Source organism: Ascaphus truei, chromosome 1 (assembly GCF_040206685.1).
Source record: "Ascaphus truei isolate aAscTru1 chromosome 1, aAscTru1.hap1, whole genome shotgun sequence".
Taxonomy (NCBI): domain Eukaryota; kingdom Metazoa; phylum Chordata; class Amphibia; order Anura; family Ascaphidae; genus Ascaphus; species Ascaphus truei.
In genome coordinates, this window is record NC_134483.1 from 291175930 (window position 1) to 291248018 (window position 72089).

General features: G+C 42.6%; 1 protein-coding gene and 2 non-coding genes across 3 annotated transcripts; 2 read left to right on the forward strand and 1 right to left on the reverse strand.

Annotated features, from left to right (window-relative positions):
* The first annotated feature begins 35019 nt into the window (after positions 1-35019).
* TRNAL-UAA (transfer RNA leucine (anticodon UAA)) lies at positions 35020-35103 on the forward strand. The gene has a single exon. It is a non-coding gene; the product is annotated as a tRNA-Leu (tRNA).
* Positions 35104-41377: 6274 nt separating this feature from the next.
* Positions 41378-44331, forward strand: LOC142496462 (uncharacterized). The gene is made up of 5 exons (XM_075603173.1): positions 41378-41601; positions 41697-41774; positions 41879-41977; positions 42238-42399; positions 42552-44331. Exons 1-5 carry the CDS (start codon positions 41529-41531, stop codon positions 43559-43561), a joined length of 1422 nt encoding a protein of 473 aa, XP_075459288.1. The 5' UTR covers positions 41378-41528; the 3' UTR covers positions 43562-44331.
* A 5473-nt stretch (positions 44332-49804) lies between these two features.
* On the reverse strand, positions 49805-49888 carry TRNAL-UAA (transfer RNA leucine (anticodon UAA)). The gene has a single exon. It is a non-coding gene; the product is annotated as a tRNA-Leu (tRNA).
* Between the last annotated feature and the right edge of the window lie 22201 nt (positions 49889-72089).

Here is a 72089-nt window from a genome sequence, read left to right on the forward strand (position 1 = left end):
GAGTGAAATTATGTCTAAGTCCAGTTTGGTACATTAGAAGCAACTCTGAAACTTAACCTAAGCGTTTTTCGAAGCTACTTTTTGGCTAACTTCTTATAGGAAGGTCTAGGAGCGCTGAAAATGAACGTGCGCGTCTTTCACTCTTCCCGAGGGACTTGGAAGAATTTTGTGATATTTTTTATTAAAATGGTGTATAAGGGTATATATATAAATATATTTTATGCACTGTATATGAGCTGGCGATTTCTAAGTCTGTGGTTCCGAGAGGGGGTAACCAGGCGCACTAATACAGGTCAAGCCACTTGGCTGCCAGAATGCCCTGCTTCAGCACAGACCAGAAAGGCATTGTGATAAGCGTATCCCCGGTATAGTCAGGGGTTAATGGGAGTCGTCCCCGTCCCCCCAGTATACGCCCAGAACCATGGACCCGGTACTTGTGGTTCGGATTGTCTCCAACCAGCCATAATGTTGTGAGAGTGAAATTATGTCTAAGTCCAGCTTTGGTACATTAGAAGCAACTCTGAAACTTAACCTAAGCGTTTTTCGAAGCTACTTTTTGGCTAACTTCTTATAGGAAGGTCTAGGAGCTCTGAAAATGAACGTGCGCGTCTTTCACTCTTCCCGAGGGACTTAGAAGAATTTTGTGATATTTTTTATGAAAATGGTGTATAAGGGTATATATATAAATATATTTTATGCACTGTATATGAGCTGGCGATTTCTAAGTCTGTGGTTCCGAGAGGGGGTAACCAGGCTCACTAATAAAGGTCAAGCCTCTTGGTTGCCAGAATGCCCTGCTTCAGCACAGACCAGAAAGGCATTGTGATAAGCGTATCCCCGGTATAGTCAGGGGTTAATGGGAGTCGTCCCCGTCCCCCCAGTATACGCCCAGAACCATGGACCCGGTACTTGTGGTTCGGACTGTCTCCAACCAGCCATAATGTTGTGAGAGTGAAATTATGTCTAAGTCCAGCTTTGGTACATTAGAAGCAACTCTGAAACTTAACCTAAGCGTTTTTCGAAGCTACTTTTTGGCTAACTTCTTATAGGAAGGTCTAGGAGCGCTGAAAATGAACGTGCGCGTCTTTCACTCTTCCCGAGGGACTTAGAAGAATTTTGTGATATTTTTTATTAAAATGGTGTATAAGGGTATATATATAAATATATTTTATGCACTGTATATGAGCTGGCGATTTCTAAGTCTGTGGTTCCGAGAGGGGGTAACCAGGCTCACTAATAAAGTTCAAGCCACTTGGCTGCCAAAATGCCCTGCTTCAGCACAGACCAGAAAGACATTGTGATAAGCGTATCCCCGGTATAGTCAGGGGTTAATGGGAGTCGTCCCCGTCCCCCCAGTATACGCCCAGAACCATGGACCCGGTACTTGTGGTTCGGACTGTCTCCAACCAGCCATAATGTTGTGAGAGTGAAATTAGGTCTAAGTCCAGCTTTGGTACATTAGAAGCAACTCTGAAACTTAACCTAAGCGTTTTTCGAAGCTACTTTTTGGCTAACTTCTTATAGGAAGGTCTAGGAGCGCTGAAAATGAACGTGCGCGTCTTTCACTCTTCCCGAGGGACTTAGAAGAATTTTGTGATATTTTTTATTAAAATGGTGTATAAGGGTATATATATATAAATATATTTTATGCACTGTATATGAGCTGGCGATTTCTAAGTCTGTAGTTCCGAGAGGGGGTAACCAGGCTCACTAATAAAGGTCAAGCCACTTGGTTGCCAGAATGCCCTGCTTCAGCACAGACCAGAAAGGCATTGTGATAAGCGTATCCCCGGTATAGTCAGGGGTTAATGGGAGTCGTCCCCGTCCCCCCAGTATACGCCCAGAACCATCGATCCGGTACTTGTGGTTCGGACTGTCTCCAACCAGCCATAATGTTGTGAGAGTGAAATTAGGTCTAAGTCCAGCTTTGGTACATTAGAAGCATCTCTGAAACTTAACCTAAGCGTTTTTCGAAGCTACTTTTTGGCTAACTTCTTATAGGAAGGTCTAGGAGCTCTTAAAATGAACGTGCGCGTCTTTCACTTTTCCCGAGGGACTTAGAAGAATTTTGTGATATTTTTTACTAAAATGGTGTATAAGGGTATATATATAAATATATTTTATGCACTGTATATGAGCTGGCGATTTCTAAGTCTGTGGTTCCGAGAGGGGGTAACCAGGCGCACTAATACAGGTCAAGCCACTTGGCTGCCAGAATGCCCTGCTTCAGCACAGACCAGAAAGGCATTGTGATAAGCGTATCCCCGGTATAGTCAGGGGTTAATGGGAGTCGTCCCCGTCCCCCAGGTATACGCCCAGAACCATGGACCCGGTACTTGTGGTTCGGACTGTCTCCAACCAGCCATAATGTTGTGAGAGTGAAATTATGTCTAAGTCCAGCTTTGGTACATTAGAAGCAACTCTGAAACTTAACCTAAGCGTTTTTCGAAGCTACTTTTTGGCTAACTTCTTATAGGAAGGTCTAGGAGCTCTGAAAATGAACGTGCGCGTCTTTCACTCTTCCCGAGGGACTTAGAAGAATTTTGTGATATTTTTTATTAAAATGGTGTATAAGGGTATATATAAATATATTTTATGCACTGTATATGAGCTGGCGATTTCTAAGTCTGTGGTTCCGAGAGGGGGTAACCAGGCTCACTAATAAAGGTCAAGCCACTTGGTTGCCAGAATGCCCTGCTTCAGCACAGACCAGAAAGGCATTGTAATAAGCGTATCCCCGGTATAGTCAGGGGTTAATGGGAGTCGTCCCCGTCCCCCCAGTATACGGCCAGAACCATGGACCCGGTACTTGTGGTTCGGACTGTCTCCAACCAGCCATAATGTTGTGAGAGTGAAATTATGTCTAAGTCCAGCTTTGGTACATTAGAAGCAACTCTGAAACTTAACCTAAGCGTTTTTCGAAGCTACTTTTTGGCTAACTTCTTATAGGAAGGTCTAGGAGCGCTGAAAATGAACGTGCGCGTCTTTCACTCTTCCCGAGGGACTTGGAAGAATTTTGTGATATTTTTTATTAAAATGGTGTATAAGGGTATATATATAAATATATTTTATGCACTGTATATGAGCTGGCGATTTCTAAGTCTGTGGTTCCGAGAGGGGGTAACCAGGCGCACTAATACAGGTCAAGCCACTTGGCTGCCAGAATGCCCTGCTTCAGCACAGACCAGAAAGGCATTGTGATAAGCGTATCCCCGGTATAGTCAGGGGTTAATGGGAGTCGTCCCCGTCCCCCCAGTATACGCCCAGAACCATGGACCCGGTACTTGTGGTTCGGATTGTCTCCAACCAGCCATAATGTTGTGAGAGTGAAATTATGTCTAAGTCCAGCTTTGGTACATTAGAAGCAACTCTGAAACTTAACCTAAGCGTTTTTCGAAGCTACTTTTTGGCTAACTTCTTATAGGAAGGTCTAGGAGCTCTGAAAATGAACGTGCGCGTCTTTCACTCTTCCCGAGGGACTTAGAAGAATTTTGTGATATTTTTTATGAAAATGGTGTATAAGGGTATATATATAAATATATTTTATGCACTGTATATGAGCTGGCGATTTCTAAGTCTGTGGTTCCGAGAGGGGGTAACCAGGCTCACTAATAAAGGTCAAGCCTCTTGGTTGCCAGAATGCCCTGCTTCAGCACAGACCAGAAAGGCATTGTGATAAGCGTATCCCCGGTATAGTCAGGGGTTAATGGGAGTCGTCCCCGTCCCCCCAGTATACGCCCAGAACCATGGACCCGGTACTTGTGGTTCGGACTGTCTCCAACCAGCCATAATGTTGTGAGAGTGAAATTATGTCTAAGTCCAGCTTTGGTACATTAGAAGCAACTCTGAAACTTAACCTAAGCGTTTTTCGAAGCTACTTTTTGGCTAACTTCTTATAGGAAGGTCTAGGAGCGCTGAAAATGAACGTGCGCGTCTTTCACTCTTCCCGAGGGACTTAGAAGAATTTTGTGATATTTTTTATTAAAATGGTGTATAAGGGTATATATATAAATATATTTTATGCACTGTATATGAGCTGGCGATTTCTAAGTCTGTGGTTCCGAGAGGGGGTAACCAGGCTCACTAATAAAGGTCAAGCCACTTGGCTGCCAGAATGCCCTGCTTCAGCACAGACCAGAAAGGCATTATGATAAGCGTATCCCCGGTATAGTCAGGGGTTAATGGGAGTCCCCCCCGTCCCCCCAGTATACGCCCAGAACCATCGATCTGGTACTTGTGGTTCGGACTGTCTCCAACCAGCCATAATGTTGTGAGAGTGAAATTATGTCTAAGTCCAGCTTTGGTACATTAGAAGCATCTCTGAAACTTAACCTAAGCGTTTTTCGAAGCTACTTTTTGGCTAACTTCTTATAGGAAGGTCTAGGAGCTCTTAAAATGAACATGCGCGTCTTTCACTTTTCCCGAGGGACTTAGAAGTATTTTGTGATATTTTTTATTAAAATGGTGTATAAGGGTATATATATAAATATATTTTATGCACTGTATATGAGCTGGCGATTTCTAAGTCTGTGGTTCCGAGAGGGGGTAACCAGGCGCACTAATACAGGTCAAGCCACTTGGCTGCCAGAATGCCCTGCTTCAGCACAGACCAGAAAGGCATTGTGATAAGCGTATCCCCGGTATAGTCAGGGGTTAATGGGAGTCGTCCCCGTCCCCCCAGTATACGCCCAGAACCATGGACCCGGTACTTGTGGTTCGGACTGTCTCCAACCAGCCATAATGTTGTGAGAGTGAAATTATGTCTAAGTCCAGCTTTGGTACATTAGAAGCAACTCTGAAACTTAACCTAAGCGTTTTTCGAAGCTACTTTTTGGCTAACTTCTTATAGGAAGGTCTAGGAGCTCTGAAAATGAACGTGCGCGTCTTTCACTTTTCCCGAGGGACTTAGAAGAATTTTGTGATATTTTTTATTAAAATGGTGTATAAGGGTATATATATAAATATATTTTATGCACTGTATATGAGCTGGCGATTTCTAAGTCTGTGGTTCCGAGAGGGGGTAACCAGGCGCACTAATACAGGTCAAGCCACTTGGCTGCCAGAATGCCCTGCTTCAGCACAGACCAGAAAGGCATTGTGATAAGCGTATCCCCGGTATAGTCAGGGGTTAATGGGAGTCGTCCCCGTCCCCCCAGTATACGCCCAGAACCATGGACCCGGTACTTGTGGTTCGGACTGTCTCCAACCAGCCATAATGTTGTGAGAGTGAAATTATGTCTAAGTCCAGCTTTGGTACATTAGAAGCAACTCTGAAACTTAACCTAAGCGTTTTTCGAAGCTACTTTTTGGCTAACTTCTTATAGGAAGGTCTAGGAGCTCTGAAAATGAACGTGCGCGTCTTTCACTCTTCCCGAGGGACTTAGAAGAATTTTGTGATATTTTTTATTAAAATGGTGTATAAGGGTATATATATAAATATATTTTATGCACTGTATATGAGCTGGCGATTTCTAAGTCTGTGGTTCCGAGAGGGGGTAACCAGGCTCACTAATAAAGGTCAAGCCACTTGGTTGCCAGAATGCCCTGCTTCAGCACAGACCAGAAAGGCATTGTGATAAGCGTATCCCCGGTATAGTCAGGGGTTAATGGGAGTCGTCCCCGTCCCCCCAGTATACGGCCAGAACCATGGACCCGGTACTTGTGGTTCGGACTGTCTCCAACCAGCCATAATGTTGTGAGAGTGAAATTATGTCTAAGTCCAGCTTTGGTACATTAGAAGCAACTCTGAAACTTAACCTAAGCGTTTTTCGAAGCTACTTTTTGGCTAACTTCTTATAGGAAGGTCTAGGAGCGCTGAAAATGAACGTGCGCGTCTTTCACTCTTCCCGAGGGACTTGGAAGAATTTTGTGATATTTTTTATTAAAATGGTGTATAAGGGTATATATATAAATATATTTTATGCACTGTATATGAGCTGGCGATTTCTAAGTCTGTGGTTCCGAGAGGGGGTAACCAGGCGCACTAATACAGGTCAAGCCACTTGGCTGCCAGAATGCCCTGCTTCAGCACAGACCAGAAAGGCATTGTGATAAGCGTATCCCCGGTATAGTCAGGGGTTAATGGGAGTCGTCCCCGTCCCCCCAGTATATGCCCAGAACCATGGACCCGGTACTTGTGGTTCGGACTGTCTCCAACCAGCCATAATGTTGTGAGAGTGAAATTATGTCTAAGTCCAGCTTTGGTACATTAGAAGCAAATCTGAAACTTAACCTAAGCGTTTTTCGAAGCTACTTTTTGGCTAACTTCTTATAGGAAGGTCTAGGAGCTCTGAAAATGAACGTGCGCGTCTTTTACTCTTCCCGAGGGACTTAGAAGAATTTTGTGATATTTTTTATTAAAATGGTGTATAAGGGTATATATATATAAATATATTTTATGCACTGTATATGAGCTGGCGATTTCTAAGTCTGTGGTTCCGAGAGGGGGTAACCAGGCTCACTAATAAAGGTCAAGCCACTTGGTTGCCAGAATGCCCTGCTTCAGCACAGACCAGAAAGGCATTGTGATAAGCGTATCCCCGGTATAGTCAGGGGTTAATGGGAGTCGTCCCCGTCCCCCCAGTATACGGCCAGAACCATGGACCCGGTACTTGTGGTTCGGACTGGCTCCAACCAGCCATAATGTTGTGAGAGTGAAATTATGTCTAAGTCCAGCTTTGGTACATTAGAAGCAACTCTGAAACTTAACCTAAGCGTTTTTCGAAGCTACTTTTTGGCTAACTTCTTATAGGAAGGTCTAGGAGCTCTTAAAATGAACGTGCGCGTCTTTCACTTTTCCCGAGGGACTTAGAAGAATTTTGTGATATTTTTTATTAAAATGGTGTATAAGGGTATATATATAAATATATTTTATGCACTGTATATGAGCTGGCGATTTCTAAGTCTGTGGTTCCGAGAGGGGGTAACCAGGCTCACTAATAAAGGTCAAGCCACTTGGCTGCCAGAATGCCCTGCTTCAGCACAGACCAGAAAGGCATTGTGATAAGCGTATCCCCGGTATAGTCAGGGGTTAATGTGAGTCGTCCCCGTCCCCCCAGTATACGCCCAGAACCATGGACCCGGTACTTGTGGTTCGGACTGTCTCCAACCAGCCATAATGTTGTGAGAGTGAAATTATGTCTAAGTCCAGCTTTGGTACATTAGAAGCAACTCTGAAACTTAACCTAAGCGTTTTTCGAAGCTACTTTTTGGCTAACTTCTTATAGGAAGGTCTAGAAGCTCTGAAAATGAACGTGCGCGTCTTTCACTCTTCCCGAGGGACTTAGAAGAATTTTGTGATATTTTTTATTAAAATGGTGTATAAGGGTATATATATAAATATATTATATAAATATATTTTATGCACTGTATATGAGCTGGCGATTTCTAAGTCTGTGGTTCCGAGAGGGGGTAACCAGGCTCACTAATAAAGGTCAAGCCACTTGGCTGCCAGAATGCCCTGCTTCAGCACAGACCAGAAAGGCATTGTGATAAGCGTATCCCCGGTATAGTCAGGGGTTAATGGGAGTCGTCCCCGTCCCCCCCAGTATACGCCCAGAACCATGGACCCGGTACTTGTGGTTCGGACTGTCTCCAACCAGCCATAATGTTGTGAGAGTGAAATTATGTCTAAGTCCAGCTTTGGTACATTAGAAGCAACTCTGAAACTTAACCTAAGCGTTTTTCGAAGCTACTTTTTGGCTAACTTCTTATAGGAAGGTCTAGGAGCGCTGAAAATGAACGTGCGCGTCTTTCACTCTTCCCGAGGGACTTAGAAGAATTTTGTGATATTTTTTATTAAAATGGTGTATAAGGGTATATATATAAATATATTTTATGCACTGTATATGAGCTGGCGATTTCTAAGTCTGTGGTTCCGAGAGGGGGTAACCAGGCTCACAAATAAAGGTCAAGCCACTTGGTTGCCAGAATGCCCTGCTTCAGCACAGACCAGAAAGGCATTGTGATAAGCGTATCCCCGGTATAGTCAGGGGTTAATGGGAGTCGTCCCCGTCCCCCCAGTATACGCCCAGAACCATGGACCCGGTACTTGTGGTTCGGACTGTCTCCAAACAGCCATAATGTTGTGAGAGTGAAATTATGTCTAAGTCCAGCTTTGGTACATTAGAAGCAACTCTGAAACTTAACCTAAGCGTTTTTCGAAGCTACTTTTTGGCTAACTTCTTATAGGAAGGTCTAGGAGCTCTGAAAATGAACGTGCGCGTCTTTCACTCTTCCCGAGGGACTTAGAAGAATTTTGTGATATTTTTTATTAAAATGGTGTATAAGGGTATATATACAGTATAAATATATTTTATGCACTGTATATGAGCTGGCGATTTCTAAGTCTGTGGTTTTGAGAGGGGGTAACCAGGCTCACTAATAAAGGTCAAGCCACATGGTTGCCAGATTGCCCTGCTTCAGCACAGACCAGAAAGGCATTGTGATAAGCGTATCCCCGGTATAGTCAGGGGTTAATGGGAGTCGTCCCCGTCCCCCCAGTATACGGCCAGAACCATGGACCCGGTACTTGTAGTTCGGACTGTCTCCAACCAGCCATAATGTTGTGAGAGTGAAATTATGTCTAAGTCCAGCTTTGGTACATTAGAAGCAACTCTGAAACTTAACCTAAGCGTTTTTCGAAGCTACTTTTTGGCTAACTTCTTATAGGAAGGTCAAGGAGCCCTGAAAATGAATGTGCGCGTCTTTCACTTTTACCGAGGGACTTTGAAGAATTTTGTGATATTTTTTATTAAAATGGTGTATAAGGGAATATATATAAATATATTATATAAATATATTTTATGCACTGTATATGAGCTGGCGATTTCTAAGTCTGTGGTTCCGAGAGGGGGTAACCAGGCTCACTAATATAGGTCAAGCCACTTGGCTGCCAGAATGCCCTGCTTCAGCACAGACCAGAAAGGCATTGTGATAAGCGTATCCCCGGTATAGTCAGGGGTTAATGGGAGTCCCCCCCGTCCCCCCAGTATACGCCCAGAACCATCGATCCGGTACTTGTGGTTCGGACTGTCTCCAACCAGCCATAATGTTGTGAGAGTGAAATTATGTCTAAGTCCAGCTTTGGTACATTAGAAGCATCTCTGAAACTTAACCTAAGCATTTTTCGAAGCTACTTTTTGGCTAACTTCTTATAGGAAGGTCTAGGAGCTCTTAAAATGAATGTGCGCGTCTTTCACTTTTCCCGAGGGACTTTGAAGAATTTTGTGATATTTTTTATTAAAATGGTGTATAAGGGAATATATATAAATATATTATATAAATTTATTTTATGCACTGTATATGAGCTGGCGATTTCTAAGTCTGTGGTTCCGAGAGGGGGTAACCAGGCTCACTAATAAAGGTCAAGCCACTTGGCTGCCAGAATGCCCTGCTTCAGCACAGACCAGAATGGCATTGTGATAAGCGTATCCCCGGTATAGTCAGGGGTTAATGGGAGTCGTCCCCGTCCCCCCCAGTATACGCCCAGAACCATGGACCCGGTACTTGTGGTTCGGACTGTCTCCAACCAGCCATAATGTTGTGAGAGTGAAATTATGTCTAAGTCCAGCTTTGGTACATTAGAAGCAACTCTGAAACTTAACCTAAGCGTTTTTCGAAGCTACTTTTTGGCTAACTTCTTATAGGAAGATCTAGGAGCTCTGAAAATGAACGTGCGCGTCTTTCACTCTTCCCGAGGGACTTAGAAGAATTTTGTGATATTTTTTATTAAAATGGTGTATAAGGGTATATATACAGTATAAATATATTTTATGCACTGTATATGAGCTGGCGATTTCTAAGTCTGTGGTTTTGAGAGGGGGTAACCAGGCTCACTAATAAAGGTCAAGCCACTTGGTTGCCAGATTGCCCTGCTTCAGCACAGACCAGAAAGTCATTGTGATAAGCGTATCCCCGGTATAGTCAGGGGTTAATGGGAGTCGTCCCCGTCCCCCCAGTATACGGCCAGAACCATGGACCCGGTACTTGTAGTTCGGACTGTCTCCAACCAGCCATAATGTTGTGAGAGTGAAATTATGTCTAAGTCCAGCTTTGGTACATTAGAAGCAACTCTGAAACTTAACCTAAGCGTTTTTCGAAGCTACTTTTTGGCTAACTTCTTATAGGAAGGTCAAGGAGCCCTGAAAATGAACGTGCGCGTCTTTCACTTTTACCGAGGGACTTTGAAGAATTTTGTGATATTTTTTATTAAAATGGTGTATAAGGGAATATATATAAATATATTATATAAATATATTTTATGCACTGTATATGAGCTGGCGATTTCTAAGTCTGTGGTTCCGAGAGGGGGTAACCAGGCTCACTAATAAAGGTCAAGCCACTTGGCTGCCAGAATGCCCTGCTTCAGCACAGACCAGAAAGGCATTGTGATAAGCGTATCCCCGGTATAGTCAGGGGTTAATGGGAGTCCCCCCCGTCCCCCCAGTATACGCCCAGAACCATCGATCCGGTACTTGTGGTTCGGACTGTCTCCAACCAGCCATAATGTTGTGAGAGTGAAATTATGTCTAAGTCCAGCTTTGGTACATTAGAAGCATCTCTGAAACTTAACCTAAGCGTTTTTCGAAGCTACTTTTTGGCTAACTTCTTATAGGAAGGTCTAGGAGCTCTTAAAATGAACGTGCGCGTCTTTCACTTTTCCCGAGGGACTTAGAAGAATTTTGTGATATTTTTTATTTAAATGGTGTATAAGGGTATATATATAAATATATTTTATGCACTGTATATGAGCTGGCGATTTCTAAGTCTGTGGTTCCGAGAGGGGGTAACCAGGCTCACTAATAAAGGTCAAGCCACTTGGTTGCCAGAATGCCCTGCTTCAGCACAGACCAGAAAGGCATTGTGATAAGCGTATCCCCGGTATAGTCAGGGGTTAATGGGAGTCGTCCCCGTCCCCCCAGTATACGGCCAGAACCATGGACCCGGTACTTGTGGTTCGGACTGTCTCCAACCAGCCATAATGTTGTGAGAGTGAAATTATGTCTAAGTCCAGCTTTGGTACATTAGAAGCAACTCTGAGACTTAACCTAAGCGTTTTTCGAAGCTACTTTTTGGCTAACTTCTTATAGGAAGGTCTAGGAGCGCTGAAAATGAACGTGCGCGTCTTTCACTCTTCCCGAGGGACTTAGAAGAATTTTGTGATATTTTTTATTAAAATGGTGTATAAGGGTATATATATAAATATATTTTATGCACTGTATATGAGCTGGCGATTTCTAAGTCTGTGGTTCCGAGAGGGGGTAACCAGGATCACTAATAAAGGTCAAGCCACTTGGCTGCCAGAATGCCCTGCTTCAGCACAGACCAGAAAGGCATTGTGATAAGCGTATCCCCGGTATAGTCAGGGGTTAATGGGAGTCCCCCCCGTCCCCCCAGTATACGCCCAGAACCATCGATCCGGTACTTGTGGTTCGGACTGTCTCCAACCAGCCATAATGTTGTGAGAGTGAAATTATGTCTAAGTCCAGCTTTGGTACATTAGAAGCATCTCTGAAACTTAACCTAAGCGTTTTTCGAAGCTACTTTTTGGCTAACTTCTTATAGGAAGGTCTAGGAGCTCTTAAAATGAACGTGCGCGTCTTTCACTTTTCCCGAGGGACTTAGAAGAATTTTGTGATATTTTTTATTAAAATGGTGTATAAGGGTATATACAGTATATAAATATATTTTATGCACTGTATATGAGCTGGCGATTTCTAAGTCTGTGGTTCCGAGAGGGGGTAACCAGGCGCACTAATACAGGTCAAGCCACTTGGCTGCCAGAATGCCCTGCTTTAGCAAAGACCAGAAAGGCATTGTGATAAGCGTATCCCCGGTATAGTCAGGGGTTAATGGGAGTCGTCCCCGTCCCCCCAGTATACGCCCAGAACCATGGACCCGGTACTTGTGGTTCGGACTGTCTCCAACCAGCCATAATGTTGTGAGAGTGAAATTATGTCTAAGTCCAGCTTTGGTACATTAGAAGCAACTCGGAAACTTAACCTAAGCGTTTTTCGAAGCTACTTTTTGGCTAACTTCTTATAGGAAGGTCTAGGAGCTCTGAAAATGAACGTGCGCGTCTTTCACTCTTCCCGAGGGACTTAGAAGAATTTTGTGATATTTTTTATTAAAATGGTGTATAAGGGTATATATATAAATATATTTTATGCACTGTATATGAGCTGGCGATTTCTAAGTCTGTGGTTCCGAGAGGGGGTAACCAGGCTCACTAATAAAGGTCAAGCCACTTGGTTGCCAGAATGCCCTGCTTCAGCACAGACCAGAAAGGCATTGAGATAAGCGTATCCCCGGTATAGTCAGGGGTTAATGGGAGTCGTCCCCATCTCCCCAGTATACGGCCAGAACCATGGACCCGGTACTTGTGGTTCGGACTGTCTCCAACCAGCCATAATGTTGTGAGAGTGAAATTATGTCTAAGTCCAGCTTTGGTACATTAGAAGCAACTCTGAAACTTAACCTAAGCGTTTTTCGAAGCTACTTTTTGGCTAACTTCTTATAGGAAGGTCTAGGAGCTCTGAAAATGAACGTGCGCGTCTTTCACTCTTCCCGAGGGACTTAGAAGAATTTTGTGATATTTTTTATTAAAATGGTGTATAAGGGTATATATACAGTATAAATATATTTTATGCACTGTATATGAGCTGGCGATTTCTAAGTCTGTGGTTTTGAGAGGGGGTAACCAGGCTCACTAATAAAGGTCAAGCCACTTGGTTGCCAGAATGCCCTGCTTCAGCACAGACCAGAAAGGCATTGTGATAAGCGTATCCCCGGTATAGTCAGGGGTTAATGGGTGTCGTCCCCGTCCCCCCAGTATACGGCCAGAACCATGGACCCGGTACTTGTAGTTCGGACTGTCTCCAACCAGCCATAATGTTGTGAGAGTGAAATTATGTCTAAGTCCAGCTTTGGTACATTAGAAGCAACTCTGAAACTTAACCTAAGCGTTTTTCGAAGCTACTTTTTGGCTAACTTCTTATAGGAAGGTCTAGGAGCTCTGAAAATGAACGTGCGCGTCTTTCACTCTTCCCGAGGGACTTAGAAGAATTTTGTGATATTTTTTATTAAAATGGTGTATAAGGGTATATATACAGTATAAATATATTTTATGCACTGTATATGAGCTGGCGATTTCTAAGTCTGTGGTTTTGAGAGGGGGTAACCAGGCTCACTAATAAAGGTCAAGCCACTTGGTTGCCAGAATGCCCTGCTTCAGCACAGACCAGAAAGGCATTGTGATAAGCGTACCCCCGGTATAGTCAGGGGTTAATGGGAGTCGTCCCCGTCCCCCCAGTATACGGCCAGAACCATGGACCCGGTACTTGTAGTTCGGACTGTCTCCAACCAGCCATAATGTTGTGAGAGTGAAATTATGTCTAAGTCCAGCTTTGGTACATTAGAAGCAACTCTGAAACTTAACCTAAGCGTTTTTCGAAGCTACTTTTTGGCTAACTTCTTATAGGAAGGTCAAGGAGCTCTGAAAATGAACGTGCGCATCTTTCACTTTTACCGAGGGACATTGAAGAATTTTGTGATATTTTTTATTAAAATGGTGTATAAGGGAATATATATAAATATATTATATAAATATATTTTATGCACTGTATATGAGCTGGCGATTTCTAAGTCTGTGGTTCCGAGAGGGGGTAACCAGGCTCACTAATAAAGGTCAAGCCACTTGGCTGCCAGAATGCCCTGCTTCAGCACAGACCAGAAAGGCATTGTGATAAGCGTATCCCCGGTATAGTCAGGGGTTAATGGGAGTCCCCCCCGTCCCCCCAGTATACGCCCAGAACCATCGATCCGGTACTTGTGGTTCGGACTGTCTCCAACCAGCCATAATGTTGTGAGAGTGAAATTATGTCTAAGTCCAGCTTTGGTACATTAGAAGCATCTCTGAAACTTAACCTAAGCGTTTTTCGAAGCTACTTTTTGGCTAACTTCTTATAGGAAGGTCTAGGAGCTCTTAAAATGAACGTGCGCGTCTTTCACTTTTCCCGAGGGACTTAGAATAATTTTGTGATATTTTTTATTAAAATGGTGTACAGTATAAGGGTATATATATAAATATATTTTATGCACTGTATATGAGCTGGCGATTTCTAAGTCTGTGGTTCCGAGAGGGGGTAACCAGGCGCACTAATACAGGTCAAGCCACTTGGCTGCCAGAATGCCCTGCTTCAGCACAGACCAGAAAGGCATTGTGATAAGCGTATCCCCGGTATAGTCAGGGGTTAATGGGAGTCGTCCCCGTCCCCCCAGTATACGGCCAGAACCATGGACCCGGTACTTGTGGTTCGGACTGTCTCCAACCAGCCATAATGTTGTGAGAGTGAAATGATGTCTAAGTCCAGCTTTGGTACATTAGAAGCAACTCTGAAACTTAACCTAAGCGTTTTTCGAAGCTACTTTTTGGCTAACTTCTTATAGGAAGGTCTAGGAGCTCTGAAAATGAACGTGCGCGTCTTTCACTCTTCCCGAGGGACTTAGAAGAATTTTGTGATATTTTTTATTAAAATGGTGTATAAGGGTATATATATAAATATATTTTATGCACTGTATATGAGCTGGCGATTTCTAAGTCTGTGGTTCCGAGAGGGGGTAACCAGGCTCACTAATAAAGGTCAAGCCACTTGGCTGCCAGAATGCCCTGCTTCAGCACAGACCAGAAAGGCATTGTGATAAGCGTATCCCCGGTATAGTCAGGGGTTAATGGGAGTCGTCCCCGTCCCCCCCAGTATACGCCCAGAACCATGGACCCGGTACTTGTGGTTCGGACTGTCTCCAACCAGCCATAATGTTGTGAGAGTGAAATTATGTCTAAGTCCAGCTTTGGTACATTAGAAGCAACTCTGAAACTTAACCTAAGCGTTTTTCGAAGCTACTTTTTGGCTAACTTCTTATAGGAAGGTCAAGGAGCTCTGAAAATGAACGTGCGCGTCTTTCACTCTTCCCGAGGGACTTAGAAGAATTTTGTGATATTTTTTATTAAAATGGTGTATAAGGGTATATATATAAATATATTATATAAATATATTTTATGCACTGTATATGAGCTGGCGATTTCTAAGTCTGTGGTTCCGAGAGGGGGTAACCAGGCTCACTAATAAAGGTCAAGACACTTGGCTGCCAGAATGCCCTGCTTCAGCACAGACCAGAAAGGCATTGTGATAAGCGTATCCCCGGTATAGTCAGGGGTTAATGGGAGTCGTCCCCGTCCCCCCAGTATACGCCCAGAACCACGGACCCGGTACTTGTGGTTCGGACTGTCTCCAACCAGCCATAATGTTGTGAGAGTGAAATTATGTCTAAGTCCAGCTTTGGTACATTAGAAGCAACTCTGAAACTTAACCTAAGCGTTTTTCGAAGCTACTTTTTGGCTAACTTCTTATAGGAAGGTTAAGGAGCTCTGAAAATGAACGTGCGCGTCTTTCACTCTTCCCGAGGGACTTAGAAGAATTTTGTGATATTTTTTATTAAAATGGTGTATAAGGGTATATATATAAATATATTATATAAATATATTTTATGCACTGTATATGAGCTGGCGATTTCTAAGTCTGTGGTTCCGAGAGGGGGTAACCAGGCTCACTAATAAAGGTCAAGCCACTTGGCTGCCAGAATGCCCTGCTTCAGCACAGACCAGAAATGCATTGTGATAAGCGTATCCCCGGTATAGTCAGTGGTTAATGGGAGTCGTCCCCGTCCCCCCAGTATACGCCCAGAACCATGGACCCGGTACTTGTGGTTCGGACTGTCTCCAACCAGCCATAATGTTGTGAGAGTGAAATTATGTCTAAGTCCAGCTTTGGTACATTAGAAGCAACTCTGAAACTTAACCTAAGCGTTTTTCGAAGCTACTTTTTGGCTAACTTCTTATAGGAAGGTCAAGGAGCTCTGAAAATGAACGTGCGCGTCTTTCACTCTTCCCGAGGGACTTAGAAGAATTTTGTGATATTTTTTATTAAAATGGTGTATAAGGGTATATATATAAATATATTATATAAATATATTTTATGCACTGTATATGAGCTGGCGATTTCTAAGTCTGTGGTTCCGAGAGGGGGTAACCAGGCTCACTAATAAAGGTCAAGCCACTTGGCTGCCAGAATGCCCTGCTTCAGCACAAACCAGAAATGCATTGTGATAAGCGTATCCCCGGTATAGTCAGGGGTTAATGGGAGTCGTCCCCGTCCCCCCAGTATACGCCCAGAACCATGGACCCGGTACTTGTGGTTCGGACTGTCTCCAACCAGCCATAATGTTGTGAGAGTGAAATTATGTCTAAGTCCAGCTTTGGTACATTAGAAGCAACTCTGAAACTTAACCTAAGCGTTTTTCGAAGCTATTTGTTGACTAACTTCTTATAGGAAGGTCTAGGAGCTCTGAAAATGAACGTGCGCGTCTTTCACTCTTCCCGAGGGACTTAGAAGAATTTTGTGATATTTTTTATTAAAATGGTGTATAAGGGTATATATATAAATATATTATATAAATATATTTTATGCACTGTATATGAGCTGGCGATTTCTAAGTCTGTGGTTCCGAGAGGGGGTAACCAGGCTCACTAATAAAGGTCAAGCCACTTGGCTGCCAGAATGCCCTGCTTCAGCACAGACCAGAAATGCATTGTGATAAGCGTATCCCCGGTATAGTCAGGGGTTAATGGGAGTCGTCCCCGTCCCCCCAGTATACGCCCAGAACCATGGACCCGGTACTTGTGGTTCGGACTGTCTCCAACCAGCCATAATGTTGTGAGAGTGAAATTATGTCTAAGTCCAGCTTTGGTACATTAGAAGCAACTCTGAAACTTAACCTAAGCTTTTTTCGAAGCTACTTTTTGGCTAACTTCTTATAGGAAGGTCTAGGAGCTCTGAAAATGAACGTGCGCGTCTTTCACTCTTCCCGAGGGACTTAGAAGAATTTTGTGATATTTTTTATTAAAATGGTGTATAAGGGTATATATATAAATATATTTTATGCACTGTATATGAGCTGGCGATTTCTAAGTCTGTGGTTCCGAGAGGGGTTAACCAGGCGCACTAATACAGGTCAAGCCACTTGGCTGCCAGAATGCCCTGCTTCAGCACAGACCAGAAATGCATTGTGATAAGCGTATCCCCGGTATAGTCAGGGGTTAATGGGAGTCGTCCCCGTCCCCCCAGTATACGCCCAGAACCACGGACCCGGTACTTGTGGTTCGGACTGTCTCCAACCAGCCATAATGTTGTGAGAGTGAAATTATGTCTAAGTCCAGCTTTGGTACATTAGAAGCAACTCTGAAACTTAACCTAAGCGTTTTTCGAAGCTACTTTTTGGCTAACTTCTTATAGGAAGGTTAAGGAGCTCTGAAAATGAACGTGCGCGTCTTTCACTCTTCCCGAGGGACTTAGAAGAATTTTGTGATATTTTTTATTAAAATGGTGTATAAGGGTATATATATAAATATATTTTATGCACTGTATATGAGCTGGCGATTTCTAAGTCTGTGGTTCCGATAGGGGGTAACCAGGCTCACTAATAAAGGTCAAGCCACTTGGCTGCCAGAATGCCCTGCTTCAGCACAGACCAGAAAGGCATTGTGATAAGCATATCCCCGGTATAGTCAGGGATTAATTGGAGTCGTCCCCGTCCCCCCAGTATACGCCCAGAACCAGCGACCCGGTACTTGTGGTTCGGACTGTCTCCAACCAGCCATAATGTTGTGAGAGTGAAATTATGTCTAAGTCCAGCTTTGGTACATTAGAAGCAACTCTGAAAATTAACCTAAGCGTTTTTCGAAGATACCTTTTGGCTAACTTCTTATAGGAAGGTCTAGGAGCGCTGAAAATGAACGTGCGCGTCTTTCACTCTTCCCGAGGGACTTAGAAGAATTTTGTGATATTTTTTATTAAAATGGTGTATAAGGGTATTTATATAAATATATTATATAAATATATTTTATGCACTGTATATGAGCTGGCTATTTCTAAGTCTGTGGTTCCGAGAGGGGGTAACCATTCTCACTAATAAAGGTCAAGCCACTTGGCTGCCAGAATGCCCTGCCTCAGCACAGACCAGAAAGGCATTGTGATAAGCGTATCCCCGGTATAGTCAGGGGTTAATGGGAGTCGTCCCCGTCCCCCCAGTATACGCCCAGAACCATCGACCCGGTACTTGTGGTTCGGACTGTCTCCAACCAGCCATAATGTTGTGAGAGTGAAATGATGTCTAAGTCCAGCTTTGGTACATTAGAAGCAACTCTGAAAATTAACCTAAGCGTTTTTCGAAGCTACTTTTTGGCTAACTTCTTATAGGAAGGTCTAGGAGCTCTGAAAATGAACGTCCGCGTCTTTCACTCTTCCCAAGGGACTTAGAAGAATTTTGTGATATTTTTAATTAAAATGGTGTATAAGGGTATATATATAAATATATTTTATGCACTGTTTATGAGCTGGCGATTTCTATGTCTGTGGTTCCGAGAGGGGGTAACCAGGCTCACTAATAAAGGTCAAGCCACTTGGCTGCCAGAATGCCCTGCTTCAGCACAGACCAGAAAGGCATTGTGATAAGCGTATCCCCGGTATAGTCAGGGGTTAATGGGAGTCGTCCCCGTCCCCCCCAGTATACGCCCAGAACCATGGACCCGGTACTTGTGCTTCGGACTGTCTCCAACCAGCCATAATGTTGTGAGAGTGAAATTATGTCTAAGTCCAGCTTTGGTACATTAGAAGCAACTCTGAAACTTAACCTAAGCGTTTTTCGAAGCTACTTTTTGGCTAACTTCTTATAGGAAGGTCTAGGAGCTCTGAAAATGAACATGCGTGTCTTTCACTCTTCCCGAGGGACTTAGAAGAATTTTGTGATATTTTTTATTAAAATGGTGTATAAGGGTATATATATAAATATATTATATAAATATATTTTATGCACTGTATATGAGCTGGCGATTTCTATGTCTGTGGTTCCGAGAGGGGGTAACCAGGCTCACTAATAAAGGTCAAGCCACCTGGCTGCCAGAATGCCCTGCTTCAGCACAGACCAGAAAGGCATTGTGATAAGCGTATCCCCGGTATAGTCAGGGGTTAATGGTAGTCGTCCCCGTCCCCCCCAGTATACGCCCAGAACCATGGACCCGGTACTTGTGGTTCGGACTGTCTCCAACCAGCCATAATGTTGTGAGAGTGAAATTATGTCTAAGTCCAGCTTTGGTAGATTAGAATCAACTCTGAAACTTAACCTAGCGTTTTTCGAAGCTACTTTTTGGCTAACTTTTTATAGGAAGGTCTAGGAGCGCTGAAAATGAACGTGCGCGTTTTTCACTCTTCCCGAGGGACTTAGAAGAATTTTGTGATATTTTTTATTAAAATGGTGTATAAGGGTATATATATAAATATATTATATAAATATATTTTATGCACTGTATATGAGCTGGCGATTTCTAAGTCTGTGGTTCGGAGAGGGGGTAACCAGGCTCACTAATAAAGGTCAAGCCACTTGGCTGCCAGAATGCCCTGCTTCAGCACAGACCAGAAAGGCATTGTGATAAGCGTATCCCCGGTATAGTCAGGGGTTAATGGGAGTTGTCCCCGTCCCCCCAGTATACGCCCAGAACCATGGACCCGGTACTTGTGGTTCGGACTGTCTCCAACCAGCCATAATGTTGTGAGAGTGAAATTATGTCTAAGTCCAGCTTTGGTACATTAGAAGCAACTCTGAAACTTAACCTAAGCGTTTTTCGAAGCTACTTTTTGGCTAACTTCTTATAGGAAGGTCTAGGAGCTCTGAAAATGAACGTGCGCGTCTTTCACTTTTCCCGAGGGACTTAGAAGAATTTTGTGATATTTTTTATTAAAATGGTGTATAAGGGTATATATATAAATATATTATATAAATATATTTTATGCACTGTATATGAGCTGGCGATTTCTAAGTCTGTGGTTCCGAGAGGGGGTAACCAGGCTCACTAATAAAGGTTAAGGCACTTGGCTGCCAGAATGCCCTGCTTCAGCACAGACCAGAAAGGCATTGTGATAAGCGTATCCCCGGTATAGTCAGGGGTTAATGGGAGTCGTCCCCGTCCCCCCAGTATACGCCCAGAACCATGGACCCGGTACTTGTGGTTCGGACTGTCTCCAACCAGCCATAATGTTGTGAGAGTGAAATTATGTCAAAGTCCAGCTTTGGTACATTAGAAGCAACTCTGAAACTTAACCTAAGCGTTTTTCGAAGCTACTTTTTGGCTAACTTCTTATACCAGTAGGAAGGTCTAGGAGCTCTGAAAATGAACGTGCGCGTCTTTCACTCTTCCCGAGGGACTTAGAAGAATTTTGTGATATTTTTTATTAAAATGGTGTATAAGGGTATATATATAAATATATTATATAAATATATTTTATGCACTGTATATGAGCTGGCGGTTTCTAAGTCTGTGGTTCCAAGAGGGGGTAACCAGGCTCACTAATAAAGGTCAAGCCACTTGGCTGCCAGAATGCCCTGCTTCAGCACAGACCAGAAAGGCATTGTGATAAGCGTATCCCCGGTATAGTCAGGGGTTAATGGGAGTCGTCCCCGTCCCCCCAGTATACGCCCAGAACCATCGACCCGGTACTCCTGGTTCGGACTGTCTCCAACCAGCCATAATGTTGTGAGAGTGAAATTATGTCTAAGTCCAGCTTTGGTACATTAGAAGCAACTCTGAAACTTAACCTAAGCGTTTTTCGAAGCTACTTTTTGGCTAACTTCTTATAGGAAGATCTAGGAGCGCTGAAAATGAACGTGCGCGTCTTTCACTCTTCCCGAGGGACTTAGAAGAATTTTGTGATATTTTTTATTAAAATGGTGTATAAGGGTATATATATAAATATATTTTATGCACTGTATATGAGCTGGCGATTTCTAAGTCTGTGGTTCCGAGAGGGGGTAACCATTCTCACTAATAAAGGTCAAGCCACTTGGCTGCCAGAATGCCCTGCCTCAGCACAGACCAGAAAGGCATTGTGATAAGCGTATCCCCGGTATAGTCAGGGGTTAATGGGAGTCGTCCCCGTCCCCCCAGTATACGCCCAGAACCATCGACCCGGTACTTGTGGTTCGGACTGTCTCCAACCAGCCATAATGTTGTGAGAGTGAAATGATGTCTAAGTCCAGCTTTGGTACATTAGAAGCAACTCTGAAAATTAACCTAAGCGTTTTTCGAAGCTACTTTTTGGCTAACTTCTTATAGGAAGGTCTAGGAGCTCTGAAAATGAACGTCCGCGTCTTTCACTCTTCCCAAGGGACTTAGAAGAATTTTGTGATATTTTTAATTAAAATGGTGTATAAGGGTATATATATATAAATATATTTTATGCACTGTATATGAGCTGGCGATTTCTATGTCTGTGGTTCCGAGAGGGGGTAACCAGGCTCACTAATAAAGGTCAAGCCACTTGGCTGCCAGAATGCCCTGCTTCAGCACAGACCAGAAAGGCATTGTGATAAGCGTATCCCCGGTATAGTCAGGGGTTAATGGGAGTCGTCCCCGTCCCCCCCAGTATACGCCCAGAACCATGGACCCGGTACTTGTGCTTCGGACTGTCTCCAACCAGCCATAATGTTGTGAGAGTGAAATTATGTCTAAGTCCAGCTTTGGTACATTAGAAGCAACTCTGAAACTTAACCTAAGCGTTTTTCGAAGCTACTTTTTGGCTAACTTCTTATAGGAAGGTCTAGGAGCTCTGAAAATGAACATGCGTGTCTTTCACTCTTCCCGAGGGACTTAGAAGAATTTTGTGATATTTTTTATTAAAATGGTGTATAAGGGTATATATATAAATATATTATATAAATATATTTTATGCACTGTATATGAGCTGGCGATTTCTATGTCTGTGGTTCCGAGAGGGGGTAACCAGGCTCACTAATAAAGGTCAAGCCACTTGGCTGCCAGAATGCCCTGCTTCAGCACAGACCAGAAAGGCATTGTGATAAGCGTATCCCCGGTATAGTCAGGGGTTAATGGTAGTCGTCCCCGTCCCCCCCAGTATACGCCCAGAACCATGGACCCGGTACTTGTGGTTCGGACTGTCTCCAACCAGCCATAATGTTGTGAGAGTGAAATTATGTCTAAGTCCAGCTTTGGTAGATTAGAATCAACTCTGAAACTTAACCTAGCGTTTTTCGAAGCTACTTTTTGGCTAACTTCTTATAGGAAGGTCTAGGAGCGCTGAAAATGAACGTGCGCGTTTTTCACTCTTCCCGAGGGACTTAGAAGAATTTTGTGATATTTTTTATTAAAATGGTGTATAAGGGTATATATATAAATATATTATATAAATATATTTTATGCACTGTATATGAGCTGGCGATTTCTAAGTCTGTGGTTCGGAGAGGGGGTAACCAGGCTCACTAATAAAGGTCAAGCCACTTGGCTGCCAGAATGCCCTGCTTCAGCACAGACCAGAAAGGCATTGTGATAAGCGTATCCCCGGTATAGTCAGGGGTTAATGGGAGTTGTCCCCGTCCCCCCAGTATACGCCCAGAACCATGGACCCGGTACTTGTGGTTCGGACTGTCTCCAACCAGCCATAATGTTGTGAGAGTGAAATTATGTCTAAGTCCAGCTTTGGTACATTAGAAGCAACTCTGAAACTTAACCTAAGCGTTTTTCGAAGCTACTTTTTGGCTAACTTCTTATAGGAAGGTCTAGGAGCTCTGAAAATGAACGTGCGCGTCTTTCACTCTTCCCGAGGGACTTAGAAGAATTTTGTGATATTTTTTATTAAAATGGTGTATAAGGGTATATATATAAATATATTATATAAATATATTTTATGCACTGTATATGAGCTGGCGGTTTCTAAGTCTGTGGTTCCAAGAGGGGGTAACCAGGCTCACTAATAAAGGTCAAGCCACTTGGCTGCCAGAATGCCCTGCTTCAGCACAGACCAGAAAGGCATTGTGATAAGCGTATCCCCGGTATAGTCAGGGGTTAATGGGAGTCGTCCCCGTCCCCCCAGTATACGCCCAGAACCATCGACCCGGTACTCCTGGTTCGGACTGTCTCCAACCAGCCATAATGTTGTGAGAGTGAAATTATGTCTAAGTCCAGCTTTGGTACATTAGAAGCAACTCTGAAACTTAACCTAAGCGTTTTTCGAAGCTACTTTTTGGCTAACTTCTTATAGGAAGGTCTAGGAGCGCTGAAAATGAACGTGCGCGTCTTTCACTCTTCCCGAGGGACTTAGAAGAATTTTGTGATATTTTTTATTAAAATGGTGTATAAGGGTATATATATAAATATATTTTATGCACTGTATATGAGCTGGCGATTTCTAAGTCTGTGGTTCCGAGAGGGGGTAACCATTCTCACTAATAAAGGTCAAGCCACTTGGCTGCCAGAATGCCCTGCCTCAGCACAGACCAGAAAGGCATTGTGATAAGCGTATCCCCGGTATAGTCAGGGGTTAATGGGAGTCGTCCCCGTCCCCCCAGTATACGCCCAGAACCATCGACCCGGTACTTGTGGTTCGGACTGTCTCCAACCAGCCATAATGTTGTGAGAGTGAAATGATGTCTAAGTCCAGCTTTGGTACATTAGAAGCAACTCTGAAAATTAACCTAAGCGTTTTTCGAAGCTACTTTTTGGCTAACTTCTTATAGGAAGGTCTAGGAGCTCTGAAAATGAACGTCTGCGTCTTTCACTCTTCCCAAGGGACTTAGAAGAATTTTGTGATATTTTTAATTAAAATGGTGTATAAGGGTATATATATATAAATATATTTTATGCACTGTATATGAGCTGGCGATTTCTATGTCTGTGGTTCCGAGAGGGGGTAACCAGGCTCACTAATAAAGGTCAAGCCACTTGGCTGCCAGAATGCCCTGCTTCAGCACAGACCAGAAAGGCATTGTGATAAGCGTATCCCCGGTATAGTCAGGGGTTAATGGGAGTCGTCCCCGTCCCCCCCAGTATACGCCCAGAACCATGGACCCGGTACTTGTGCTTCGGACTGTCTCCAACCAGCCATAATGTTGTGAGAGTGAAATTATGTCTAAGTCCAGCTTTGGTACATTAGAAGCAACTCTGAAACTTAACCTAAGCGTTTTTCGAAGCTACTTTTTGGCTAACTTCTTATAGGAAGGTCTAGGAGCTCTGAAAATGAACATGCGTGTCTTTCACTCTTCCCGAGGGACTTAGAAGAATTTTGTGATATTTTTTATTAAAATGGTGTATAAGGGTATATATATAAATATATTATATCATATATTTTATGCACTGTATATGAGCTGGCGATTTCTATGTCTGTGGTTCCGAGAGGGGGTAACCAGGCTCACTAATAAAGGTCAAGCCACTTGGCTGCCAGAATGCCCTGCTTCAGCACAGACCAGAAAGGCATTGTGATAAACGTATCCCCGGTATAGTCAGGGGTTAATGGTAGTCGTCCCCGTCCCCCCCAGTATACGCCCAGAACCATGGACCCGGTACTTGTGCTTCGGACTGTCTCCAACCAGCCATAATGTTGTGAGAGTGAAATTATGTCTAAGTCCAGCTTTGGTACATTAGAAGCAACTCTGAAACTTAACCTAAGCGTTTTTCGAAGCTACTTTTTGGCTAACTTCTTATAGGAAGGTCTAGGAGCTCTGAAAATGAACATGCGTGTCTTTCACTCTTCCCGAGGGACTTAGAAGAATTTTGTGATATTTTTTATTAAAATGGTGTATAAGGGTATATATATAAATATATTATATAAATATATTTTATGCACTGTATATGAGCTGGCGATTTCTATGTCTGTGGTTCCGAGAGGGGGTAACCAGGCTCACTAATAAAGGTCAAGCCACTTGGCTGCCAGAATGCCCTGCTTCAGCACAGACCAGAAAGGCATTGTGATAAGCGTATCCCCGGTATAGTCAGGGGTTAATGGTAGTCGTCCCCGTCCCCCCCAGTATACGCCCAGAACCATGGACCCGGTACTTGTGGTTCGGACTGTCTCCAACCAGCCATAATGTTGTGAGAGTGAAATTATGTCTAAGTCCAGCTTTGGTAGATTTGAATCAACTCTGAAACTTAACCTAGCGTTTTTCGAAGCTACTTTTTGGCTAACTTCTTATAGGAAGGTCTAGGAGCGCTGAAAATGAACGTGCGCGTTTTTCACTCTTCCCGAGGGACTTAGAAGAATTTTGTGATATTTTTTATTAAAATGGTGTATAAGGGTATATATATAAATATATTATATAAATATATTTTATGCACTGTATATGAGCTGGCGATTTCTAAGTCTGTGGTTCGGAGAGGGGGTAACCAGGCTCACTAATAAAGGTCAAGCCACTTGGCTGCCAGAATGCCCTGCTTCAGCACAGACCAGAAAGGCATTGTGATAAGCGTATCCCCGGTATAGTCAGGGGTTAATGGGAGTTGTCCCCGTCCCCCCAGTATACGCCCAGAACCATGGACCCGGTACTTGTGGTTCGGACTGTCTCCAACCAGCCATAATGTTGTGAGAGTGAAATTATGTCTAAGTCCAGCTTTGGTACATTAGAAGCAACTCTGAAACTTAACCTAAGCGTTTTTCGAAGCTACTTTTTGGCTAACTTCTTATAGGAAGGTCTAGGAGCTCTGAAAATGAACGTGCGCGTCTTTCACTCTTCCCGAGGGACTTAGAAGAATTTTGTGATATTTTTTATTAAAATGGTGTATAAGGGTATATATATAAATATATTATATAAATATATTTTATGCACTGTATATGAGCTGGCGGTTTCTAAGTCTGTGGTTCCAAGAGGGGGTAACCAGGCTCACTAATAAAGGTCAAGCCACTTGGCTGCCAGAATGCCCTGCTTCAGCACAGACCAGAAAGGCATTGTGATAAGCGTATCCCCGGTATAGTCAGGGGTTAATGGGAGTCGTCCCCGTCCCCCCAGTATACGCCCAGAACCATCGACCCGGTACTCCTGGTTCGGACTGTCTCCAACCAGCCATAATGTTGTGAGAGTGAAATTATGTCTAAGTCCAGCTTTGGTACATTAGAAGCAACTCTGAAACTTAACCTAAGCGTTTTTCGAAGCTACTTTTTGGCTAACTTCTTATAGGAAGGTCTAGGAGTGCTGAAAATGAACGTGCGCGTCTTTCACTCTTCCCGAGGGACTTAGAAGAATTTTGTGATATTTTTTATTAAAATGGTGTATAAGGGTATATATATAAATATATTTTATGCACTGTATATGAGCTGGCGATTTCTAAGTCTGTGGTTCCGAGAGGGGGTAACCATTCTCACTAATAAAGGTCAAGCCACTTGGCTGCCAGAATGCCCTGCCTCAGCACAGACCAGAAAGGCATTGTGATAAGCGTATCCCCGGTATAGTCAGGGGTTAATGGGAGTCGTCCCCGTCCCCCCAGTATACGCCCAGAACCATCGACCCGGTACTTGTGGTTCGGACTGTCTCCAACCAGCCATAATGTTGTGAGAGTGAAATGATGTCTAAGTCCAGCTTTGGTACATTAGAAGCAACTCTGAAAATTAACCTAAGCGTTTTTCGAAGCTACTTTTTGGCTAACTTCTTATAGGAAGGTCTAGGAGCTCTGAAAATGAACGTCCGCGTCTTTCACTCTTCCCAAGGGACTTAGAAGAATTTTGTGATATTTTTTATTAAAATGGTGTATAAGGGTATATATATAAATATATTATATAAATATATTTTATGCACTGTATATGAGCTGGCGATTTCTATGTCTGTGGTTCCGAGAGGGGGTAACCAGGCTCACTAATAAAGGTCAAGCCACTTGGCTGCCAGAATGCCCTGCTTCAGCACAGACCAGAAAGGCATTGTGATAAGCGTATCCCCGGTATAGTCAGGGGTTAATGGTAGTCGTCCCCGTCCCCCCCAGTATACGCCCAGAACCATGGACCCGGTACTTGTGGTTCGGACTGTCTCCAACCAGCCATAATGTTGTGAGAGTGAAATTATGTCTAAGTCCAGCTTTGGTAGATTAGAATCAACTCTGAAACTTAACCTAGCGTTTTTCGAAGCTACTTTTTGGCTAACTTCTTATAGGAAGGTCTAGGAGCGCTGAAAATGAACGTGCGCGTTTTTCACTCTTCCCGAGGGACTTAGAAGAATTTTGTGATATTTTTTATTAAAATGGTGTATAAGGGTATATATATAAATATATTATATAAATATATTTTATGCACTGTATATGAGCTGGCGGTTTCTAAGTCTGTGGTTCCAAGAGGGGGTAACCAGGCTCACTAATAAAGGTCAAGCCACTTGGCTGCCAGAATGCCCTGCTTCAGCACAGACCAGAAAGGCATTGTGATAAGCGTATCCCCGGTATAGTCAGGGGTTAATGGGAGTCGTCCCCGTCCCCCCAGTATACGCCCAGAACCATCGACCCGGTACTCCTGGTTCGGACTGTCTCCAACCAGCCATAATGTTGTGAGAGTGAAATTATGTCTAAGTCCAGCTTTGGTACATTAGAAGCAACTCTGAAACTTAACCTAAGCGTTTTTCGAAGCTACTTTTTGGCTAACTTCTTATAGGAAGGTCTAGGAGCGCTGAAAATGAACGTGCGCGTCTTTCACTCTTCCCGAGGGACTTAGAAGAATTTTGTGATATTTTTTATTAAAATGGTGTATAAGGGTATATATATAAATATATTTTATGCACTGTATATGAGCTGGCGATTTCTAAGTCTGTGGTTCCGAGAGGGGGTAACCATTCTCACTAATAAAGGTCAAGCCACTTGGCTGCCAGAATGCCCTGCCTCAGCACAGACCAGAAAGGCATTGTGATAAGCGTATCCCCGGTATAGTCAGGGGTTAATGGGAGTCGTCCCCGTCCCCCCAGTATACGCCCAGAACCATCGACCCGGTACTTGTGGTTCGGACTGTCTCCAACCAGCCATAATGTTGTGAGAGTGAAATGATGTCTAAGTCCAGCTTTGGTACATTAGAAGCAACTCTGAAAATTAACCTAAGCGTTTTTCGAAGCTACTTTTTGGCTAACTTCTTATAGGAAGGTCTAGGAGCTCTGAAAATGAACGTCCGCGTCTTTCACTCTTCCCAAGGGACTTAGAAGAATTTTGTGATATTTTTAATTAAAATGGTGTATAAGGGTATATATATATAAATATATTTTATGCACTGTATATGAGCTGGCGATTTCTATGTCTGTGGTTCCGAGAGGGGGTAACCAGGCTCACTAATAAAGGTCAAGCCACTTGGCTGCCAGAATGCCCTGCTTCAGCACAGACCAGAAAGGCATTGTGATAAGCGTATCCCCGGTATAGTCAGGGGTTAATGGGAGTCGTCCCCGTCCCCCCCAGTATACGCCCAGAACCATGGACCCGGTACTTGTGCTTCGGACTGTCTCCAACCAGCCATAATGTTGTGAGAGTGAAATTATGTCTAAGTCCAGCTTTGGTACATTAGAAGCAACTCTGAAACTTAACCTAAGCGTTTTTCGAAGCTACTTTTTGGCTAACTTCTTATAGGAAGGTCTAGGAGCTCTGAAAATGAACATGCGTGTCTTTCACTCTTCCCGAGGGACTTAGAAGAATTTTGTGATATTTTTTATTAAAATGGTGTATAAGGGTATATATATAAATATATTATATAAATATATTTTATGCACTGTATATGAGCTGGCGATTTCTATGTCTGTGGTTCCGAGAGGGGGTAACCAGGCTCACTAATAAAGGTCAAGCCACTTGGCTGCCAGAATGCCCTGCTTCAGCACAGACCAGAAAGGCATTGTGATAAGCGTATCCCCGGTATAGTCAGGGGTTAATGGTAGTCGTCCCCGTCCCCCCCAGTATACGCCCAGAACCATGGACCCGGTACTTGTGCTTCGGACTGTCTCCAACCAGCCATAATGTTGTGAGAGTGAAATTATGTCTAAGTCCAGCTTTGGTACATTAGAAGCAACTCTGAAACTTAACCTAAGCGTTTTTCGAAGCTACTTTTTGGCTAACTTCTTATAGGAAGGTCTAGGAGCTCTGAAAATGAACATGCGTGTCTTTCACTCTTCCCGAGGGACTTAGAAGAATTTTGTGATATTTTTTATTAAAATGGTGTATAAGGGTATATATATAAATATATTATATAAATATATTTTATGCACTGTATATGAGCTGGCGATTTCTATGTCTGTGGTTCCGAGAGGGGGTAACCAGGCTCACTAATAAAGGTCAAGCCACTTGGCTGCCAGAATGCCCTGCTTCAGCACAGACCAGAAAGGCATTGTGATAAGCGTATCCCCGGTATAGTCAGGGGTTAATGGTAGTCGTCCCCGTCCCCCCCAGTATACGCCCAGAACCATGGACCCGGTACTTGTGGTTCGGACTGTCTCCAACCAGCCATAATGTTGTGAGAGTGAAATTATGTCTAAGTCCAGCTTTGGTAGATTTGAATCAACTCTGAAACTTAACCTAGCGTTTTTCGAAGCTACTTTTTGGCTAACTTCTTATAGGAAGGTCTAGGAGCGCTGAAAATGAACGTGCGCGTTTTTCACTCTTCCCGAGGGACTTAGAAGAATTTTGTGATATTTTTTATTAAAATGGTGTATAAGGGTATATATATAAATATATTATATAAATATATTTTATGCACTGTATATGAGCTGGCGATTTCTAAGTCTGTGGTTCGGAGAGGGGGTAACCAGGCTCACTAATAAAGGTCAAGCCACTTGGCTGCCAGAATGCCCTGCTTCAGCACAGACCAGAAAGGCATTGTGATAAGCGTATCCCCGGTATAGTCAGGGGTTAATGGGAGTTGTCCCCGTCCCCCCAGTATACGCCCAGAACCATGGACCCGGTACTTGTGGTTCGGACTGTCTCCAACCAGCCATAATGTTGTGAGAGTGAAATTATGTCTAAGTCCAGCTTTGGTACATTAGAAGCAACTCTGAAACTTAACCTAAGCGTTTTTCGAAGCTACTTTTTGGCTAACTTCTTATAGGAAGGTCTAGGAGCTCTGAAAATGAACGTGCGCGTCTTTCACTCTTCCCGAGGGACTTAGAAGAATTTTGTGATATTTTTTATTAAAATGGTGTATAAGGGTATATATATAAATATATTATATAAATATATTTTATGCACTGTATATGAGCTGGCGGTTTCTAAGTCTGTGGTTCCAAGAGGGGGTAACCAGGCTCACTAATAAAGGTCAAGCCACTTGGCTGCCAGAATGCCCTGCTTCAGCACAGACCAGAAAGGCATTGTGATAAGCGTATCCCCGGTATAGTCAGGGGTTAATGGGAGTCGTCCCCGTCCCCCCAGTATACGCCCAGAACCATCGACCCGGTACTCCTGGTTCGGACTGTCTCCAACCAGCCATAATGTTGTGAGAGTGAAATTATGTCTAAGTCCAGCTTTGGTACATTAGAAGCAACTCTGAAACTTAACCTAAGCGTTTTTCGAAGCTACTTTTTGGCTAACTTCTTATAGGAAGGTCTAGGAGCGCTGAAAATGAACGTGCGCGTCTTTCACTCTTCCCGAGGGACTTAGAAGAATTTTGTGATATTTTTTATTAAAATGGTGTATAAGGGTATATATATAAATATATTTTATGCACTGTATATGAGCTGGCGATTTCTAAGTCTGTGGTTCCGAGAGGGGGTAACCATTCTCACTAATAAAGGTCAAGCCACTTGGCTGCCAGAATGCCCTGCCTCAGCACAGACCAGAAAGGCATTGTGATAAGCGTATCCCCGGTATAGTCAGGGGTTAATGGGAGTCGTCCCCGTCCCCCCAGTATACGCCCAGAACCATCGACCCGGTACTTGTGGTTCGGACTGTCTCCAACCAGCCATAATGTTGTGAGAGTGAAATGATGTCTAAGTCCAGCTTTGGTACATTAGAAGCAACTCTGAAAATTAACCTAAGCGTTTTTCGAAGCTACTTTTTGGCTAACTTCTTATAGGAAGGTCTAGGAGCTCTGAAAATGAACGTCCGCGTCTTTCACTCTTCCCAAGGGACTTAGAAGAATTTTGTGATATTTTTTATTAAAATGGTGTATAAGGGTATATATATAAATATATTATATAAATATATTTTATGCACTGTATATGAGCTGGCGATTTCTATGTCTGTGGTTCCGAGAGGGGGTAACCAGGCTCACTAATAAAGGTCAAGCCACTTGGCTGCCAGAATGCCCTGCTTCAGCACAGACCAGAAAGGCATTGTGATAAGCGTATCCCCGGTATAGTCAGGGGTTAATGGTAGTCGTCCCCGTCCCCCCCAGTATACGCCCAGAACCATGGACCCGGTACTTGTGGTTCGGACTGTCTCCAACCAGCCATAATGTTGTGAGAGTGAAATTATGTCTAAGTCCAGCTTTGGTAGATTAGAATCAACTCTGAAACTTAACCTAGCGTTTTTCGAAGCTACTTTTTGGCTAACTTCTTATAGGAAGGTCTAGGAGCGCTGAAAATGAACGTGCGCGTTTTTCACTCTTCCCGAGGGACTTAGAAGAATTTTGTGATATTTTTTATTAAAATGGTGTATAAGGGTATATATATAAATATATTATATAAATATATTTTATGCACTGTATATGAGCTGGCGATTTCTAAGTCTGTGGTTCCGAGAGGGGGTAACCAGGCTCACTAATAAAGGTTAAGGCACTTGGCTGCCAGAATGCCCTGCTTCAGCACAGACCAGAAAGGCATTGTGATAAGCGTATCCCCGGTATAGTCAGGGGTTAATGGGAGTCGTCCCCGTCCCCCCAGTATACGCCCAGAACCATGGACCCGGTACTTGTGGTTCGGACTGTCTCCAACCAGCCATAATGTTGTGAGAGTGAAATTATGTCAAAGTCCAGCTTTGGTACATTAGAAGCAACTCTGAAACTTAACCTAAGCGTTTTTCGAAGCTACTTTTTGGCTAACTTCTTATACCAGTAGGAAGGTCTAGGAGCTCTGAAAATGAACGTGCGCGTCTTTCACTCTTCCCGAGGGACTTAGAAGAATTTTGTGATATTTTTTATTAAAATGGTGTATAAGGGTATATATATAAATATATTATATAAATATATTTTATGCACTGTATATGAGCTGGCGGTTTCTAAGTCTGTGGTTCCAAGAGGGGGTAACCAGGCTCACTAATAAAGGTCAAGCCACTTGGCTGCCAGAATGCCCTGCTTCAGCACAGACCAGAAAGGCATTGTGATAAGCGTATCCCCGGTATAGTCAGGGGTTAATGGGAGTCGTCCCCGTCCCCCCAGTATACGCCCAGAACCATCGATCCGGTACTTGTGGTTCGGACTGTCTCCAACCAGCCATAATGTTGTGATAGTGAAATTATGTCTAAGTCCAGCTTTGGTACATTAGAAGCAACTCTGAAACTTAACCTAAGCGTTTTTCGAAGCTACTTTTTGGCTAACTTCTTATAGGAAGGTCTAGGAGCTCTGAAAATGAACGTGCGCGTCTTTCACTCTTCCCGAGGGACTTAGAAGAATTTTGTGATATTTTTTATTAAAATGGTGTATAAGGGTATATATATAAATATATTTTATGCACTGTATATGAGCTGGCGATTTCTAAGTCTGTGGTTCCGAGAGGGGGTAACCAGGCTCACTAATAAAGGTCAAGCCACTTGGCTGCCAGAATGCCCTGCTTCAGCACAGACCAGAAAGGCATTGTGATAAGCGTATCCCCGGTATAGTCAGGGGTTAATGGGAGTTGTCCCCGTCCCCCCAGTATACGCCCAGAACCATGGACCCGGTACTTGTGCTTCGGACTGTCTCCAACCAGCCATAATGTTGTGAGAGTGAAATTATGTCTAAGTCCAGCTTTGGTACATTAGAAGCAACTCTGAAACTTAACCTAAGCGTTTTTCGAAGCTACTTTTTGGCTAACTTCTTATAGGAAGGTCTAGGAGCTCTGAAAATGAACGTGCGCGTCTTTCACTCTTCCCGAGGGACTTAGAAGAATTTTGTGATATTTTTTATTAAAATGGTGTATAAGGGTATATATATAAATATATTATATAAATATATTTTATGCACTGTATATGAGCTGGCGATTTCTAAGTCTGTGGTTCCGAGAGGGGGTAACCAGGCTCACTAATAAAGGTTAAGGCACTTGGCTGCCAGAATGCCCTGCTTCAGCACAGACCAGAAAGGCATTGTGATAAGCGTATCCCCGGTATAGTCAGGGGTTAATGGGAGTCGTCCCCGTCCCCCCAGTATACGCCCAGAACCATGGACCCGGTACTTGTGGTTCGGACTGTCTCCAACCAGCCATAATGTTGTGAGAGTGAAATTATGTCAAAGTCCAGCTTTGGTACATTAGAAGCAACTCTGAAACTTAACCTAAGCGTTTTTCGAAGCTACTTTTTGGCTAACTTCTTATACCAGTAGGAAGGTCTAGGAGCTCTGAAAATGAACGTGCGCGTCTTTCACTCTTCCCGAGGGACTTAGAAGAATTTTGTGATATTTTTTATTAAAATGGTGTATAAGGGTATATATATAAATATATTATATAAATATATTTTATGCACTGTATATGAGCTGGCGATTTCTAAGTCTGTGGTTCCAAGAGGGGGTAACCAGGCTCACTAATAAAGGTCAAGCCACTTGGCTGCCAGAATGCCCTGCTTCAGCACAGACCAGAAAGGCATTGTGATAAGCGTATCCCCGGTATAGTCAGGGGTTAATGGGAGTCGTCCCCGTCCCCCCAGTATACGCACAGAACCATCGACCCGGTACTTGTGGTTCGGACTGTCTCCAACCAGCCATAATGTTGTGAGAGTGAAATTATGTCTAAGTCCAGCTTTGGTACATTAGAAGCAACTCTGAAACTTAACCTAAGCGTTTTTCGAAGCTACTTTTTGGCTAACTTCTTATAGGAAGGTCTAGGAGCTCTGAAAATGATCGTGCGCGTCTTTCACTCTTCCCGAGGGACTTAGAAGAATTTTGTGATATTTTTTATTAAAATGGTGTATAAGGGTATATATATAAATATATTATATAAATATATTTTATGCACTGTATATGAGCTGGCGATTTCTAAGTCTGTGGTTCCAAGAGGGGTTAACCAGGCTCACTAATAAAGGTCAAGCCACTTGGCTGCCAGAATGCCCTGCTTCAGCACAGACCAGAAATGCATTGTGATAAGCGTATCCCCGGTATAGTCAGGGGTTAATGGGAGTCGTCCCCGTCCCCCCAGTATACGTCCAGAACCAGCGACCCGGTACTTGTGGTTCGGACTGTCTCCAACCAGCCATAATGTTGTGAGAGTGAAATTATGTCTAAGTCCAGCTTTGGTACATTAGAAGCAACTCTGAAAATTAACCTAAGCGTTTTTCGAAGATACTTTTTGGCTAACTTCTTATAGGAAGGTCTAGGAGCGCTGAAAATGAACGTGCGCGTTTTTCTCTCTTCCCGAGGGACTTAGAAGAATTTTGTGATATTTTTTATTAAAATGGTGTATAAGGGTATATATATAAATATAAGTAGTAGGGAGGCATACATTATGTCAAACTTTTTTTGACAGGTACCACGCCCCCTTTTCCCCTAAGCCCCGCCCCTTTTGGCCTTAAACCCGCCCTATGTCCCGCCCCTTCCGTATCCGGTCCCGCCCCATCCGTATCCGGCCCCGCCCCCTGCGCATTTTTAGGTTGCCGCCCCCTGCGCCAAAAAACCGCGGTTGACGCCCCCTACGCCAAAAAACGCAGTTGACGCCCCCTGCGCCAAAAAAACGCAGTTGACGCCCCCTAAGCCAAAAAACCGCGGTTGACATCCCCCAGACTCCATTTTTTATTATGATGTGCATTTTTTATTCTTTTTTGTGATTGGTGCGTACTGTTGACGTAGATTGGAGGGGGCGTATACATACGCGGGGCATGTCCGGGCATGTTTATAGGCTTTTGGGGCATGCCCGAACATGTTTTTTTCATACTGGGGCATGTCTGGACATGTTTATTCTGAAATAACGCTGTGCGCATGTCAGAAAAGTTCAAATGACGTTGATAAGAGGGCGTAGCATTTTTTTTTAAATTCAGACAGAATACGGCTTTAAGAGGCAAAACCCTCAAGTGTCAGGGTGGCCGAGTGGTTTAAGGCGTTGGACTTAAGATCCAATGGACGTATGTCCACGTGGGTTCGAATCCCACCCCAGACATAATATTTTTATATATTTTTTTTTTATTTGTATATATTTTTTTTATTTGTATCGAGACGGTACAGGGATTAGCCGCAACAGTCGGGGGTTACATATAAATAAAAAGCACAATTGTATGAGTCAAAAATTGCTTATTTTATTTTTTAAAAGATAACACAGTTTTCACCAGGAAATAATTACAAGACGTATTTACAAGTAAAAAAGTAAAACGGCTGTTAAGGCCTTAATAGACTAAAATCATCTAGAGGCGTTGAGTTAGTACGATACATAGTATAGAGGGACAGCAATACAATGTCTTATTTTACAGAGGGAAAAAAAAAAAATTAAACAGCTTATTTACAGTTTCAACCAGGCAATAATTACAATTCGTATTTACAAGTAAAAAAGTAAGTGAGTCATTTCAAAAGTCTTTGAAAAGCGTTTCATAGCAATTGATGCAATAACCTCATTAGCAGATGTTGTGGGGCCATAGTAAAAAAAGTAAATAAGTCGTTTCAAAAGTCTTTGAAAAGCGTGTCATAGCAATTGACGCAATAACCTCATTAGCAGATGGTGTGGGGTCATAATGACAAGAAGCTAGACAAACACCATGGTTGTTAACTGAGAGCAGAGGTGTCGTGGGAACAGCCTCATTAACAGCGGTAAATAAGGCATTTCAAAAGACTTGGAAGAGCCTTGAACTGCGGGAGATTGTTTTAAACAGAGGCTGAAAACACCATAGAAGCATTATATTGTTTTATGAAATACTATTAAAGAATGCATAGCCATACAAGCTCAAAAAAAGCGGATGCACAATTACGAAAAATATATTACACGCCGAAAACGCCTGGTTCCTTTGGCGGCATACAGAGTTTAAATAATGCAGCACAAAAATACGGTATTTCAAACGCAACGGTCAATAATTATCTTTCAGAGCAAGATGTCTATACGTTATACAAACCGGCGCGAAAAAATTTCAAAAGGAATATGATTTTAGTGTCCAATATCGATTCGCAGTGGCAGGCCGACCTCGTATCAATGATTGATTTTGCCAAGTGTAACGACGGAAATCGTTATATTCTGACCGTTATCGATATTTTGTCAAAATACGCCTGGGCAAAATTGTTGCAAAATAAAAAAGGGTTAAGCGTCGCTAATGCGTTACAAGAGATTTTTTTAGAGGGAAGGGTGCCTCAAAAGTTACAAACTGACGGGGGTAAAGAATTCTTGAATAAGAATGTTAATTTACTGCTCCAAAAATATGGCGTTAACAGGTTCATCGCCGGCAACGCCGTTAAGGCAGCCATTATTGAACGCTTTAATAGGACATTAAAAACGAAAATGTGGCGTTTTTTCACAGCACATAATACGCACAGGTACAGCGATGTGTTATCAGACTTAATATACAGCTATAACCACACGCCACATCGCACCATTAAGTGTGCGCCAAAGGATGTAACACAAGCGAATTCTCTCACCGTTTGGAATACTATTTATAGGTCACATGTGTGTTCTAAGAAACTTAAGCCACTTTTAAAAATTGGAGACCACGTTCGGATATCAAAATATAAAGGAGTTTTTACAAAGGGTTATGAACAGTGCTTTACAGATGAAATATTTATTATTGCTGATGTACGCACGAAAGGCGTAAAACCTCTGTATAAGATCACAGATAGCGCTGGTGAGGCCATAGAAGGCTCATTCTACGCTGAAGAGATACAAAAAATACCAAATAATTTAAATCGCGTTTACAGAATTGAGAAGATATTAAAACAAAAAAGCGTAAGGCGTAAAATCGTCTACTACGTTAAATGGTGTGGATACCCTACAAAATTCAACAGCTGGATAGAAAAAGCACAACTAACTCGTTTGTAAAAAGACGTCACCATGGAGGATATTGCCTTTTATGTAACGCTGCCTAGTAATGCGTCATACGAAACGTTCCCCCAAAATGACATTTCTAATTATACGACAAAACTAGCCAAGCCCATTATTTTAAAAGGTGAATGGGAGGTTGCTTTAACAGAAATACAGTATCCGCATACTTGGAATACATTTGAAAACGTGGACGGTAACGTATCTGTAACACAACTAAGACCGCCGTTACGGAATGCTGCGCCAGACAGCACATTACATGTATCAACGCTAAACGCCATTAAATCAAACTTCATGGTAAAAGCGGGGTATTATAGTGATATTAATGAATTGGTTAGGTCTATTAACGAGGCGATGGCCATCAGTAAAGTGAAATTGAAATATGACGACTTTGAAAGAACAGTATCTGTTCCGGGTTCACATCGCTTTACAGCCTCAGAGCGTATGATGAACATTCTAGGCATGGATTCTAATAATATCGATAAAATTGAAAAATGTGATAAAATATGTGCAGATATAAAAAACGGCTTTTATACAATATTTGTTTATACCGATATCATTATGCATCAACGCGTAGGTCACAGTTTTGTCCCCCTACTGCGGACTGTTGAAATCACCGGCAATAATAATGATATCATTACGCAGTGCTACATAAAGCCTGATTACATACCCGTCAGTAAATATCACATCGATTGCATTACAATCGAGATAAAGAACGACCAAAATAAGAACGTCTCATTCAAGTACGGGAAGGCCATTGTAAAACTGCACTTTCGGCCGCGCAAAGGCTCTCTGTATTGAGGGTCCGGCAACATGGTGGCTGTTAAAAACTATGGAGAACCACAGGTTTACAGTATGTACTATAGAGCACAAGCGGGAAATGGCTTACAGGGCTTTCATGGGAGCCCTTATATGTACGGCCGTGGATTAGCAGGCGTTTTCCGCAGTCTCTTTAGACGGGCGGTGCCTTTATTCAGGCGCGGCTTTGATATTGTAAAACCTCATGTAAAAACTGCAGCACTAAATATCGCTAGAGACGTTGTGGGTCGTGTTTCAACCGCTGTGACGAATAAAATGGGTGGTGCAGCACAAGACGGATCAGGACTCGTGTACATCAGTAGAAGCAGTGCTAAAGGCAAACGCAAGCGCAGCGTTGCATTCCCACCCAGCACAACCCGTTATCAAAACAAAAAGAACAGTCGCAACGTCAGAAAGAAGAAAAAAACCTCGCGACAGAACTTAAACGACATCTTTTGATTCATTTGACAAGACAAAAAAATAAATAAAAGTTATTTCAGCATGGCGTTTATTCACACCAACTCCATAGAATGCGCTAAATCTGAACTGGATATCTTTGAAATACAGCCTACACAGACGAGCATAGAAAAAAGTCTGTATGTGGAAATACAACCGTTGGCCGCCCTTTCAGAAACGGCACCGTTGGAGTTTTATATCGCTGGCAACGGGGAACATTATTTCGACCTCAATAATACTTTGATTTACATTACGTGTAAAATCGTCAAACAGGACAATACACCGATTGCTGATGGAGCACGCGTGAGTCTAATCAATTATCCGATAGCAACGCTTTTCAATCAGTTAGATGTAACTTTGGGGGACAGACTCATATCGCAATCCAATAACCTGTACGCATATCGGGCGTATATTGAAACAATTCTGAACTATAGCGCTGATGCATTATCCACGCAGTTTACCACCGGTTTATTTTACAAGGATACAGCGGGGCAACACCAAACCCGCACAGTGGGTGGTGATAACCATGGTTTTACAAAGCGTTCCCAAATGACAGAACGTGGTAAAGCCGTAGAATTACTGGGACATCTACATAGCGATATATTTTTTCAAGAGAAACTTATACTGAACGGTCTGGACTTAAAAATTAAACTCACTAGAAATAAAGATACATTTTGTTTAATGTCTGCTGAGGCTGAGCCGTTTAAGATTCAAATTCTAAACGCGTCGCTGTTTGTCAAAAGGGTGCAAATTGCGCCGGCAGTGCGCATAGGTCATGCGCAGGGGCTTTTAAGCGGCAACGCAAAATACACTATCGACCGTGTGGGGATGAAAATTTATAGCATCGCGGTCGGAAGTCGCGTCTAGAATCTAGAAAACCTGTTTTTGGGTCAATTACCCAAACTGGTCATTATAGGATTCGTTGATAATGACGCTTTTTCTGGTGCTTACGATAAAAACCCCCTTTGTTTCAAACACAACCATGTGAATTTTGCAGCGCTGTATTTAGACGGCGAACAAATACCGACAAAACCGTTTCAACCAGACTTTGAGAATGCTAATTCTATTAGAGAATACATGGCCCTGGTACAAATTGCCGGTAAACAAAATGCAGACGCTGGATTTCTCATTAATCGTGAAGAGTATGTTGAGGGGTACACGCTATTTGCGTTTGATTTGTCACCCGATCAGGAACGCGGTGGTCACTTCTCACTAATTCGCAATGGAAACCTGAGGGCTGAAATACGCTTTTCAAGGGCTCTGGATAGAACCGTTAATATTATTGTGTACGGCGTTTTTGATAACGTTATTGAGATAAATCAGAGAAGAGAAGTGTTATATGACTTTCTCTGAATAAAAAAAAAAAGAATGAATACCGTGCAAATAACACAGTTTTTAAGCGCCGATCGATTCACCCGTGGATTGTTTCAAGGAGTTTACCCCTGCGATTTATTACCCCGTCGCGCGCTGACAAATGCACCCACATGTTTCATCATAAATACACATCCTCATAACGGTCCTGGTGAGCACTGGTTGGCGATTTTTTTTGATACAGATGGTTCTGGACATTTTTTCGACTCATACGGATTATCACCAAAAAGTGAACTCTTTCCTAAAGAAATTTTACAGTTTTTAAATACGAACGTGAATCGTATAACGTTTCAGAACGCACAGTTGCAAGATACTTTGTCGTCTGTCTGCGGTGAATTTTGTATTTTTTTCATTCATCACATGTGTAAAGGTTTAACATTTGAAGAGATCTTAAAAAGTTTCACTAATGATTTAAAAAAAAATGACCGCATAGTCGCTAATTTTGTGAGAAAGCGTATGAGCCATTTTAAGCGGCGATATGTACACATTGACTGTACACAAAAATGTGTGGCCTGTTATAAAAATATATAAGGCCATTTTTTTAAAAACATGTGTCTGATGTGTAATGTTTAATAAAAGACTAATTATATTATACACTGCCAACAATGTCTTGTTTTGTTTTATTTTTATGGTCTTTTGCAGCACTTTGATAATATAGATAAGTTAGTAAAAAATAAATAAATAGATATATAATAAATCAGAAGGGTTAAGAACAGACCTTATAATAATTAAAGCTATTAAACAAAGAACAAGACAGCCTCAAGAGGATTATTCACACCCCCACTAGCCATTGAAGGTGGAGCTACGAATTGTTAGAGCCTCAAGAAAAAACTATTTAAGAGGGGGCTTTTGAAATACTTCTGTCTCTAGCCTCATTGATCGTGAGTGCCCTTACATCCAGTCTGTGCCTAGCAGTGCTCTCAATATAACGGCATGGTGAGTAAACATAATATTGATTGTATTGTTTTATTCATGTCTGTCTTTTTTTCAAAACTGTGATATAATATACCTAAACCCTGATATATTATTTTATAGAATGATAATTACTGTATTTTAATGGCATTGAATGTATTTTTATGTAAACTTTATGTAATATACAGGACCTTTTTTTTTTATTAGCGTATATTGAGTGTATTGTTTTATTCATATATGTCTTTTCAAAGTAGCATTTAATGTTTTTCTAAAAAGTGGCCCCGTTGATAATATAGTACATACTGTAGAACCTAAGGCCATAATATATTAGACCTAAAAATGTGATATAATATACCTAAACCCTTGATATATTATTTTATAGACTGCTAATTACTGTATTTTAAGGGCATTGAATGTATTTTTATGTAAACTTTATGTAATATACAGGACCTTTTTTTTTATTAGCGTATATTGAGTGTATTGTTTTATTCATATATGTCTTTTCAAAGTAGCATTTAATGTTTTTCTAAAAAGTGGCCCCGTTGATAATATAGTACATACTGTAGAACCTAAGGCCATAATATATTAGACCTAAAAATGTGATATAATATACCTAAACCCTTGATATATTATTTTATAGACTGCTAATTACTGTATTTTAAGGGCATTGAATGTATTTTTATGTAAACTTTATGTAATATACAGGGCCTTTTTTTTATTAGCGTATATTGAGTGTATTGTTTTATTCATATATGTCTTTTCAAAGTAACATTTAATGTACTTTATTTTTCTAAAAAGGGGCAAGTGTATTGTTTTATTCATATATGTCTTTTCAAAGTAACATTTAATGTACTTTATTTTTCTAAAAAGGGGGCCCCCGTGATAATATAGTATCATCTATTTTATATCATGATATTTAGTGTATTTTAATAGCATTGATTGTTTTGTTTTTTGTCCGTTTTTTTATCAGACTATATTGAAGGACTTTTAATGATAATATTTAAAGGCCTAGAATTGATTGTACTTTATAATACATGCAGGCTGACCGCTTCCAAACATATATTGCCGAAAATACACAGGGGAGTTCCACAGAGGCAGACCAAGAATGTAAGAATCGACAGAGACCGCTTAAGACAGCTCTTTTTTTTTATTTTTATTTCTTTATTATTATTTATTTATTTTTGTAATTTTCTTTCATGTAGTTTTGGCTGCTGCACTTCAAGCTGAGCGGTTGGCTAATGACGCTCTAGACTGTCGATTTGGAAAACAGGTTACCGATGGTGCGTATTTATATAAAAGCGGTTGCATATACTTTTTTTTTTTTTACTTTTAAAGTTACCTGTGTACATGAATAACCGCCTATGCGGTCATTTATGCCGTACAGAACAAACCAAGGGGGGTACGGAAAACGGTGTACGATCTGTCAAACGTACGATCAAACAGCACAACCCTGATCCGTCCATAATGACAAATCAAAAACGGGGTATGTATGACAATGTATCGCTGTTATATTTAAAACTAACACTATAGACATGTTTTGAACTTATTTAAAACTTTATAGATTACGGCTGTAATTATATATCTAAGTGGACTAAGATAGTGTTTCTATTCATTTTATTACACTTTTTTTTTATAGCCGACATTAGGGGTCATGCAGCCACAATAATTGTGTAGTTATTTTTTTTATTTTTAAATGCTGCTGTCTATTATAAAACTTTTTAATAATGAGGTCATTGTTCACAGCTTCAAAAATGCACCGGCACCAAAGCGTTAGAAGCCCAAAAGTCGCCGCTGAAATGCAAATCCAGAACAAGAAACCACGGGCCCCGCAACCTGAAAAGAAAGTCAACGCTGAAATACAAACCCAGAACAAGAAACCACGGGCCCCGCAACCTGAAAAGCATGGTGAGTCTATTGTGCTGTAATTCAAGCCTCTATATACGTGGTGTTGCGTAATGTAGTACTAACATAGTTCCTCAAGCTGTCTGGACTTTAATCTATTAATGAAATGAGCTGACAGTATTCTTTTTTTTTTTTTTTTTTTTTGATGTTTTTAGCCTCAAAGACGACCGTAAGGCATGCCACTAGACGTGTTCCTGATAAATGTACCCCTGCACACGACAATGAGCAGCCCAGCACATCAAAAGCTTTGTACGGTGTAAAGCGACCAACAACAACGGTTACGGTTACAATCGAACCACCACCAGCTACAATGTTGAACTCCCCAACAGCAAAGGCGGATATCATTTCGCGTGCCACCGGCGGTGAGTCAGCACGCATAAACACAACGCCTGTATCAGGCATGCAACAAGCCCAGTTGGAAAATATATTGCGTAGAATTGACTTTGGCAGACGCCCACGTGTAAATGACCCTGCTGTTGCACAGCCAACAATTAAAAGACGAAGGGTGCCTTTACAGGACATCACACCGGTCACAAACAGTAAAAGTCAAGGGTTTCCTTTACAGGACATCACGATTGTCACAAACAATGATCATGGGGCGCAGAAAGGTCAGTCAGGTAACTGTACGACGATTAATGACATTGATACACCGCATTATTGGCGATGGTTCTATAATCATTTTGTTTTTTGGATAGATTTAAATCGGCTTATAGAAAATGTAATAAGCGACTTGAAAACATTGATTTTTGTGAAAGAGCATGAACGCGATTTAGAGCGCATGAAAGCCTTGTTATTAAGGCTTCGCCGTTCAAGCGATATATTTCACAAGGGTGTAATGCATCTAAAGGGGGATTCAGGGGCCAACAACCAAAACATAATACACGACGTAATAATAACAACACCGTGTACTGACAATACACACCCAAAAGCCACAACAGCGCTGTGTATAGAGGACGAATCTGACATTGAGAGCCGGGGTTGTACTGAATACCTTTTCTGGGTGGATGTAAAGAGGTCTATCAACGCATTCATGCGTGAACTGTATTCACATTGTTGGGTGCCTCATGTCGAACGCAACATGTGTATGGAGCCGGCGTTCAAACTAAAACTTGATCGTTTAACGACTGTATTTAGCAACGGGGCCCAATTACTAACCAATTCATGACTAAATATGGTGGGCAGGGGCTTAGATCAACACCCCACGTTAAACAGAAGCACGCAGAGCGGCCAGCAGATAAATTATGTTGTAGACAACAACTCAGAACACACGCCAGAATGCTCATTAATGCCCGTTAGTACAGGTGATTTATCGACCCCCGTTATGAGCCCCAACTTAATTGCGGTCGAACATCCCCAGAGGGGTATAATGCCATTAATTTCTGTACAGTCAGAGCCATCTGTAAATGAAATTAATGTTGAAAGGTCTGTACTGCCGGTTGAAAATAGTGTTGAAATACATACACCACTGATAATACAGCCCCCTAACGATGCGGCGGATCAGTCTGTATTTTTGGAACGTGTAGCGCAGTACCAAAGAGTACGACAAAATTTTAATGCTGTGGAACATTTTGAACATTTTCAATTTGTAAATCTTGATCGTATAACATCATTTTCAGTGGCATTACAGGCGGTACATGATTCTATACAGTGTACATTGAATAGACTACTGCCCGACATAGGACCCCATGACATGGTGCAATTACGTCTAGACGGTGACACGTTAAATAGAGCTTTATACTCTATTAAACGCTCTAAGGACGCCTTAAGCGCTGAGACGTTTTTGGAACATGTGGCAAACATGTTACAAAGCAACGCGGAGGTTCTTGGTGACGGTACTTTAAGACTATTGGTCATAATTGTTAAGAACAGAGTTGGTGGTGTGATGCACCGTAGACGCATTAATTCAACGCCTTACAGTCGCATCGTAAACAAAAAAAGACAATTACTCTTTGACTTACATAACGACAGCCATAACTTGTGTCTAGCAGCCAGTCTTTGTGCCCTGTTAGAAAAGAGAGATACGGCTGACGCTGTGTTACTGGAGAAAGCACGTTTGATACATCGCACCCTGGGTATTCCTGATGATCGTCTAGTCAGTTTTAGCGACATACCCGACTTTGAAAAGCACTTGAATGTAACCATTAAAGTGTTCTACCACAATCGGGGAGAATGGCAGTTTTTTAATACAAGTGAGCCCTGCAAAGAGAGGGTTTTATTTATATACCATGAAGACACACATTACTTTGGCGTAAAAAAAATAAACGCTTTCATCGGGGCCAATTACTTTTGCGATTTTTGTCATACTCCATTCGCTCACAAAAATAACCATTCATGCCGCTATTTTTGCCGATCGTGCCACAGACGGAATTGTGTTGAGGTCATAGCAGACATGCCTAGGTGTCCTATGTGTCGGGCATTTTGTCGTTCACAGGATTGTTTGAGTGAACACAAGAAACTAGCCCAAGCTGCTAAAATAGATTGTAAACGCAAGAAATACTGCGACCGTTGCGGTCGCTACACAGATGACGATCATGATGAATGCAGAGGTTTGCAGTGTAGAGTCTGTTATGCTTACATCGCCAGTTTTGACAATCACCTGTGCTACATGCGCCCATACAAACCACCGGTCCTCACTGACAACTACATTTTTTATGACTTTGAGTGCATGCAGGAGACGGGCGTACACATACCAAATTATGTCTACGCCATGCCTTTAAGGGATGATGAAGAAAAAGGTTGTGCCCAGTCTTTAGACGGCACTGTGGGTTGGGAGTTCCAGGGTCCAGAGTGTTTGGCTGATTTTGTAAAAAAATTCATAGACAGGCCCTTTAGGGAGTACACTTTCATCGCACATAATGCCGGCCGTTACGATTCCTATTTTGTGGTGCAACAGCTGCTTAAAGAGAAGATAAAAATAGAATTACTAGCACAAGGCGGTAAATTATTATGTGTAACAATACCTGATCTGAATATCAGATTTATCGACTCTTTAAATTTCCTCCCCATGAAGCTCAGTAAGTTGCCACAGGCCCTGGGGTTTACAGGCAGTAAAGGATATTTCCCACACTTTTTTAACACAGTACAGAATCAAAATTACAGCGGTTCTATGCCCTCTATAGAGCATTACGGCCCCCAGTACATGATGGCCGACGAGAAAACGGGGTTCATGACATGGTATGAAGCGAACAAACATTGTGATTTCAATTTTCAGGCTGAGCTTAAAAGCTATTGCATTGAGGATGTAAAAATTTTGAAGAAAGCCTGTATCTGCTTTAGAACCAGTGTCATAGAAATGACAGAGCATACGGTAATGAGCGACCGTGAGTCTCAGATTGGTGAGGAAGATGTCTATAATGTGGACCCCTTTCAGCTGACAACCCTCGCCTCTGTGTGCATGGCTATGTATCGGCTCAAATTTTTACCCAGTAACACCATCGCCATTGTACCCCCTGACAATTACAACATCACAAAAAAACGCTTCTCTACGCCCGCCACACAGTGGCTACTTGTAGTGGCCTACAAGGAGAATATAGTCATACAACATGCTTTAAGGGGCGGTGAAAAGATGGTGGGTAACTATTTTCTGGATGGTTATGCAGTGATTAATGGTGTTCAAACAGCCTTTGAATTCAACGGCTGCTTTTACCACGGATGTCCCATGTGTTACAATGAAAAAGATACAAACACTGTTACATCTCTCACATATGGTCAATTGTACCACAAAACATCCATCAAAACACATTTTCTAAAAACCAAATGTGGCTATGCGGTGCGTGAGCTGTGGGAGCACGAGTGGAAACACATGTTAGAGACTGATACGGACCTAAAGGCGTTTCTACTTAAAAGTGATTTTCCACAACCCATGAACCCCCGTGATGCACTTTACGGCGGCCGCACAAACGCTATTAAGCTGTACCACAAAACGGCGCCCGGTGAGAGTATACATTACTATGATTTTACCAGCTTGTATCCTTTTATCAACAAAACCAAAATGTACCCCACCGGTCACCCTAAGATCATCTATGAGAATTTTCTCTCTTTTGACAGGTACTTTGGGATTGCTAAAGTAAAAGTCTATCCGCCTAGAGGCTTATTTTTCCCCATCCTTCCTGTTAAAATGAATGGCAAGCTCATGTTTCCGCTATGCAGCACATGCGCCGTCACCAATCAGACGACGCCTTGCTGTCATACGGATGAGGAGCCCTCATTGACCGGTACGTGGTGTACCGTTGAAATCCAGGCAGCGTTGAAGAAAGGGTACCGGCTGTGTAAAATTTTTGAAATTTGGCACTTTGCATGTTATACAAAAAAATTGTTTGCTAAATACATTAAGGTGCACCTCAGGGACAAACAGGAGGCATCTGGATACCCCAGCTGGTGTACAGACGAGGTCAAAAAACAAAAATACATCAGCGAGTATTTTTCAAAAGAGGGTATACGTTTACGCGCTGATAAAATAGACATTAACCCGGCAAAAAGACAAATTTCTAAACTGTTTCTAAATTCTTTGTGGGGTAAATTCGGTCAAAAGACTAATTTACAAAATACAAGCATTGTAACAAGCCCTGATGAACTTTTTGGTTACGCCTTTTCAACGCAATACGATGTGTCATCTTTAGACTTCCTAGATGATGACACGGCCATGGTTAGCTGGAAGTATACAAAGGAGGGATACACTGTAGGTCGTAATGTCAATATTTTTATTGCCTGTTTTACGACGGCCTATGCCCGTCTTGAACTGTACAATGTTTTGGACAAGCTACAAGAGCGGTGTCTCTACCATGACACTGACTCTGTCATTTTTGTTAGCAAAACAGGTGACTGGAATCCGCCTCTGGGTGACTACTTAGGGGAGCTGACTAGTGAACTACTGAATGGTACACACATTACAGAATTTGTTTCCGCCGGTCCCAAGACTTACGGTTACAAGCTTTCTACTGGTAAAACGTGTCTAAAAGTTAAAGGTATAACACTGAACGCTGCAAACGCTGAATTGATTAACTTTGACACTTTAAAAGATATTGTCCTGGACTACCCCTTACACTCTGATCCTGAAGATCAGAAAAAGATTGTGGTACAACAGGCTGGGATTGTCCGAAATAAACGTTACTGGCAGATTGAGACTCGTCCTCTACAGAAAACACAAAAGTGTGTGTACACGAAACGACAGCTGACCAACGACTTCACAACCCTACCCTTTGGTTACTAATTATAAATCTGTAATGGATATCAGGCTTCAACATCCTTTCTCGTGTATTTTAGCCGGGCCGTCAAATTCAGGGAAAAGCTATTTTGTTAACCAGCTTTTGCAACATTCTAGCACTCACTTGTCGCACCGGCCTGATAATATCGTATGGTTTTATGCATGCTGGCAATATCTTTATGATGAACTGTTAAGCACTATGCCCCACATTAGATTTATTGAGGGTATACCCGCTACATTTAATGACGATGCTCTTTTTCCCCCTGGTAAAGTGAATTTGACAATCGTTGATGACTTGATGGAAGCAGCCAGTGAGAGCTCTGAAATTGAAAAAGCATTCACCAAGTATGTGCATCACAGAAACCTCAGTATCATGTACCTCGTACAAAATGTTTTTTGCCAGGGTAAAAAAAGCAGAACCATAAATTTAAACACTAAATATATGGTTCTTTTTAAAAATCCAAGGGATAAATTACAAATTAACACCTTAGCTCGTCAAATGTATCCTGGTAAATCACAATTCTTTTTAGAGGCATTTGAAGATGCCACACGGTCCCCCTATGGTTTTTTGTTAGTAGATTTAAGAGCCACGACCCCTGATGAGTACCGCTTAAGAACCGGTATCTTTCCGCCTGACAACCCCACAGTTTATGTTTTAAAAAAAAAAAAGCGGTTCTAAAAAGAGATAACTATCTGTAAATTGTCATTACTTGTAGTCGCTCCGCCGTTGTAAACATGTCTAACCGACTACGCCGCAATTGGCATACTTTAAAAGCATTAATAAGGGCTTCACCAAAGCAAAGAAAATTTATTCTGTGTTCAGCATCTAATGATTTAGTCACCGCCATATGCGAGATAGCCCTCAATGCTCTAAAAGGTAAAATACCTTTATCAAAACGGCAAATTGGCATACTTAAAAAGTGGCGTAAAATTATAAAAAAGCTGAGCGACAAAAAATTTACAATTGTAAAAAAGAAACGCCTGGTGAAGCAGTCCGGCGGCTTTATTGGCTCTCTTTTGGGTTTTGCTATACCGCTGCTGACTGGCCTTCTCACTAACCGCTAATGGAATATGCTGAGAAAATGTACCTGGTCCCCAAACAAGATATGGATCGTTTACAGCGCCCCCCACAACGAGTGGGCGACATACGTGAAGTTGCCATGCATCGCCTAGATACAGACATTAATGCGATCTTAAATAGCCATAATTTATCAGAGGATGAAAAGATAAAAAGATACACTACTGTACTGCAGAAATACTTGGTGCATGCTAAACAGAGCGACGGGGAGAAGAACCGCCTAACCCTTTTAATGCCCACTGATGAAACAGCCTCTCACCCTTTACATTTCCAGGATATTGCATCATCAGATACGCCTGACAATTTGATTCGTGAGGTTGTTACTAACGTGAATGTCCGCTTCAAGAAAAATGCAGAGTTATTGCTCAGTAAAATGTTTCAGGCTAAACATATTACAAGCTGGAATGACAAAGGGGAGTTTATTTATAAAAAACAGGTTATACCGGGCTCTAATTTACTGGATTTGGTACGCGGTGTTACACAAAGTCACACTGTTACAAAGCGTAAAATACCACAGGGTTGGAGCCCTTTTCTGGCTGCGATGGCTGAACTGAATATCCCCTCATCGGTTGTGGGTAATGCAACAAATAGAGAAAGCCTGGATCGCTTAAAAATACTGCCCCCCGATACAACGAACCCTCCTTCATCATCCCTTTTAACTCCGCAGAAAAGAACCTCTGATTTGCGTTACAGTTCTTTAAGTGCCCCTGGCTTAACATCCCCGCCGGGTTATTTACTAAACAAGAGGAGGGGTAGTCTATTATTGCCGTCGGCTGACTGGTTGAAACTGTAAATAAGCTGTTTAATTTTTTTTTTCCCTCTGTAAAATAAGACATTGTATTGCTGTCCCTCTATACTATGTATCGTACTAACTCCACGCCTCTAGATGATTTTAGTCTATTAAGGCCTTAACAGCCGTTTTACTTTTTTACTTGTAAATACGTCTTGTAATTATTTCCTGGTGAAAACTCTGTTATCTTTTAAAAAATAAAATAAGCAATTTTTGACTCATACAATTGTGCTTTTTATTTATATGTAACCCCCGACTGTTGCGGCTAATCCCTGTACCGTCTCTATACAAATAAAAAAAATATATACAAATAAAAAAAAAATATATAAAAATATTATGTCTGGGGTGGGATTCGAACCCACGTGGACATACGTCCATTGGATCTTAAGTCCAACGCCTTAAACCACTCAGCCACCCTGACACTTGAGGGTTTAGCCTCTTAAAGCCGTATTCTGTCTGAATTTAAAAAAAAATGCTACGCCCTCTTTTCAACGTCATTTGAACTTTTCTGACATGCGCACGGCGTTATTTCAGAATAAACATGTCCAGACATGCCCCAGTATGAAAAAAACATGTTCGGGCATGCCCCAAAAGCCTATAAACATGCCCGGACATGCCCCGCGTATGTATACGCCCCCTCCAATCTACGTCAACAGTACGCACCAATCACAAAAAAGAATAAAAAATGCACATCATAATAAAAAATGGAGTCTGGGGGATGTCAACCGCGGTTTTTTGGCTTAGGGGGCATCAACTGCGTTTTTTTGGCGTAGGGGGCGTCAACTGCGGTTTTTTGGCGTAGGGGGCGTCAACCGCGTTTTTTTGGCGCAGGGGGCGGCAACCTAAAAATGCGCAGGGGCGGGGCCGGATACGGATGGGGCGGGACCGGATACGGAAGGGGCGGGACATAGGGCGGGTTTAAGGCCAAAAGGGGCGGGGCTTAGGGGAAAAGGGGGCGTGGTACCTGTCAAAAAAAGTTTGACATAATGTATGCCTCCCTACTACTAATATATTATATAAATATATTTTATGCACTGTATATGAGCTGGCGATTTCTAAGTCTGTGGTTCCGAGAGGGGGTAACCATTCTCACTAATAAAGGTCAAGCCACTTGGCTGCCAGAATGCCCTGCCTCAGCACAGACCAGAAAGGCATTGTGATAAGCGTATCCCCGGTATAGTCAGGGGTTAATGGGAGTCGTCCCCGTCCCCCCAGTATACGCCCAGAACCATCGACCCGGTACTTGTGGTTCGGACTGTCTCCAACCAGCCATAATGTTGTGAGAGTGAAATGATGTCTAAGTCCAGCTTTGGTACATTAGAAGCAACTCTGAAAATTAACCTAAGCGTTTTTCGAAGCTACTTTTTGGCTAACTTCTTATAGGAAGGTCTAGGAGCTCTGAAAATGAACGTCCGCGTCTTTCACTCTTCCCAAGGGACTTAGAAGAATTTTGTGATATTTTTAATTAAAATGGTGTATAAGGGTATATATATATAAATATATTTTATGCACTGTATATGAGCTGGCGATTTCTATGTCTGTGGTTCCGAGAGGGGGTAACCAGGCTCACTAATAAAGGTCAAGCCACTTGGCTGCCAGAATGCCCTGCTTCAGCACAGACCAGAAAGGCATTGTGATAAGCGTATCCCCGGTATAGTCAGGGGTTAATGGGAGTCGTCCCCGTCCCCCCCAGTATACGCCCAGAACCATGGACCCGGTACTTGTGGTTCGGACTGTCTCCAACCAGCCATAATGTTGTGAGAGTGAAATTATGTCTAAGTCCAGCTTTGGTACATTAGAAGCAACTCTGAAACTTAACCTAAGCGTTTTTCGAAGCTACTTTTTGGCTAACTTCTTATAGGAAGGTCTAGGAGCTCTGAAAATGAACATGCGTGTCTTTCACTCTTCCCGAGGGACTTAGAAGAATTTTGTGATATTTTTTATTAAAATGGTGTATAAGGGTATATATATAAATATATTATATAAATATATTTTATGCACTGTATATGAGCTTGCGATTTCTATGTCTGTGGTTCCGAGAGGGGGTAACCAGGCTCACTAATAAAGGTCAAGCCACTTGGCTGCCAGAATGCCCTGCTTCAGCACAGACCAGAAAGGCATTGTGATAAGCGTATCCCCGGTATAGTCAGGGGTTAATGGGAGTTGTCCCCGTCCCCCCAGTATACGGCCAGAACCATGGACCCGGTACTTGTGGTTCGGACTGTCTCCAACCAGCCATAATGTTGTGAGAGTGAAATTATGTCTAAGTCCAGCTTTGGTACATTAGAAGCAACTCTGAAACTTAACCTAAGCATTTTTCGAAGATACTTTTTGGCTAACTTCTTATAGGAAGGTCTAGGAGCTCTGAAAATGAACGTGCGCGTCTTTCACTCTTCCCGAGGGACTTAGAAGAATTTTGTGATATTTTTTATTAAAATGGTGTATAAGGGTATATATATAAATATATTTTATGCACTGTATATGAGCTGGCGATTTCTAAGTCTGTGGTTCCGAGAGGGGGTAACCAGGCGCACTAATAAAGGTCAAGCCACTTGGTTGCCAGAATGCCCTGCTTCAGCAGAGACCAGAAAGGCATTGTGATAAGCGTATCCCCGGTATAGTCAGGGGTTAATGGGAGTCGTCCCCGTCCCCCCAGTATACGCCCAGAACCATGGACCCGGCACTTGTGGTTCGGACTGTCTCCAACCAGCCATAATGTTGTGAGAGTGAAATTATGTCAAAGTCCAGCTTTGGTACATTAGAAGCAACTCTGAAACTTAACCTAAGCGTTTTTCGAAGCTACTTTTTGGCTAACTTCTCATAGGAAGGTCTAGGAGCTCTGAAAATGAACGTGCGCGTCTTTCACTCTTCCCGAGGGACTTAAAAGAATTTTGTGATATTTTTTATTAAAATGGTGTATAAGGGTATATATATAAATATATTATATAAATATATTTTATGCACTGTATATGAGCTGGCGATTTCTAAGTCTGTGGTTCCGAGAGGGGGTAACCAGGCTCACTAATAAAGGTCAAGCCACTTGGCTGCCAGAATGCCCTGCTTCAGCACAGACCAGAAAGGCATTGTGATAAGCGTATCCCCGGTATAGTCAGGGGTCAATGGGAGTCGTCCCCGTCCCCCCAGTATACGCCCAGAACCATGGACCCGGTACTTGTGGTTCGGACTGTCTCCAACCAGCCATAATGTTGTGAGAGTGAAATTATGTCTAAGTCCAGCTTTGGTACATTAGAAGCAACTCTGAAACTTAACCTAAGCGTTTTTCGAAGCTACTTTTTGGCTAACTTCTTATAGGAAGGTCTAGGAGCTCTGAAAATGAACGTGCGCGTCTTTCACTCTTCCCGAGGGACTTAGAAGAATTTTGTGATATTTTTTATTAAAATGGTGTATAAGGGTATATATATAAATATATTTTATGCACTGTATATGAGCTGGCGATTTCTAAGTCTGTGGTTCCGAGAGGGGGTAACCAGGCTCACTAATAAAGGTCAAGCCACTTGGCTGCCAGAATGCCCTGCTTCAGCACAGACCAGAAAGGCATTGTGATAAGCGTATCCCCGGTATAGTCAGGGGTTAATGGGAGTCGTCCCCGTCCCCCAGTATTCGCCCAGAACCATCGACCCGGTACTTGTGGTTCGGACTGTCTCCAACCAGCCATAATGTTGTGAGAGTGAAATTATGTCTAAGTCCAGCTTTGGTACATTAGAAGCAACTCTGAAACTTAACCTAAGCGTTTTTCGAAGCTACTTTTTGGCTAACTTCTTATAGGAAGGTCTAGGAGCTCTGAAAATAAACGTGCGCGTCTTTCACTCTTCCCGAGGGACTTAGAAGAATTTTGTGATATTTTTTATTAAAATGGTGTATAAGGGTATATATATAAATATATTATATAAATATATTTTATGCACTGTATATGAGCTGGCGATTTCTAAGTCTGTGGTTCGGAGAGGGGGTAACCAGGCTCACTAATAAAGGTCAAGCCACTTGGCTGCCAGAATGCCCTGCTTCAGCACAGACCAGAAAGGCATTGTGATAAGCGTATCCCCGGTATAGTCAGGGGTTAATGGGAGTCGTCCCCGTCCCCCCAGTATACGCCCAGAACCATGGACCCGGTACTTGTGGTTCGGACTGTCTCCAACCAGCCATAATGTTGTGAGAGTGAAATTATGTCTAAGTCCAGCTTTGGTACATTAGAAGCAACTCTGAAACTTAACCTAAGCGTTTTTCGAAGCTACTTTTTGGCTAACTTCTCATAGGAATGTCTAGGAGCTCTGAAAATGAACGTGCGCGTCTTTCACTCTTCCCGAGGGACTTAGAAGAATTTTGTGATATTTTTTATTAAAATGGTGTATAAGGGTATATATATAAATATATTATATAAATATATTTTATGCACTGTATATGAGCTGGCGATTTCTAAGTCTGTGGTTCCGAGAGGGGGTAACCAGGCTCACTAATAAAGGTCAAGCCACTTGGCTGCCAGAATGCCCTGCTTCAGCACAGACCAGAAAGGCATTGTGATAAGCGTATCCCCGGTATAGTCAGGGGTTAATGGGAGTCGTCCCCGTCCCCCCCAGTATACGCCCAGAACCATGGACCCGGTACTTGTGGTTCGGACTGTCTCCAACCAGCCATAATGTTGTGAGAGTGAAATTATGTCTAAGTCCAGCTTTGGTACATTAGAAGCAACTCTGAAACTTAACCTAAGCGTTTTTCGAAGCTACTTTTTGGCTAACTTCTTATAGGAAGGTCTAGGAGCTCTGAAAATGAACGTGCGCGTCTTTCACTCTTCCCGAGGGACTTAGAAGAATTTTGTGATATTTTTTATTAAAATGGTGTATAAGGGTATATATATATAAATATATTTTATGCACTGTATATGAGCTGGCGATTTCTAAGTCTGTGGTTCCGAGAGGGGGTAACCAGGCTCACTAATAAAGGTCAAGCCACTTGGCTGCCAGAATGCCCTGCTTCAGCACAGGGGGAAAAAATGGAGAATAAACTCCTGAGTTCCAATGCTACACAATCATATATAATAGTGATAAGCAATCTCTGTCCAGGTGTAACTAGGAGTGGAGTCTCCAGCAGGTATAAATTAGAAAAAAGTATAAGATAAAGTAGGAGTTGATGATGGATATGAGACAAACCAGTCGGGGGTTAATTAAGCAAATGTGGACCAGGGGTACAGGAAAATGTGACAACCGTAACAAGTGCTGTGACCCTTGAAATGTCCCAATAATGCTAACCTTACCCGACTGGTATCCGGAACAACCCCTGAAGGCAAACAGTATGCTGGGATGGTACCCCGTATTAAACCATGCACGGCTGCCGGGTACACGATACTGTGAATCCCACGTGTGTGGCGTCCTTGCCTGACACTCCGGTAAAAGGTATCGCTGCACCGCTATCTGGCTTGCAAGCCTTCCCCTTCTGCTCACCGATGTAGGTGGAATGGGAGCTGCGTGTCTGTACCAGCCGCGTCGATCTGGGGACCCACGTGATGGTGCGTCAGCACGCACGGATGATCCTCGAGCCGCAACCAGACGGCAATCAGCTGTGTGAAGACCGGGGAGCCTGTGTGCGATGCCTTGCAGCGTGTGTCAGCTGGACGCCGCCTCCTCCGTAGGATAGGGAGAATACCTGCTGCAGTTGTAGACTCCTGTGTGCTCCGTTCGTAAAACGTGGCATAGGAGGTAGAAGAGGAAAAACGGTCACTACTTCCCAGTGAACCAAACAAATAATTGTTGAATAAAAAGTTCTTTATTTCAAAAGGCTGAGCATCATGCAAACACTCTGACGCGTTTCATCCCTTAGAAGGGACTTTTTCAAAGAGTATTTGAAAAAGTCCCTTCTAAGGGATGAAACGCGTCAGAGTGTTTTCATGATGCTCAGCCTTTTGAAATAAAGAACTTTTTATTCAACAATTACTTGTTTGGTTCACTGGGAAGTAGTGACCGTTTTTCCTCTTCTACCTCCTGCTTCAGCACAGACCAGAAAGGCATTGTGATAAGCGTATCCCCGGTATAGTCAGGGGTCAATGGGAGTCGTCCCCGTCCCCCCAGTATACGCCCAGAACCAGCGACCCGGTACTTGTGGTTCGGACTGTCTCCAACCAGCCATAATGTTTTGAGAGTGAAATTATGTCTAAGTCCAGCTTTGGTACATTAGAAGCAACTCTGAAACTTAACCTAAGCGTTTTTCGAAGCTACTTTTTGGCTAACTTCTTATAGGAAGGTCTAGGAGCTCTGAAAATAAACGTGCGCGTCTTTCACTCTTCCCGAGGGACTTAGAAGAATTTTGTGATATTTTTTATTAAAATGGTGTATAAGGGTATATATATAAATATATTTTATGCACTGTATATGAGCTGGCGATTTCTAAGTCTGTGGTTCCGAGAGGGGGTAACCAGGCTCACTAATAAAGGTCAAGCCACTTGGCTGCCAGAATGCCCTGCTTCAGCACAGACCAGAAAGGCATTTTGATAAGCGTATCCCCGGTATAGTTAGGGGTTAATGGGAGTCGTCCCCGTCCCCCCAGTATTCGCCCAGAACCATCGACCCGGTACTTGTGGTTCGGACTGTCTCCAACCAGCCATAATGTTGTGAGAGTGAAAAAATGTCTAAGTCCAGCTTTGGTACATTAGAAGCAACTCTGAAACTTAACCTAAGCGTTTTTCGAAGCTACTTTTTGGCTAACTTCTTATAGGAAGGTCTAGGAGCTCTGAAAATAAACGTGCGCGTCTTTCACTCTTCCCGAGGGACTTAGAAGAATTTTGTGATATTTTTTATTAAAATGGTGTATAAGGGTATATATATAAATATATTATATAAATATATTTTATGCACTGTATATGAGCTGGCGATTTCTATGTCTGTGGTTCCGAGAGGGGGTAACCAGGCTCACTAATAAAGGTCAAGCCACTTGGCTGCCAGAATGCCCTGCTTCAGCACAGACCAGAAAGGCATTGTGATAAGCGTATCCCCGGTATAGTCAGGGGTTAATGGTTGTCGTCCCCGTCCCCCCCAGTATACGCCCAGAACCATGGACCCGGTACTTGTGGTTCGGACTGTCTCCAACCAGCCATAATGTTGTGAGAGTGAAATTATGTCTAAGTCCAGCTTTGGTACATTAGAAGCAACTCTGAAACTTAACCTAAGCGTTTTTCGAAGCTACTTTTTGGCTAACTTCTTATAGGAAGGTCTAGGAGCTCTGAAAATGAACGTGCGCGTCTTTCACTCTTCCCGAGGGACTTAGAAGAATTTTGTGATATTTTTTATTAAAATGGTGTATAAGGGTATATATACAGTATAAATATATTTTATGCACTGTATATGAGCTGGCGATTTCTAAGTCTGTGGTTTTGAGAGGGGGTAACCAGGCTCACTAATAAAGGTCAAGCCACTTGGTTGCCAGAATGCCCTGCTTCAGCACAGACCAGAAAGGCATTGTGATAAGCGTACCCCCGGTATAGTCAGGGGTTAATGGGAGTCGTCCCCGTCCCCCCAGTATACGGCCAGAACCATGGACCCGGTACTTGTAGTTCGGACTGTCTCCAACCAGCCATAATGTTGTGAGAGTGAAATTATGTCTAAGTCCAGCTTTGGTACATTAGAAGCAACTCTGAAACTTAACCTAAGCGTTTTTCGAAGCTACTTTTTGGCTAACTTCTTATAGGAAGGTCTAGGAGCTCTGAAAATGAACGTGCGCGTCTTTCACTCTTCCCGAGGGACTTAGAAGAATTTTGTGATATTTTTTATTAAAATGGTGTATAAGGGTAAATATATAAATATATTTTATGCACTGTATATGAGCTTGCGATTTCTAAGTCTGTGGTTCCGAGAGGGGGTAACCAGGCGCACTAATAAAGGTCAAGCCACTTGGCTGCCAGAATGCCCTGCTTCAGCACAGACCAGAAAGGCATTGTGATAAGCGTATCCCCGGTATAGTCAGGGGTTAATGGGAGTCGTCCCCGTCCCCCCAGTATACGCCCAGAACCATCGACCCGGTACTTGTGGTTCGGACTGTCTCCAACCAGCCATAATGTTGTGAGAGTGAAATTATGTCTAAGTCCAGCTTTGGTACATTAGAAGCACCTCTGAAACTTTACCTAAGCGTTTTTCGAAGCTACTTTTTGACTAACTTCTTATAGGAAGGTCTAGGAGCGCTAAGAAAGAACGTGCGCGTCTTTGACTCTTCCCGAGGGACTTAGAAGAATTTTGTGATATTTTTTATTAAAATGGTGTATAAGGGTATATATATAAATATATTTTATGCACTGTATATGAGCTGGCGATTTCTAAGTCTGTGGTTCCGAGAGGGGGTAACCAGGCTCACTAATAAAGGTCAAGCCACTTGGCTGCCAGAATGCCCTGCTTCAGCACAGACCAGAAAGGCATTGTGATAAGCGTATCCCCGGTATAGTCAGGGGTTAATGGGAGTCGTCCCCGTCCCCCCAGTATACGGCCAGAACCATGGACCCGGTACTTGTGGTTCGGACTGTCTCCAACCAGCCATAATGTTGTGAGAGTGAAATGATGTCTAAGTCTAGCTTTGGTATATTAGAAGCAATTCTGAAACTTAACCTAAGCGTTTTTCGAAGCTACTTTTTGGCTAACTTCTTATACCAGTAGGAAGGTCTAGGTGCTCTGAAAATGAACGTGCGCGTCTTTCACTCTTCCCGAGGGACTTAGAAGAATTTTGTGATATTTTTTATTAAAATGGTGTATAAGGGTATATATATATATAAATATATTTTATGCACTGTATATGAGCTGGCGATTTCTAAGTCTGTGGTTCCGAGAGGGGGTAACCAGGCTCACTAATAAAGGTCAAGCCACTTGGCTGCCAGAATGCCCTGCTTCAGCACAGACCAGAAAGGCATTGTGATAAGCGTATCCCCGGTATAGTCAGGGGTTAATGGGAGTCATCCCCGTCCCCCCAGTATACGCCCAGAACCATCGACCCGGTACTTGTGGTTCGGACTGTCTCCAACCAGCCATAATGTTGTGAGAGTGAAATTATGTCTAAGTCCAGCTTTGGTACATTAGAAGCAACTCTGAAACTTAACCTAAGCGTTTTTCGAAGCTACTTTTTGGCTAACTTCTTATAGGAAGGTCTAGGAGCTCTGAAAATGAACTTCCGCGTCTTTAACTCTTCCCGAGGGACTTAGAAGAATTTTGTGATATTTTTTATTAAAATGGTGTATAAGGGTATATATATATAAATATATTTTATGCACTGTATATGAGCTGGCGATTTCTATGTCTGTGGTTCCGAGAGGGGGTAACCAGGCTCACTAATAAAGGTCAAGCCACTTGGTTGCCAGAATGCCCTGCTTCAGCACAGACCAGAAAGGCATTGTGATAAGCGTATCCCCGGTATATTCAGGGGTTAATGGGAGTCGTCCCCGTCCCCCCAGTATACGGCCAGAAACATGGACCCGGTACTTGTGGTTCGGACTGTCTCCAACCAGCCATAATGTTGTGAGAGTGAAATTATGTCTAAGTCCAGCTTTGGTACATTAGAAGCAACTCTGAAACTTAACCTAAGCGTTTTTCGAAGCTACTTTTTGGCTAACTTCTTATAGGAAGGTCTAGGAGCTCTGAAAATGAACGTCCGCGTCTTTCACTCTTCCAGAGGGACTTAGAAGAATTTTGTGATATTTTTTATTAAAATGGTGTATAAGGGTATATATATATAAATATATTTTATGCACTGTATATGAGCTGGCGATTTCTATGTCTGTGGTTCCGAGAGGGGGTAACCAGGCTCACTAATAAAGGTCAAGTCACTTGGTTGCCAGAATGCCCTGCTTCAGCACAGACCAGAAAGGCATTGTGATAAGCGTATCCCCGGTATAGTCAGGGGTTAATGGGAGTCGTCCCCGTCCCCCCAGTATACGGCCAGAAACATGGACCCGGTACTTGTGGTTCGGACTGTCTCCAACCAGCCATAATGTTGTGAGAGTGAAATTATGTCTAAGTCCAGCTTTGGTACATTAGAAGCAACTCTGAAACTTAACCTAAGCGTTTTTCGAAGCTACTTTTTGGCTAACTTCTTATACCAGTAGGAAGGTCTAGGAGCTCTGAAAATGAACGTGCGCGTCTTTCCCTCTTCCCGAGGGACTTAGAAGAATTTTGTGATATTTTTTATTAAAATGGTGTATAAGGGTATATATATAAATATATTATATAAATATATTTTATGCACTGTATATGAGCTGGCGATTTCTAAGTCTGTGGTTCCGAGAGGGGGTAACCAGGCTCACTAATAAAGGTCAAACCACTTGGTTTCCAGAATGCCCTGCTTCAGCACAGACCAGAAAGGCATTGTGATAAGCGTATCCCCGGTATAGTCAGGGGTTAATGGGAGTCGTCCCCGTCCCCCCAGTATACGGCCAGAACCATGGACCCGGTACTTGTGCTTCGGACTGTCTCCAACCAGCCATAATGTTGTGAGAGTGAAATTATGTCTAAGTCCAGCTTTGGTACATTAGAAGCAACTCTGAAACTTTACCTAAGCGTTTTTCGAAGCTACTTTTTGGCTAACTTCTTATAGGAAGGTCCAGGAGCGCTGAAAAAGAACGTGCGCGTCTTTAACTCTTCCCGAGGGACTTAGAAGAATTTTGTGATATTTTTTATTAAAATGGTGTATAAGGGTATATATATATAAATATATTTTATACACTGTATATGAGCTGGCGATTTCTATGTCTGTGGTTCCGAGAGGGGGTAACCAGGCTAACTAATAAAGGTCAAGCCACTTGGTTGCCAGAATGCCCTGCTTCAGCACAGACCAGAAAGGCATTGTGATAAGCGTATCCCCGGTATAGTCAGGGGTTAATGGGAGTCGTCCCCGTCCCCCCAGTATACGGCCAGAACCATGGACCCGGTACTTGTGGTTCGGACTGTCTCCAACCAGCCATAATGTTGTGAGAGTGAAATTATGTCTAAGTCCAGCTTTGGTACATTAGAATCAACTCTGAAACTTAACCTAAGCGTTTTTCGAAGCTACTTTTTGGCTAACTTCTTATAGGAAGGTCTAGGAGCTCTGAAAATGAACGTCCGCGTCTTTCACTCTTCCCGAGGGACTTAGAAGAATTTTGTGATATTTTTTATTAAAATGGTGTATAAGGGTATATATATATAAATATATTTTATGCACTGTATATGAGCTGGCGATTTCTATGTCTGTGGTTCCGAGAGGGGGTAACCAGGCTCACTAATAAAGGTCAAGCCACTTGGTTGCCAGAATGCCCTGCTTCAGCACAGACCAGAAAGGCATTGTGATAAGCGTATCCCCGGTATAGTCAGGGGTTAATGGGAGTCATCCCCGTCCCCCCAGTATACGCCCAGAACCATCGACCCGGTACTTGTGGTTCGGACTGTCTCCAACCAGCCATAATGTTGTGAGAGTGAAATTATGTCTAAGTCCAGCTTTGGTACATTAGAAGCAACTCTGAAACTTAACCTAAGCGTTTTTCGAAGCTACTTTTTGGCTAACTTCTTATAGGAAGGTCTAGGAGCTCTGAAAATGAACTTCCGCGTCTTTAACTCTTCCCGAGGGACTTAGAAGAATTTTGTGATATTTTTTATTAAAATGGTGTATAAGGGTATATATATATAAATATATTTTATGCACTGTATATGAGCTGGCGATTTCTATGTCTGTGGTTCCGAGAGGGGGTAACCAGGCTCACTAATAAAGGTCAAGCCACTTGGTTGCCAGAATGCCCTGCTTCAGCACAGACCAGAAAGGCATTGTGATAAGCGTATCCCCGGTATATTCAGGGGTTAATGGGAGTCGTCCCCGTCCCCCCAGTATACGGCCAGAAACATGGACCCGGTACTTGTGGTTCGGACTGTCTCCAACCAGCCATAATGTTGTGAGAGTGAAATTATGTCTAAGTCCAGCTTTGGTACATTAGAAGCAACTCTGAAACTTAACCTAAGCGTTTTTCGAAGCTACTTTTTGGCTAACTTCTTATACCAGTAGGAAGGTCTAGGAGCTCTGAAAATGAACGTGCGCGTCTTTCACTCTTCCCGAGGGACTTAGAAGAATTTTGTGATATTTTTTATTAAAATGGTGTATAAGGGTATATATATAAATATATTATATAAATATATTTTATGCACTGTATATGAGCTGGCGATTTCTAAGTCTGTGGTTCCGAGAGGGGGTAACCAGGCTCACTAATAAAGGTCAAACCACTTGGTTTCCAGAATGCCCTGCTTCAGCACAGACCAGAAAGGCATTGTGATAAGCGTATCCCCGGTATAGTCAGGGGTTAATGGGAGTCGTCCCCGTCCCCCCAGTATACGGCCAGAACCATGGACCCGGTACTTGTGGTTCGGACTGTCTCAAAACAGCCATAATGTTGTGAGAGTGAAATTATGTCTAAGTCCAGCTTTGGTACATTAGAAGCAACTCTGAAACTTAACCTAAGCGTTTTTCGAAGCTACTTTTTGGCTAACTTCTTATAGGAAGGTCTAGGAGCTCTGAAAATGAACGTCCGCGTCTTTCACTCTTCCAGAGGGACTTAGAAGAATTTTGTGATATTTTTTATTAAAATGGTGTATAAGGGTATATATATATAAATATATTTTATGCACTGTATATGAGCTGGCGATTTCTATGTCTGTGGTTCCGAGAGGGGGTAACCAGGCTCACTAATAAAGGTCAAGCCACTTGGTTGCCAGAATGCCCTGCTTCAGCACAGACCAGAAAGGCATTGTGATAAGCGTATCCCCGGTATAGTCAGGGGTTAATGGGAGTCGTCCCCGTCCCCCCAGTATACGGCCAGAAACATGGACCCGGTACTTGTGGTTCGGACTGTCTCCAACCAGCCATAATGTTGTGAGAGTGAAATTATGTCTAAGTCCAGCTTTGGTACATTAGAAGCAACTCTGAAACTTAACCTAAGCGTTTTTCGAAGCTACTTTTTGGCTAACTTCTTATACCAGTAGGAAGGTCTAGGAGCTCTGAAAATGAACGTGCGCGTCTTTCACTCTTCCCGAGGGACTTAGAAGAATTTTGTGATATTTTTTATTAAAATGGTGTATAAGGGTATATATATAAATATATTATATAAATATATTTTATGCACTGTATATGAGCTGGCGATTTCTAAGTCTGTGGTTCCGAGAGGGGGTAACCAGGCTCACTAATAAAGGTCAAACCACTTGGTTTCCAGAATGCCCTGCTTCAGCACAGACCAGAAAGGCATTGTGATAAGCGTATCCCCGGTATAGTCAGGGGTTAATGGGAGTCGTCCCCGTCCCCCCAGTATACGGCCAGAACCATGGACCCGGTACTTGTGCTTCGGACTGTCTCCAACCAGCCATAATGTTGTGAGAGTGAAATTATGTCTAAGTCCAGCTTTGGTACATTAGAAGCAACTCTGAAACTTTACCTAAGCGTTTTTCGAAGCTACTTTTTGGCTAACTTCTTATAGGAAGGTCCAGGAGCGCTGAAAAAGAACGTGCGCGTCTTTAACTCTTCCCGAGGGACTTAGAAGAATTTTGTGATATTTTTTATTAAAATGGTGTATAAGGGTATATATATATAAATATATTTTATACACTGTATATGAGCTGGCGATTTCTATGTCTGTGGTTCCGAGAGGGGGTAACCAGGCTAACTAATAAAGGTCAAGCCACTTGGTTGCCAGAATGCCCTGCTTCAGCACAGACCAGAAAGGCATTGTGATAAGCGTATCCCCGGTATAGTCAGGGGTTAATGGGAGTCGTCCCCGTCCCCCCAGTATACGGCCAGAACCATGGACCCGGTACTTGTGGTTCGGACTGTCTCCAACCAGCCATAATGTTGTGAGAGTGAAATTATGTCTAAGTCCAGCTTTGGTACATTAGAATCAACTCTGAAACTTAACCTAAGCGTTTTTCGAAGCTACTTTTTGGCTAACTTCTTATAGGAAGGTCTAGGAGCTCTGAAAATGAACGTCCGCGTCTTTCACTCTTCCCGAGGGACTTAGAAGAATTTTGTGATATTTTTTATTAAAATGGTGTATAAGGGTATATATATATAAATATATTTTATGCACTGTATATGAGCTGGCGATTTCTATGTCTGTGGTTCCGAGAGGGGGTAACCAGGCTCACTAATAAAGGTCAAGCCACTTGGTTGCCAGAATGCCCTGCTTCAGCACAGACCAGAAAGGCATTGTGATAAGCGTATCCCCGGTATAGTCAGGGGTTAATGGGAGTCGTCCCCGTCCCCCCAGTATACGCCCAGAACCATGGACCCGGTACTTGTGGTTCGGACTGTCTCCAACCAGCCATAATGTTGTGAGAGTGAAATTATGTCTAAGTCCAGCTTTGGTACATTAGAAGCAACTCTGAAACTTAACCTAAGCGTTTTTCGAAGCTACTTTTTGGCTAACTTCTTATACCAGTAGGAAGGTCTAGGAGCTCTGAAAATGAACGTGCGCGTCTTTCACTCTTCCCGAGGGACTTAGAAGAATTTTGTGATATTTTTTATTAAAATGGTGTATAAGGGTATATATATAAATATATTATATAAATATATTTTATGCACTGTATATGAGCTGGCGATTTCTAAGTCTGTGGTTCCGAGAGGGGGTAACCAGGCTCACTAATAAAGGTCAAACCACTTGGTTTCCAGAATGCCCTGCTTCAGCACAGACCAGAAAGGCATTGTGATAAGCGTATCCCCGGTATAGTCAGGGGTTAATGGGAGTCGTCCCCGTCCCCCCAGTATACGGCCAGAACCATGGACCCGGTACTTGTGGTTCGGACTGTCTCAAACCAGCCATAATGTTGTGAGAGTGAAATTATGTCTAAGTCCAGCTTTGGTACATTAGAAGCAACTCTGAAACTTAACCTAAGCGTTTTTCGAAGCTACTTTTTGGCTAACTTCTTATAGGAAGGTCTAGGAGCTCTGAAAATGAACGTCCGCGTCTTTCACTCTTCCAGAGGGACTTAGAAGAATTTTGTGATATTTTTTATTAAAATGGTGTATAAGGGTATATATATATAAATATATTTTATGCACTGTATATGAGCTGGCGATTTCTATGTCTGTGGTTCCGAGAGGGGGTAACCAGGCTCACTAATAAAGGTCAAGCCACTTGGTTGCCAGAATGCCCTGCTTCAGCACAGACCAGAAAGGCATTGTGATAAGCGTATCCATGGTATAGTCAGGGGTTAATGGGAGTCGTCCCCGTCCCCCCAGTATACGGCCAGAAACATGGACCCGGTACTTGTGGTTCGGACTGTCTCCAACCAGCCATAATGTTGTGAGAGTGAAATTATGTCTAAGTCCAGCTTTGGTACATTAGAAGCAACTCTGAAACTTAACCTAAGCGTTTTTCGAAGCTACTTTTTGGCTAACTTCTTATACCAGTAGGAAGGTCTAGGAGCTCTGAAAATGAACGTGCGCGTCTTTCACTCTTCCCGAGGGACTTAGAAGAATTTTGTGATATTTTTTATTAAAATGGTGTATAAGGGTATATATATAAATATATTATATAAATATATTTTATGCACTGTATATGAGCTGGCGATTTCTAAGTCTGTGGTTCCGAGAGGGGGTAACCAGACTCACTAATAAAGGTCAAACCACTTGGTTTCCAGAATGCCCTGCTTCAGCACAGACCAGAAAGGCATTGTGATAAGCGTATCCCCGGTATAGTCAGGGGTTAATGGGAGTCGTCCCCGTCCCCCCAGTATACGGCCAGAACCATGGACCCAGTACTTGTGCTTCGGACTGTCTCCAACCAGCCATAATGTTGTGAGAGTGAAATTATGTCTAAGTCCAGCTTTGGTACATTAGAAGCAACTCTGAAACTTTACCTAAGCGTTTTTCGAAGCTACTTTTTGGCTAACTTCTTATAGGAAGGTCCAGGAGCTCTGAAAATGAACGTGCGCGTCTTTCACTCTTCCCGAGGGACTTAGAAGAATTTTGTGATATTTTTTATTAAAATGGTGTATAAGGGTATATATATAAATATATTATATAAATATATTTTATGCACTGTATATGAGCTGGCGATTTCTAAGTCTGTGGTTCCGAGAGGGGGTAACCAGGCTCACTAATAAAGGTCAAGCCACTTGGCTGCCAGAATGCCCTGCTTCAGCACAGACCAGAAAGGCATTGTGATAAGCGTATCCCCGGTATAGTCAAGGGTTAATGGGAGTCGTCCCCGTCCCCCCAGTATACGCCCAGAACCATCGACCCGGGACTTGTGGTTCGGACTGTCTCCAACCAGCCATAATGTTGTGAGAGTGAAATTATGTCTAAGTCAAGCTTTGGTACATTAGAAGCAACTCTGAAACTTAACCTAAGCGTTTTTCGAAGCTACTTTTTGACTAACTTCTTATAGGAAGGTCTAGGAGCGCTGAAAAAGAACGTGCGCGTCTTTAACTCTTCCCGAGGGACTTAGAAGAATTTTGTGATATTTTTTATTAAAATGGTGTATAAGGGTATATATATATAAATATATTTTATGCACTGTATATGAGCTGGCGATTTCTATGTCTGTTGTTCCGAGAGGGGGTAACCAGGCTCACTAATAAAGGTCAAGCCACTTGGTTGCCAGAATGCCCTGCTTCAGCACAGACCAGAAAGGCATTGTGATAAGCGTATCCCCAGTATAGTCAGGGGTTAATGGGAGTCGTCCCCGTCCCCCCAGTATACGCCCAGAACCATCGACCCGGTACTTGTGGTTCGGACTGTCTCCAACCAGCCATAATGTTGTGAGAGTGAAATTATGTCTAAGTCCAGCTTTGGTACATTAGAAGCAACTCTGAAACTTAACCTAAGCGTTTTTCGAAGCTACTTTTTGGCTAACTTCTTATACCAGTAGGAAGGTCTAGGAGCTCTGAAAATGAACGTGCGCGTCTTTCACTCTTCCCGAGGGACTTAGAAGAATTTTGTGATATTTTTTATTAAAATGGTGTATAAGGGTATATATATAAATATATTATACTGTATAAATATATTTTATGCACTGTATATGAGCTGGCGATTTCTAAGTCTGTGGTTCCGAGAGGGGGTAACCAGGCTCACTAATAAAGGTCAAACCACTTGGTTTCCAGAATGCCCTGCTTCAGCACAGACCAGAAAGGCATTGTGATAAGCGTATCCCCGGTATAGTCAGGGGTTAATGGGAGTCGTCCCCGTCCCCCCAGTATACGCCCAGAACCATGGACCCGGTACTTGTGGTTCGGACTGTCTCCAACCAGCCATAATGTTGTGAGAGTGAAATTATGTCTAAGTCCAGCTTTGGTACATTAGAAGCAACTCTGAAACTTAACCTAAGCGTTTTTCGAAGCTACTTTTTGGCTAACTTCTTATAGGAAGGTCTAGGAGCTCTAAAAATGAACGTCCGCGTCTTTCACTCTTCCTGAGGGACTTAAAAGAATTTTGTGATATTTTTTATTAAAATGGTGTATAAGGGTATATATACATAAATATATTTTATGCACTGTATATGAGCTGGCGATTTCTATGTCTGTGGTTCCGAGAGGGGGTAACCAGGCTCACTAATAAAGGTCAAGCCACTTGGTTGCCAGAATGCCCTGCTTCAGCACAGACCAGAAAGGCATTGTGATAAGCGTATCCCCGGTATAGTCAGGGGTTAATGGAAGTCGTCCCCGTCCCCCCAGTATACGGCCAGAACCATGGACCCGGTACTTGTGGTTCGGACTGTCTCCAACCAGCCATAATGTTGTGAGAGTGAAATTATGTCTAAGTCCAGCTTTGGTACATTAGAAGCAACTCTGAAACTTAACCTAAGCGTTTTTCGAAGCTACTTTTTGGCTAACTTCTTATACCAGTAGGAAGGTCTAGGAGCTCTGAAAATGAACGTGCGCGTCTTTCACTCTTCCCGAGGGACTTAGAAGAATTTTGTGATATTTTTTATTAAAATGGTGTATAAGGGTATATATATAAATATATTATATAAATATATTTTATGCACTGTATATGAGCTGGCGATTTCTAAGTCTGTGGTTCTGAGAGGGGGTAACCAGGCTCACTAATAAAGGTCAAACCACTTGGTTTCCAGAATGCCCTGCTTCAGCACAGACCAGAAAGGCATTGTGATAAGCGTATCCCCGGTATAGTCAGGGGTTAATGGGAGTCGTCCCCGTCCCCCCAGTATACGGCCAGAACCATGGACCCGGTACTTGTGCTTCGGACTGTCTCCAACCAGCCATAATGTTGTGAGAGTGAAATTATGTCTAAGTCCAGCTTTGGTACATTAGAAGCAACTCTGAAACTTAACCTAAGCGTTTTTCGAAGCTACTTTTTGGCTAACTTCTTATAGGGAGGTCTAGGAGCGCTGAAAATGAACGTGCGCGTCTTTCACTCTTCCCGAGGGACTTAGAAGAATTTTGTGATATTTTTTATTAAAATGGTGTATAAGGGTATATATATAAATATATTATATAAATATATTTTATGCACTGTATATGAGCTGGCGATTTCTAAGTCTGTGGTTCCGAGAGGGGGTTACCAGGCTCACTAATAAAGGTCAAGCCAATTGGCAGCCAGAATGCCCTGCTTCAGCACAGACCAGAAAGGCATTGTGATAAGCGTATCCCCGGTATAGTCAAGGGTTAATGGGAGTCGTCCCCGTCCCCCCAGTATACGCCCAGAACCATCGACCCGGGACTTGTGGTTCGGACTGTCTCCAACCAGCCATAATGTTGTGAGAGTGAAATTATGTCTAAGTCCAGCTTTGGTACATTAGAAGCAACTCTGAAACTTAACCTAAGCGTTTTTCGAAGCTACTTTTTGACTAACTTCTTATAGGAAGGTCTAGGAGCGCTGAAAAAGAACGTGCGCGTCTTTGACTCTTCCCGAGGGACTTAGAAGAATTTTGTGATATTTTTTATTAAAATGGTATATAATAATATATATATAAATATATTTTATGCACTGTATATGAGCTGGCGATTTCTAAGTCTGTGGTTCCGAGAGGGGGTAACCAGGCTCACTAATAAAGGTCAAGCCACTTGGCTGCCAGAATGCCCTGCTTCAGCACAGACCAGAAAGGCATTGTGCTAAGCGCATCCCCGGTATAGTCAGGGGTTAATGGGAGTCGTCCCCGTCCCCCCTAGTATACGCCCAGAACCATGGACCCGGTACTTGTGGTTCGGACTGTCTCCAACCAGCCATAATGTTGTGAGAGTGAAATTATGTCTAAGTCCAGCTTTGGTACATTAGAAGCAACTCTGAAACTTAACCTAAGCGTTTTTCGAAGCTACTTTTTGGCTAACTTCTTATAGGAAGGTCTAGGAGCTCTGAAAATGAACGTGCGCGTCTTTCAATCTTCCCGAGGGACTTAGAAGAATTTTGTGATATTTTTTATTAAAATGGTGTATAAGGGTATATATATAAATATATTTTATGCACTGTATATGAGCTGGCGATTTCTAAGTCGGTAGTTCCGAGAGGGGGTAACCAGGCTCACTAATAAAGGTCAAGCCACTTGGCTGCCAGAATGCCCTGCTTCAGCACAGACCAGAAAGGCATTGTGATAAGCGTATCCCCGGTATAGTCAGGGGTTAATGGGAGTCGTCCCCGTCCCCCCAGTATACGGCCAGAACCATGGACCCGGTTCTTGTGGTTCGGACTGTCTCCAACCAGCCATAATGTTGTGAGAGTGAAATGATGTCTAAGTCCAGCTTTGGTACATTAGAAGCAACTCTGAAACTTAACCTAAGCGTTTTTCGAAGCTACTTTTTGGCTAACTTCTTATACCAGTAGGAAGGTCTAGGAGCTCTGAAAATGAACGTGCGCGTCTTTCACTCTTCCCGAGGGACTTAGAAGAATTTTGTGATATTTTTTATTAAAATGGTGTATAAGGGTATATATATAAATATATTTTATGCACTGTATATGAGCTTGCGATTTCTAAGTCGGTAGTTCCGAGAGGGGGTAACCAGGCTCACTAATAAAGGTCAAGCCACTTGGCTGCCAGAATGCCCTGCTTCAGCACAGACCAGAAAGGCATTGTGATAAGCGTATCCCCGGTATAGTCAGGGGTTAATGGGAGTCGTCCCCGTCCCCCCAGTATACGGCCAGAACCATGGACCCGGTTCTTGTGGTTCGGACTGTCTCCAACCAGCCATAATGTTGTGAGAGTGAAATGATGTCTAAGTCCAGCTTTGGTACATTAGAAGCAACTCTGAAACTTCACCTAAGCGTTTTTCGAAGCTACTTTTTGGCTAACTTCTTATACCAGTAGGAAGGTCTAGGAGCTCTGAAAATGAACGTGCGCGTCTTTCTCTCTTCCCGAGGGACTTAGAAGAATTTTGTGATATTTTTTATTAAAATGGTGTATAAGGGTATATATATAAATATATTATATAAATATATTTTATGCACTGTATATGAGCTGGCGATTTCTAAGTCTGTGGTTCCGAGAGGGGGTAACCAGGCTCACTAATAAAGGTCAAACCACTTGGTTTCCAGAATGCCCTGCTTCAGCACAGACCAGAAAGGCATTGAGATAAGCGTATCCCCGGTATAGTCAGGGGTTAATGGGAGTCGTCCCCGTCCCCCCAGTATACGGCCAGAACCATGGACCCAGTACTTGTGCTTCGGACTGTCTCCAACCAGCCATAATGTTGTGAGAGTGAAATTATGTCTAAGTCCAGCTTTGGTACATTAGAAGCAACTCTGAAACTTAACCTAAGCGTTTTTCGAAGCTACTTTTTGGCTAACTTCTTATAGGAAGGTCTAGGAGCGCTGAAAATGAACGTGCGCGTCTTTCACTCTTCCCGAGGGACTTAGAAGAATTTTGTGATATTTTTTATTAAAATGGTGTATAAGGGTATATATATATAAATATATTTTATGCACTGTATATGAGCTGGCGATTTCTATGTTTGTGGTTCCGAGAGGGGGTAACCAGGCTCACTAATAAAGGTCAAGCCACTTGGCTGCCAGAATGCCCTGCTTCAGCACAGACCAGAAAGGCATTGTGATAAGCGTATCCCCGGTATAGTCAGGGGTTAATGGGAGTCCCCCCCGTCCCCCCCAGTATACGCCCAGAACCATGGACCCGATACTTGTGGTTCGGACTGTCTCCAACCAGCCATAATGTTGTGAGAGTGAAATTATGTCTAAGTCCAGCTTTGGTACATTAGAAGCAACTTTGAAACTTAACCTAAGCGTTTTTCGAAGCTACTTTTTGGCTAACTTCTTATAGGAAGGTCTAGGAGCTCTGAAAATGAACGTGCGCGTCTTTCACTCTTCCCGAGGGACTTAGAAGAATTTTGTGATATTTTTTATTAAAATGGTGTATAAGGGTATATATATAAATATATTTTATGCACTGTATATGAGCTGGCGATTTCTAAGTCGGTAGTTCCGAGAGGGGGTAACCAGGCTCACTAATAAAGGTCAAGCCACTTGGTTGCCAGAATGCCCTGCTTCAGCACAGACCAGAAAGGCATTGTGATAAGCGTATCCCCGGTATAGTCAGGGGTTAATGGGAGTCGTCCCCGTCCCCCCAGTATATGGCCAGAACCATGGACCCGGTACTTGTGGTTCGGACTGTCTCCAACCAGCCATAATGTTGTGAGAGTGAAATTATGTCTAAGTCCAGCTTTGGTACATTAGAAGCAACTCTGAAACTTAACCTAAGCGTTTTTCGAAGCTACTTTTTGGCTAACTTCTTATACCAGTAGGAAGGTCTAGGAGCTCTGAAAATGAACGTGCGCGTCTTTCACTCTTCCCGAGGGACTTAGAAGAATTTTGTGATATTTTTTATTAAAATGGTGTATAAGGGTATATATATAAATATATTTTATGCACTGTATATGAGCTGGCGATTTCTAAGTCTGTGGTTCCGAGAGGGGGTAACCAGGCTCACTAATAAAGGTCAAGCCACTTGGCTGCCAGAATGCCCTGCTTCAGCACAGACCAGAAAGGCATTGTGATAAGCGTATCCCCGGTATAGTCAAGGGTTAATGGGAGTCGTCCCCGTCCCCCCAGTATACGCCCAGAACCATCGACCCGGGACTTGTGGTTCGGACTGTCTCCAACCAGCCATAATGTTGTGAGAGTGAAATTATGTCTAAGTCAAGCTTTGGTACATTAGAAGCATCTCTGAAACTTAACCTAAGCGTTTTTCGAAGCTACTTTTTGACTAACTTCTTATAGGAAGGTCTAGGAGCGCTGAAAAAGAACGTGCGCGTCTTTAACTCTTCCCGAGGGACTTAGAAGAATTTTGTGATATTTTTTATTAAAATGGTGTATAAGGGTATATATATATAAATATATTTTATGCACTGTATATGAGCTGGCGATTTCTATGTCTGTTGTTCCGAGAGGGGGTAACCAGGCTCACTAATAAAGGTCAAGCCACTTGGTTGCCAGAATGCCCTGCTTCAGCACAGACCAGAAAGGCATTGTGATAAGCGTATCCCCGGTATAGTCAGGGGTTAATGGGAGTCGTCCCCGTCCCCCCAGTATACGCCCAGAACCATCGACCCGGTACTTGTGGTTCGGACTGTCTCCAACCAGCCATAATGTTGTGAGAGTGAAATTATGTCTAAGTCCAGCTTTGGTACATTAGAAGCAACTCTGAAACTTAACCTAAGCGTTTTTCG

Coding starts and splice junctions, on each gene's coding strand:
- LOC142496462 (XM_075603173.1), top strand. CDS start 41,529: ATGCAGGCTGACCGCTTCCAAACATATATTGCCGAAAATACACAGGGG. Junction 41,602..41,696: donor CACAGAGGCAGACCAAGAAT/GTAAGAATCGAC, acceptor TCTTTCATGTAG/TTTTGGCTGCTGCACTTCAA. Junction 41,775..41,878: donor TGGAAAACAGGTTACCGATG/GTGCGTATTTAT, acceptor TATGCCGTACAG/AACAAACCAAGGGGGGTACG.